At 36.2% G+C, this 72,089-nt stretch overlaps 2 protein-coding genes and 1 long non-coding RNA gene across 3 annotated transcripts; 1 reads left to right on the forward strand and 2 right to left on the reverse strand.

Annotated features, from left to right (window-relative positions):
* Window positions 1–13,395: 13,395 nt before the first annotated feature.
* Window positions 13,396–14,115, reverse strand: LOC110882784. The gene is made up of 3 exons (XR_004869412.1): window positions 14,026–14,115; window positions 13,774–13,850; window positions 13,396–13,458 (listed from the first exon to the last, which is right to left on the reverse strand). It is a non-coding gene; the product is annotated as an uncharacterized LOC110882784 (long non-coding RNA).
* Window positions 14,116–16,318: 2,203 nt separating this feature from the next.
* On the reverse strand, window positions 16,319–16,900 carry LOC118482692 (gluconokinase-like). Its single transcript, XM_035978301.1, has 4 exons — window positions 16,846–16,900; window positions 16,749–16,761; window positions 16,563–16,642; window positions 16,319–16,473 (listed from the first exon to the last, which is right to left on the reverse strand). The coding sequence occupies exons 1-4, from the start codon at window positions 16,898–16,900 to the stop codon at window positions 16,319–16,321; spliced, it is 303 nt and encodes a 100-aa protein (XP_035834194.1).
* Window positions 16,901–58,872: 41,972 nt separating this feature from the next.
* LOC110882786 (ATP-dependent DNA helicase PIF1-like) lies at window positions 58,873–59,935 on the forward strand. The gene is made up of 2 exons (XM_022130722.1): window positions 58,873–59,406; window positions 59,537–59,935. Exons 1-2 carry the CDS (start codon window positions 58,873–58,875, stop codon window positions 59,933–59,935), a joined length of 933 nt encoding a protein of 310 aa, XP_021986414.1.
* Window positions 59,936–72,089: the final 12,154 nt, after the last annotated feature.

A 72,089-nucleotide genomic window follows, 5' to 3' on the forward strand; every position in this document is an offset into this window, starting at 1 on the left:
AGCTAGTGAAGCCTTTAAAAAGAAACATTACTAAGCAACAGTAAAAAAGTAAAAAAAAAATTAAAAAGGTTATAAAAAATTCATAACTGCGTCAAAATATGTCTACGGCCACAGAAAAATTGTGACCATACGCCAACCGCTACGCGATTTTTTCAACCCAAGTGTGGCGAAAGGTCGAGTAATCATAGGCATCACACGACTACAATAACTAGGGGTGTGCATGGTTTGGTTCGGTTCTGTTTTTGGGTAAAACCAAAACCATAACCGAAAGTTCGGTTTTTGGTTTTTAAAAAGCGTTCGGTTTCGGTTTTTTCTGTTTCGGTTATTTCGGTTTTAGCAACGATTCGGTTCGGTTTTCAGTTTTTTGGGTTTTTGAAACAAATTATGTAAGATTCAAAACTTAAAAGTATAATTTAAAGTTTAAAAATCTTATTAATATATTTAGTCTTTTAAATTAATATTAATATTATTCACATAAACTTAACTTTCTAATCTATTTTAATGTTTCTCCAAAGTTTTTGTTAAGACGTTTTCTTTTATAATACTTTGAAAACCATTTAATTTTTATATTAAACTTTGTTAGTTCTTGTAAAAAATGGATAATTTTAATGATAAATAAACATGGTAGTGTTCTTATTATAAATATTTAACAAACAAGAATAAAATTAATAATTCTTAGTAGCATGGGTAAACACTTAAACAACTTAAATTTAAAAATATACAGATTTGGTATACTATTAAAACTTATCGGTTCGGTTTGGTTATTTTCGGTTATTGAAAATGATTATCCGAAAACCGAACCGAAATTTTCGGTTATTAAAAATCCAAAAACCGAACCGTCGGTTTTTGTTTCGGTTCGGTTTTTTCGGTCCGGATTTTTCGGTTATTTCGGTTACGGTTCGGTTATTTCGGTTTTATGCTCACCCCTAACAATAACGTTAAGTGGCCGGAGCTACTTAAATGTGTGGCTAAAGAGTATCAATGTTTCTTGTTGGAATCAAGGAATCACTCCATTAACTGTAGCTAAAGAGTAGCAACAGTCACGTAAATTCTTATTAGTGTGGTCGTTTCCACTATACAGTCACAAATACGAGTAAAAAATTTTGTTATAACCACTTTAATCTAAAAATATTGTCGGAAAAGGGTTGTTGTAATTAAACATTTTATCCCAATAAGTATGGATATACATTATTTCTAGACAGACAAGAAATGTTGTAATTTTAAGAGTAGCTGTTGTCTAGCCTTTCATCATACATATGAGTTTTGCCCATGATATTTACTATCATTCCGTCACACAAACAAAATAACAAGCAACAATGGTATGACTACTCTTAATGTAAAGCCACATGAATATTTGTAATATTTAGTGTAGCCATATCTTACCTTTGGTCACAGATAATATTTTGGGGCCATGACATTTGCTATTGTTCCATTACATGAAAAAAAAACAAAGTGGGGATAGTGCGGCTAATAGTTATGTAAAGCAACATCATATTTTGTAATATTTAGTGTGGCTATTGTCTTTAGTCACACATAGTTTATATTCCCCATGACGTTTCCTATCAGTCTGTTACATAAAATAAAACCAAGTGGAGATGGTGTGTCTAATAGTTATGTAACGCCACATGATATTTTGTAATTTTTAGTGCGGTTATTGTCTAATCTTCTCATCAGGGGCGGACCTAGTGTAGGTGCAGGCGTAGCCCGAGCTACGGCTCAACTTTTTTCCGGTAGTGTAAATTTTTTTTTTTTTCGATTTTTTTACATAGGACACCCCTGAACAACTACGAGGACACCCCTCAATTTTTTTTTTTACAAACCAATAATAAACCCACTTGGTGATGATAAATACAAACCAATAATAAGCCCAACAAGAAACTAAATAATAAGCATAAATAACCAAATAATAGCACATTAGATAAGCCCAAATAACTAAATAATAACCCAAGATTGAATCAAATGGGCGGCAGTTTAATCAGGGATATCAAACGTCGATAGAGTCAGACGTCGCTGAGGATCATCTTCGAACACAGAGGCAGAGACAGAACAGAATCCAAGTATCAGTAGATCAGCCTTGGTCGCGGATTGTTTTATTATTTTGATTGGCAGCAGCAGCAGAAATACAGGTTTGATTGTTATTTGTTTGATAATTGTTTGATTAGGCAATCATATCGCACAGAAGATCATCTTCGAAGTTCGAACGGAACTGGCAGTAGCACATCGAGTCATCAAACAGAGTCACAGACGAATAGACGATTATATCGAACAGAAGATTGGCTGATTATTGGTTAGTTTGATTAGTTTTATTAGTTTTATTCTTGTTACTTGTTGTTATTGGCTGATTATTGGTTGTTAATTTGCTTGTTAATTGATTGTTTGAATTCTTTGAAGTGATGACGAAACCAAAATCCAAAAAACAAGCTTTAATTGATCATTACTGATTGCTGAAATAGTTCAGAACAATAATCATCGAACAGGCTAATTAGCTGAAATCGCTGTTGTTGTGCTGATTGTGAGTTGTGAGTATTCTTTATTTCTTTTCTTCTTTAGTTTTTTAATTGTTTAATTTCGATCTAAAAATTAAAAATAAACCTAGCCCAATCTAAAACCAAAAAACTTATTGACAATATTAATTCATAAACCCTAGCCAAATGTGATATGCTCAATATTGATTCGTTAACCTAAATACTAATAACTTAAAAAAAACTAATTTATAAAATTTAATTCGGTAAGGCCTAAGGGCCTTTTTTTGGCTCGCCCAGGCACTTGAATTTTCAGGATCGGCCCTGCCCCGTAATGTAGGTAAAAAAATTTCCTTTCTATAAATGTACCGTAAAAAAAATTGGGACACCCCTAAATATTTCTTCTAGTTCCGCCACTGCTTCTCATGACGCTTGTTATTAGTCCGTCAAACAAAATAAACCAAGTGGAGATGTTTCTAATGGTTATGTAGAGCCACATGAAAAATTAAGATACTTAGCGTAGCTATTGCCTAACCTTTGGTCACACATAATTTTTTGGCCATGACGATTGCTATCATTTTGTCACACAATTAATAAAAACCAAAGTAACTGTAATATGGTTAATGGTTATGTAAAGCCACAAGAAATTTTGTAATTATAAGTGTGGCTATGATTTAACCTTTGGTCACACATATTACTATGGTTTTATGTGACCATTTATGTGTAATCAAACATTTTATTTTCATTTTCTAAATAATTAAAAACAACATTAAACAAGATAAAAGCTAAAATATAACATTAACATACAGAACAATACATGAAAATCTTTAGATGTCATCTAAACATATTAAAAGTCCATTTCATGGCTGAGTTTTCTCTTCTTCTTTATTTATTTCTTTTGCTTCTTAACAAGTCTAGTTGAATTGTTTCATCTCTGATTTGTTGGTCTGGTTCTTGGAGCAATAAAACATGGAAACAAATATGAATAGTTGTTTCAGTTATCCTTAATCAGATATTGAGTAAAGAACAAACCTGTTGGTCTAATGATTCGACATGGGATCTTTTCCAAGGAACAAAACTATCTAATGCATACGCAACTGTTTTGAAGTCGCACGTTTGTGTTGGTAATGTTGATCGGTTCTGTTTGAACATAATGGAAAACATGTAAATAACATACCTTTGATTGCATCAACACAGGCCAGCAGAGAATCCAGATGGAGACGCAGCAATAAGATTTGACATGATTGTCAGCTTGATCTGGTTCCTCCTTAGGGTGCAATCTAATGATGGTGATGATGTAAACCGACAAGGGAATCGGTTAGGAGAGGAGGTTGATTGATGTTATGAGTAATTAGGTTATCTCATTGTCTAACCTTGAAACCTCTACATTAGGCTCCTTATATATGCACCCAGGAGGAAACCCTAATTAGTTAATAAGGGTAATTAGGCCCATCAACAATTACCAACTAATTATTTAATAGGATTGTTATATATTTTGACCCATATAATGTAAATGATTATAATGGCTACTAGATTAAATATAACATAAAATATATTTAATCTTACATTCTCCCACTTAGCCGAGTAATCATTTACTATGAGTATTAGATAAGCCTGATTAGGAGTTAACACTCATTTTAGCCTTAAACAAGTACTATAGCAGAGAAATACAGCCGTTGAATCATTATGCGACTCAGGACCCCCATTAGTCATACTATAGCCTTAATTTAAAACCTAATCATCATGATCAAAATATGCATAAGCCCTTTGTTTGATTTGTAATTTTATTTGTCTATATGCCATTATGTCGACTTGACATATTCTTAGAGACATACAAAATCAAACTGATGAGGAAAATTAACTAATACTTAGTCATTCATAGTACGATATGCAATTGCGCACGACCATTAATTAACACCCGTCTATGAGCTCTCTTAATAAGACTTATGGGTAATAGCCCTTCAGTTATAGGATCCTTAAGCATATCATGAATGTATTCGATACAAAACTTAGTTTCCTCATTTCGTTCATAAACGAATAATTAATTGCGTATCGAAATTTAATGCAACACCTCTCGAACTGTTACTGTTCAAGGAGTCATGGTAGCTGACTTTATCACGCTAAGTCTTCAAAACATTAATTATATGGAGTTAATAAACTTATGAGTCCACTGATAAATTTTCAACAACATTTAGTGACTATATTATGTTGTTATAACTTAGGTTGTTATTATCAGTGCATTATGACTCCTCCATGAGATAGATTTCGTCTGCTGACATAAGGATATACCCGAAATTACATTTTGACATCTTTGAATATCACAAAGTTAAAGTAATCAACCGGTTTTTAGTTTTCACTTTTTCTTCAAATTTCAGCCTCTCGTTTCTTTAAAGATATTGTAATACTCCATTAGATGCTTCACACTAATCTAGACATATCTAGTGTGTTGCAATGTGAGTAATATCTAAACGAGTATAGACTTAAACTTACATAAGGCTTCTAATTAATGAAGCATAAATAAATAATCTCATTTACCATATTATCCTCTCAAGGAAAGCAATATTGTTTGTTAGATATGTAAGGACCCATTTAAGGTTAAACTTATGGAACAAAACTAATGTCCCGTTGGGTCTATCTCGGTATGTTATGATATCAATCACGTAAGAGATATCTCTGAGATCTATTATAGCAAAGTTTGTGTTAACAATGCTTTGACTTATGTAATATATACTTGTCAAAAGAATATCATCTATATAGACAAGTTTAATTTAGTTGCTCCCACTCATCTTGAGGTAGGTACATTAATCCACTTGATTGTTGATGAAAATAATTACGTTAAGATTTCATCACATTATGATGTTTGCATTAACCCATACATGGATTTTATTGGCTTACAAAAAAGTGTTCTTTAACCTTCAGTTTGGAACTTTCAGGTTGTTTTATGAACATGTAAATATGTCAGGCATTTGTTAAGGAAAATTGTTTTTAATGTTCATCTAATGTAGCTTTAAACTATTATAAGCTACTAGAGCAGTGACGATCCTCAAAGAAATCTTTGATAATTTATCTCTTTCTAAGTATAACCTTTGACAATCAATCATGCTTCTTAGTGTCTTAACATTTGTATCAGGATTTGGTTTAGTTATGAACACTCTTAGGTAATTCAATCAAATCCCAAACGTTATATGAACACATAAAATCAGTTTTACTAGAAAACTATTTTATTCCATTTGGAAGATTGATTGACACTAATGGCTTAATTTGAAGAGATTGGATTAGTAAACTTTTCAATAATCCATTTCAACTTCAGTTAGGGAGGTTATGTAATCGTCAAAGTTAGTAGGTTTTTAAACCTAGATGACCTCCTGAGTTGATTATTGGGTTCATAAGAAGTTTCAATTTTATGGATTAGCTCTTGGTTAGGTTGCTATCATTTTCATTCTAAGTTTGTAAGAGTTGGTGCAGTATGGTGTACAAGAGGTGTAATCGGAGTTAAATTCGGAGTGAAATTAATGACACTCTTCCCCCCGCCTCTTGTATTCCTTACAAGTCATGATAAGGACTTTGACTGCTCCCACTGACCTTAGAAATCTTTAGGAACTTAGCATGCTTAGGGTCAATGTTTAACGACCAACAAATTCTAATAGAGAAACAAGTTAATGACGTTAGTCGTTGTTATTTCCCTTGTTGAGGATTATGTTAATTTAGGTAAGAAATCTAAGTGTGCCCACAATTAAGCAATAATGAAACTTTTGTAAGTGTAGCATTATATTTTAAGGAGACAAGTTATGATAGAACAGTGTCAAGATGGAGCAGTGTCTTGTACAAGAGGTGTAAATTTAGGTAATGCAAAATTTTCACTCCCCCACCTCTTGCAACTATTGCAAGTTATTATTAAGACACTTAATGCTCCCACTGATCTTTAATATCTCTAGAATGCTACAAGAGAAGTTTCAATGAACTACGTGACGTGGGAACCTATCACATATACGTTAGACTTTATTTGATTTCTTTAATGTCCAGATATCATAAGAAACTTTAGGGACATATTTAATAGAAATCTTATTAAGTATGTATATATATATATATATATATATGAATAGATTTCTTCTAAGACCGTGGGCCATATGCGACAAAATTTAGATACAAGTTGATAGTCTGTTAAATGATAAATGAATTATGTATGAATATTCCATTTGGAATAAGTTCCACGAATGTCAATGAATGACTCATGATCGACCCATACTTATTCCTTAAGCCAAGTAATATTTAGGGCTGTAACGTCATGATTTAAAATCACTTAGGATGAGATTAAATGAAAAATAAATCATCCTCATTAACCATGTCATCATTTCTCATGAATTTTGGTTTTAATGGATGAAATTTACAAGTCTCATTTTCCTTTTGTCAAATTCTCATTTGCATGATGACAAAAGTTGTGAAAAATGTAAGGTATCATCTAGTTTCATCTTAGTAATGTTTCTATCCAGATATTTAGAACAAATAAGATGAGAGGTTAAGATAAGTGTGACTTTATGTTGACTATGCAAACCTCACAACCTTCATGACATAGCCTAAGTAATGATACTGTATTTTGATTAATCTTCAGAATATGTAAGGTATCGAAAAGCTTTGTTAAAAGACTGCTTATTATGGTTCTTATAGCCTTAACAATTAGTTTTGTCACTAACTCTCATGTTAGTTATTTGTCGAGTTCTGGTAAGGAAAGGTATGGAATTAGAGTCAACTAATCATGTGTTAATTGGAATATTAAAATTACCAGACTTAAATATCATTAGTAAGTGACTATCTAATTAATTTGTCCAACTGTTCTTTAGAATAATGGATAATCTCGTTGCTTATGCCTAGTCTAATGACATAATTATGCAGTGAGATTTTCCCTTGAAGAATCTTAAAGTTGGAATTAGCACTTGTAATTTGTCTATGGACCTTAGAACAATCCTCTTTAAAAGTTTTAAGTGGTTGTAAGGTGAGTAATAGCTTATTTTCCAGCTTCAAACATTTATTTCTTTGTACATATGTTGCTTATCAACACACTCGTTATACTTTGGTACTTCTGAGTGTTATAGTTGATTTATAAGGCATCAAATTGTACAAGTGAAAACTTAGTATGTAATGTACTGGAAAAATGTACTTATTTCCATGCATAAACCCTTAACTTTATGGGTCATGGTATTGTACATTATTATGTATTCACATATACCACTTAGCTTTATAGTTTAGAATTTTAAATGAAGGCATGCATCTTAGAAGCTCTTGTGATTATTCCACAATAATAGATTAGTCTTAGGAAAGACTTAATCTGGAATAACTTTAGTGATAGCAATTGTGTTAGAGAGTTCTTGATTATCATAAGAGACATCATGTTTGATTTGTCCTATTCATCATGCTCTACTTTTCTTCTGTAGTGCCTTATCAGAAGAGAGCAATAGGATCATCGTGTCTTAAGAGATAATCAAGGATTTAATTTTAAGAGCTAATTCTTATAGAAACTTTAAATAAAGCAAAACATTTTAGGTTTAGAAATTAGAGTGGATGAGATATAGATTTATAGAAGAAAATTACAGTGAGTAAAATTATGGGTACTAAAAATAAGGCAGACGAAATGATCATAAAAAATTAATTGAGGATCATTAATATAAGGATCATTATGTGAAGAGGTTGTGATATGTCTATTACTAACATCAAAATAATAGACTATTTAAAATTCTACTTAAACGAAGACAAATCAGCTTTGGCCAGAAGTGTAATCATTTAAGCATGTGTGCAAAGTGGTTGTAACAAATCAGCTTTGGCCAGAAATTGAGACAATCACTTTAGTTATGCACTTGTTAGGTATGCCATCTATGAAGGAATTAAATCAGCTTTGGCCAGATATTAAGACATTCATGTTTATGATGCACATTTAACATAGCTTTCGTAATACTTGAACGATAAGTAGATGCATCAAATCAGCTTTGGCCAGAAGTGATACATCAGAAGCTCATTCAAGTTAAGCCATTTTGGTTTTGTAAAACATTATTTGATCCTCATTAATTAACTAAGTAATTACAAAAACCAATCATTTAATAGCAAACCACCTGTTAGCGCGGATCGAACTCTGCGGTGAGTTCGCTGGGGTGCAGGGGGACAGCGTGCCCCTTGCACGGGGTTCGGGGCGGAGCCCCTAGCAAAATTTTAGTTCATATTAACTGCTTAATAAAGTAATAGGATTTCGAATAAGTCTTGAAATTTTTAGAACACTCAAGATTTCGGATGATCTCGGATGATTTCAGATGTGTCCAAGACGCATGATTTCAGATGAATTATGTCTTGGATTCATCCGAAATGGTGATGCTTAGTCCGAAATGATCCGTGACACTAAGTCCGAGATGGTCCGAAATGATCAGGCAGTTAATGATCCGTAATGGATGAAACAGATGCTCATCCGGAATGTCCATCCGAAATGTTCATCCGGAATGATCAGTTAGTTATTGATCCGTGATGGACGAACAAATGTTCATCCGAAATGATCAGTCAGATATTGATCCGTGATGGATGATGCTTAGTCCGTAATGCTCCGTAATCCTTAGTTCGAAATGATCCATAATGATCAAACAGATGTTGATTCGTGATGGACGCTTAGTCCGAAACAATCTGTAATGATTCGGAATGATCATCCGAAATGCCTATCCATAATGTGTTCCACAAGCTTCAAAATCCCTAATTTTGACAGTTAATTATTGATAAGATTTAATCCGAAATCTTAGGGATTATGGGATTTAGTTTCCTGTTTAATTGCTAATTATATTTATCTGTTGATTTCAAAATTATATCCATTAATGAAATAACAGATTTCCAAAATTCTAATTAGATAAAAAATAAATCAAACAGGAACAAACACCCAAAATCCTAAATTCATTCCAAAACTAAGGGAATTTTCGAATTTTTCTCATGAACATATGATGAACCCTAAAACAAAACTTAATCATTTTATCCGAAATCTGGAAATTTATTAATCAATTTCTTGAACATTATGATTTCAGAACAGTTATAATGGACATGATTTCGGAACAGAAAAAATTTCTTTATGAATTTTCATCTGTAATGCATCCGAAATGATCCGTAATGATCCGTAATAATCAAAGATGATCCGTAATGATCCGAGATGCATTCGAGATGATGAAACCCAGATCCGTAATCATCCATAATGATGATTTCGGATGGCAAAAACGGATTTTGTTAAGGTTTTCAAAACTGTTTTCCAGTTTTATTCCAGATTTACGGATACAAAACAGAACCGACTAACCAACATATGCTCTGATACCACATGTTGATCGGTTCTGTTTGAACATAATGGAAAACATGTAAATAACATACCTTTGATTGCATCAACACAGGCCAGCAGAGAATCCAGATGGAGACGCAGCAACAAGATTTGACATGATTGTTAGCTTGATCTGGTTCTTCCTTAGGGTGCAATCTAATGATGGTGATGATGTAAACCGACAAGGGAATCGGTTAGGAGAGGAGGTCGATTGATGTTATGAGTAATTAGGTTATCTCATTGTCTAATCTTGAAACCTCTACATTAGTCTCCTTATATATGCACTCAGGAGGAAACCCTAATTAGTTAATAAGGGTAATTAGGCCCATCAACAATTACCAATTAATTATTTAATAGGATTGTTATATATTTTGATTCATATAATGTAAATGATTATAATGGCTACTAGATTAAATATAACATAAAATATATTTAATCTTACCGGTAAAGATGTTGCCCCTTTATAGCTTTATCAATAGAAATCTATGATAATTATCTTGAACCAAAACTCCACGAATGGTTTATTCTTCCATGAAATAATAAATTGTACCCCATGCCACACGTTTGTTCAAATAATACAAAAAAAAACACTTAGATGTCTACAAGTACAAAATGTATAACATATTAACATGATAAAGTCAAAATCAATAAATAAAATAATTAAAACAAACTTTACCATCTACAAGAATAGTCGGGGTAAAAAAGACAATAAGGCTTTTGAATATACTTTAATCTATCTTAACTTCATGTAAGTGTCATATCAATCTTTTTTACCCATTTCACTTTGCCTCACTTTAAGAAAACGGTTTAATCCCACTAACTTCATCTAACCCTATCTTTTAGTGGTTTTTGATCTAAAAAAGAAAAGAGTAACTAGTTTAATCTCTTAACATTGGGTTAACATGTTAACACATAACCCATTTAATGCCCTTTAACACAAAATGGAAGTGGTTTACTATGTTAGTTAACATGACATGTCACTATTAACAATCTAATTGTTAAAATACACCCCATGACCTAATATTCTTAACTTAACAGAATTGTATAAAATCATTTAGTTAAAAAGACAAGAAATGAGGCAACTTTCCAAATAAAAAAATTAAATGAAAGCGAAAATTTTAAACGACTCAATTCATATTTTGAACAAACATAAATGAAAAAAATGTAAATGATAAAAGTTTTTTCCTAAAATGATGTTAAAAGAAAAACTATTTACCATTTTAATATTTCTTAAAAATTATTTATATAAATAATGTTTCATTGCATTTTATTGGCTTTCTCATTGTCTCGTTTATTTATTGAATTAAAAAATTAATAAAAAGGCACGTTAGTTCAAAATTTGTTCTTTTTTTATTCAGTTAATGTATATTTTTTTTTCCATCAATGTACTGCGTTTTATCTTTATTTATTTATTTTTTTTTTGCAAAGTCATTATATTTCATTTTCGTTTTTTCGATCAACTGATTTTGTTCTTTTTTATTCAGTTAATCGTATATATTTATTTCCCATCAATATACTCCTTTTGATCTTTATTTTATTTTCTTGCAAACTAATTATATTTGATTTTCTTTTCTAGATCAACTCACTGCTTTTTATATTTATTTTATTTTCTTAGAAACTCATTATATCTCATATATTCTCTATCAGCTAGTATTAAGCCCCTGTGTTGCAGCGGTTTTCATAAAACTGTGTTAAGTAGTAGCAATACTATACCATTTTCAGTGATCACCAACACCGGAAAAACTCGTAAAAACAAAATAAATAAAAAACCGGAAAAAATAACGACGAGCGAAAAGCAGACGTAAAATCTTTGAATCACGCACGCTCGTTGCTGATAAATTAAACCGAAACGTAAAACATATAAAAAATAACTAAGTTCATCCAGGATCCGCGTGTTGGACGAACTTGTCAAACGTAGAAAAATAGATGTGACGCAACGGACCAGTCAAACGGGAAAAAATATACGAAAAAATGTTGAACCCCACACGCACGTTACGGTGCGTTAACTCACAAAATTTAGAACGAAACGAAAAACTTGGGAAATATGAAAAGTATGGTGGACCAAAATTGAAAATAAAAAAATAGTTGGGATTAAATTGCAAAAAATGAAAAACTTTGGGTTAAAAGTAAAAAAACAAAGGGTTTAAATTGCAAAATTGATGTTGTTTATTAATTTTAGATAAACTAGGATTACGACCCGCCGCAATGCGGCGGGGATTTTTTAGTTATAACTAATGGATCTAGGACCCGTATATTATGTTAAACCTGTCAAACGGGGAAAAATAGACGATGTAAAAACGTTCGCCCACACACGCACGTTGCGTCGTGTTAACTCGCAAAATTTAGAATGAAAAGTAAGAATGTTAAACCAAAGACGCACGGTGCAATGTGTTAAGTCACAAAATTTAGAACCAAGCGTAAAGCGAAAATTTTGCGAAAGATGAAAACTATAAAGGACCAAAGTTGAAAGTGAAAAAGTTATGAGGATAGATTGCAAAATATAAAAAGTTTTGGGTTAAAAGTAAAAAAACAAATAGATTTGGGTTAAAAGTAATTTATGAAATACTTCTGGGTGAAAAGTAAAAAAAAAAAAAAAAACATTTTTTTGGAAAACCCCCAAAGCCAACGTTACGACAACCATATGCATAACCATTTTTTCTTTGAAAACCCCCAAAGCACACCCCGTGTTGCGTCGGGCGCAAAACGATGTCAAATAGTACTCATGTCACACAACCGTCATCGACCACCAACACTGACTCGACCTAGGATACGCGTGTTACGACGAACCTATCAAACATGGAAAAATAGAGGCAAAAATGTTGAACCACACATGCACGTTGCGTCGTATTAACTCGAAAAATTTAGAACTATACGTAAAACGAAAATTTGCGAAAAACGAAAAGCATAAGTGACAAAAGTTGCGAAGCTAAATTGCAAATAATGAAAAGTTTTGGGTTAAAGTTAAAAAAACAAACTATATAGGGTTAAAATTGAAAAAGGTAAAAACCTTTGGGTTATAAGTAAAAAATTAAGTTTTTTTTTTTTTTTTTTTTTTTTTTTTTTTTTGAAAAACTCACAAAGCACAAGATACAACTAATGAAGCACAAAAAACTTGCAAAGTTATATATGGAATAATATAAGGATACAAATAAGTGGTATATATATATTGGTTATTAATTAATACTAGTGGGAATGCCCGCGCATTGCGGCGGGTGTCCCGACTAATATCAATTTCTATTATAATGTCTATTACGAACCACAATCCATTCCGGGTTTCTAACATTTATTTCCATTCAACAATAGCCGCATAATACTTTCATTGCACAAAACCTTCCGATTCATTTTCTTTAAAAAAATAATAATTAATTTCAACTTAAAAAGAGAAACATGTCAAATGAAAATTACAGTTGATGATGTTAAATGAAAATTAAGCAGGTTCAACATAACCTAAAACATTGAAATGATGTTGCCATGGAAAATCAACCATTTAAAACATTGAATTCCAAACCTGCCCTAACTATTATTTGGTACAGCAAAATGAAAATTAAGCAGATTCAATATCTGAACCTTCCAAACCTTCTTGATAGAGTTCAAAGTCTTCAGGACTCCAGGACTCCATCTGCATATCAAGTTTAGCTTTAAAGTAGCCATCTTCATGTCCACTAACCGCTACATTTATAAATAACTAACATGTGAAATATAATTACACAAAGAATTTGATCTTTCAAATAAAAGGATCATGCTATAATAGTACATTTAAGGTGACACTTGAACCTTTTGACCCGTTTCCTTATTAACTAACCTTTTCTATTTACCCAATTGTCCAATTAGAAATAAAACGTAACCCATTCATAAAAGGGCCAACCATGGACCACTTCTCTGACAGAACATAGCCACCTCATGAATCTTAACGCTACAATGTACACACCAAGTAATACAAAAGACATTGATTGTGATTATGTTGAAAGAATCCTGAAAACAAACCAGTATGCGAGAAGATTCAGGCGATATGAGTTTCCCCTCTTCACAAACAACAAAATCCCCAACAAGTTCCACCACTCCTGCTCGATATCAACAAAACCAAAATAAAAAAACCAGTATGGGTTTTTTATTAACTCTTTTGACCAATTAGATATAGAATACAATTCGGATGAACACGTTCATAAGCAAATTGGTTAAAGCTGTCACCTCTACTAATTGTGTGTTTGTGTGTCGTGTAAGAGATATAATGGATACCTTTATTTAAGCGCACAGGCATTCCTTGCTTGCGCAAGAATGGCCCCATCTCATGTGTGAACTGGTCCAGTGGACCTTCTTTAAGTTCCACCTGAGAAATCAAACATATACATTAAACATGTTAAGACACTGACTCACATGCTCAATACTCTTTGCAATGACATCATGAAATACTTTATTAATAAAGCCACGTAAATCTATGCAGAAAAAACATTTACTTATAAATTACATCTAGATTTTTACTAACCGTTTCTGTAGCAATGCTGCCCGTCCTAGCAAAATCTAATGTTCATAATCATTACACACAACATTAACATCAGATCAAGATCTTTACACACAGCATGGACGAAAATGGCATTTTACTCTACTTTTAATAAGTTTCACATGTTTGACCTATTAGAGATATACACAACCCGAACCGACTCATTCACAACTAAAATGAGCCGAAAACGCCACCACTAAACAAAACGTAAAATTAAGACACACTTACAATCAACTTTGAAGAAAATTCCGAAAATCTACACTCCTAAGCACTGCATGAGGTCAAGGTCATCATCAAGCAGATAATTGAAATCCGTATCAAGTGAAGTCGTTCCATTGATCCTGAAATTAAACGGGCTATTAAACCCTCCATAATCTAGCGACAAACTATTGATCGATGATTCAAAATGGTTATCAAACGGTCTCTCATTCCCTTTATGAAACGAATCTTTTTTCAAGACTCTGCATACGATCACCCGGAACTGCATTGACGTTTTCATTCTCGAACATGTTAACCAGCTGCTTTCCATCAACGGGCGCAAATAAAGAGGATATGGAACCAGACTATGTAAATCAGAACTTTGTGGCCCGTGGTGGACCCTACTTGGTCGGTGATCCGGTTCTTGAACCAGTGGATACAGTAACATGTCATTATGCGTTCGTGAATTGGTAAATTGTTTGTCCAATATGTGTTCGTGAATCCGAACATCAGTTCCGGTTTCAACCAATGTATGGCCATCCAATATGCATTCGTGAATCGGTAAATCGATTAACGATGTACTGACTTGGTTTACATCAGTTCCGGTTTCAACCAATGTATGGCCATCAAAATTTAAGAGAGTAACTTATTATAGCCACTATTAGATGGTTGGTGAATATTAATTAATCATCCGATGGTATCCAGTAGTTTTTTCATATAGAAACCACCTGAAATCCTTTGAAGTATCCTCTTAGAAGGATCCATTTTGTATCTGACCGACCCAATGCAAAATATCCGAACTCCTGCACATAAATACAAATTTAGAATGTGATAGTCAAACATAAATACACTATTAATCAACTTACTTGACAAGTTGATCCTAAAATTAATCTTCAAACCACAGCAGTAAAACACAATTTAAGTATAAATCAATATCATATCATTGTCCTTTCCCTACAAGCCATTAGCAAGATCTATAAAAACGTCAATATCATATCACTATCCTTTTAGTTACATATTTATGTATCAATAATCACAGTAACTAAATGTAGGTTGAGATGCTAACAATATTCCAATTAAGTCCACTTAATTCAACTTAAATCGTATCATCATCATCATCATCATCATCATCATCATCATCATCATCATCATCATACTCAGTATATCCCACCAATAGCAAAGCTAATGTAGGGTCTGAGGAGGGTAAGATGTAGACAACCTTACCTCTACCCCGTAGAAGTAGAGAGGCTGCTTCCAGTGAGACCCCCAGCTCGGTAGTAGTTTTGCATCAAGCCTTGGACATAAGGACATAAAACTCAGCAATTGGGACAAAAGCCGATTAGCGCATGTACCCCCTTGTCTTTCGGCTATCAACGCCACCACATGATGCATGATTAACCATCCCTCGCTTTTTAACGTTATTTTCACAAAATTAGTAAAATAACGTTAAAATTAGTGCACTTTCACTTTTGCCCCCCAAAGGCCCACACATATATACATTAACCGTCCCTCGCTTTTTCAACTTAAATCGTGTAAAAATGAAAATAAAAATAGCTGAAAATATGGTTGAGAGTCGGGTTTACCTCAAATAATGTTGGAAATGTTGTTTGTATGGTTAAAAGCGTTAGACCCGATCAACCCTGTCACAGCATGACGACTGCAAGCAACCAATGTATAAACAATGTATAAGTTAGTTTTCGAAAGACTCATATCATCATCATCATATTCAGTAAATCCCACCAATAGCAAAGCTAATGGTGGGTCTGAGGAGGGTAAGATGTAGACAGCCTTACCTGTCAGCAATGAATCTTTTTTTTGAACGATTGTCAGCAATCACCTAAGAATCTCCCTGTACTGCTTTTGGAGGGCAGAACACCCAAGAATTACAGTCTTGCCACTGACCAAATTCGCATTCACAACATCCCGAAGCACTTTAAGCCATGGGGTCCGGTCTTCATCCGACAAAGGAATCCCCTTCTTCATCTTCTCTGTTTATTGATACACATATTTCTATCTTCACAAATGACCAAGATCATCACACAATATGTGCAACAAGAGCCCATTTCAAAACTATTACTTTTGTTTGATTGCGGATGGAAGTCATCAGCATCAACAAAGCTACAATTTAGAGCGTTTGCAAGCAGTTCGCCTATAGTTCTACATAATCCATGAAAATTAAGAGTTTTTATAAAGAATTTCAAATAGATTACACCAAAATCATGATGAAACTCATGATTTTCCAGCGCCACCAACTCCCATTAACTCAACAGCAATTCCTGCAAATTTAAAAGATGAATTGAAAGCAACAATAATTGAAGATACAGTTGACAAATTATTAAAGAGAAGACAAGATTAGGGACCTGTATGATCTGAATCCATGACTCCAAACTCAATAAAGGTCCACCTTGTTGCCATAATCACAAACATTCAAACAAACAGTTGGTGGGCATCAGAAAGATTATCAGATTGCAATAATATACAAGCAAATTAAACTATAGGGGTGCATCAATTTGCAATGAAACAGATCAGATGGAGAAAGAAGATGAAATAAATTAAATTATTAAACAACTAATTAGGGCTGGTGCATGAATTAATTGATACGGAGTAATAGTCAGTGGTTAGTCAGCAGTGGATTGGATGGGGTTGTTGGTTAGCATCAGTGGATAGATGTGTTAGCAGTAGCTTGATAGTCAGCAGTAGATTCATAATCAGCAGTGGATTGAGTTACAAGATGGCAACAGTGGGATGGGTTGGTTAGCAACAGAGGTTTGAGGTTGTTAGTCAGTTAGGCAGTTAGAAGGTTAGTTAGTCAGTAGTTGTATGGTTGTTGTAAACTGTGTATAAAAGGGAAGGTTGTAATAGTATAGGGTATCTTGGAAATAATAACAAACTCTTCTTAGTCTCTCTTTCTCTCAAACTGCCATTAACGACCTCTCGAAGCTCATTCTTTCCATTGAGTTTCCTGAACATTAATAGGACTTGACCATTGTTGATTCAACCTCAAGTTCATTCAAATCCAAACCGTATCGTTGGTATCAGAGCTGTCTATCCTTGGACACTCTCGATTCAATTCAATTTTGAGCCCTAATTCGATCAATTAGGGAAAAATCACAAACGTTCAATTTTAATTTCTGAATTCGGTCATTGTTTTGATCGAATTCCTTCAATTGTTGTTCGTTCAGTTCAATTTCTAATTGATCTTTGTTCAGATCAATTCCACGACCAAAAATGACAAAGAGACACGGTCATAATGATACCGATGATGCTGAAAGCAGTCAGCAGATGAATAATCGAATCGAGGAAAACACAAAAGCATTAGAAGAAGTGAGGAACATGGTGACCGGATTATCTTTATAGTTGACCCAGATGGTCAATAACCAAGGTAATGGCAAAGATTATCAAAGGCAGGGCCCGCAACAAGAAGGAGAAGGGTTCAATTTTGCGGCAAGATTGACCAAAATTGAATTCCCTCGGTTTAAAGGTGATGATCTTACTTCTTGGTTGTTTAAGGTAGAGCAATTCTTCCAACTGGATAAAGTGTCTGATGCAACGATAGTTAGGTTGGCGGCTATTCATTTTGAAGAAAAAGCATTACAGTGGTATCAATCTCTTACTAGCCAGAGGGTTGAAGGTGAAGTATTGTCATGGACAGAATTGGTGGATGCCTTGAAAGTCAGATTTGGGGAATTGTTTGATGACCCTATGACCGATTTAAAGAATTTGAAACAGATTAATTCAGTACAGGAGTATCATGATAAGTTTGATGCTATCATAAGCAGACTTCAGTTACCTACTGAATATGCATTAAGTTGTTTTCTTGTTGGCCTGGAAGAGGAGATACAGTTGCAGGTGAGAATGTTTAACCCAAAAAACATTCAAGAGGCTTTTTGTTTGGCAAAATTACAAGAAGCAACTATCAAGGCCAAAAGAAACAGGTTTGGGTCTAAAAATTCTGTTCTGACTAATCCAGTTGCTACCAAACAGATACTACCTTATGCAAGGCCAGTTAGTATGGATAATAAGAAGAATGTAATTAGAAAAACTTTAACTAGGAGTGAAATGGATGAGAGAAGGTCAAAAGGGTTATGTTTTAACTGTGATGAAAAGTATTCTAAAGAGCACGTGTGTAGGGGTAATAAGAGGCCATAGTTGTATCATATAGAAGTAGAATGGGTAGAGGATGAGAGTGTTGATGAAGATATAGTGGAAGAAGTATTGGAATGTGCTCAGATTTCTGTAAATGCAGTAGAGGGTAGTGATGTGTATAAGTCCATACGGGTGACAGGACATTTTGGAAAATTTGAGTTGCAATTATTGATGGATACTGGAAGCTCTCACAATTTTCTAGATCTGACATTAGCAAAACGGATGGGGTGTAAGTTGGTTAAAGGTCCGGCTATGTTGGTTAAGGTAGCAAATGGGTATGAGGAAATTTGTGATTTGATGGTTAAAAGGTTTAGTTGAATTATGCAAGGCATTCAGTTTGAAGCTGATGTTTATGTGATGCCTCTTGGAGGTTGTGATTTAGTATTGGGGGTGCAGTGGTTTACCACTTTAGGCAGCATTAAGATGAATTATAATGACAGAACTGTTGCATTCAAGTTTAAAGGGCAGAAGGTGGTATTAAGGGGACAAAATGGTAAAAGATTGACTCAATTTAGCAAAGGAAGTTTAAAGAAGATAGAACAGCAGAGGGGAGAGTTGGCTATGGTGCAAGTTTGTGCTATTGAAAGGTTGAGTACAAGCACTTCAGTAGTGCTACAAAAAACTCAGCAAACAAAGGAACAGCAGCTGCAGCTATAGCAATTGCTAACTGAATTTAATGATGTATTTCAGGATTTAAAGTCTTTACCTCCAACTAGAGGGCAATATGATCATAGAATTCCTTTGAAACAAGGAACAGATGGTGTGAATTTGAGGCCCTATAGATATCCGGTAGTGCAAAAGGATGTTATAGAGAAAATGACAAATGAGTTGTTGGAGCAGGGGGTAATCAGAACGAGTACCAGTTCTTTTGCTTCACCGGTGGTATTGGTTAAGAAAAAAGATAATACGTGGCGGATGTGTATTGATTATAGGAAATTAAATCAGGTTACTATTCCTGATCAGTTTCCTATACCCTTAGTGGAAGATTTAATGGATGAGTTGTGTGGAACTAAGTTCTTTTCTAAACTCGATTTAAAATCTGGGTATTATCAGATTAGGATGGGGGCAGAAGATATTCATAAGACAACATTCAAGACTCATAATGGCCATTTTGAGTTCTTGGTAATGCCTTTTGGCCTCACAAATGCTCCTTCTACTTTTCAAGGTTTGATGAATCATGTCTTTAAACAATATTTGAGGAAGTATGTGCTGGTCTTTTTTGATGACATATTGGTTTATAGTCCCTGTTGGGAAACTCACATGTTGCACTTAAAAGATGTATTAGGTGTGTTGAGACAACATCAGCTGGTGGCAAAGAAAAGTAAATGTGAGTTTGGTGCGACCGAGTTGGAATATTTGGGACACGTCATTTCTCAAAAAGGGGTAGCTACAGATCCTGCAAAGGTATCAGCTATTCAACAGTGGCCTGTTCCAAGAAATGTCAAAGAATTAAGGGGATTTTTGGGCCTTACGGGTTATTATAGACGATTTGTGAAGGATTATGGTAGTATTACGAAACCACTAACTCAGTTACTTAAAAAGGATTCATTTCAGTGGTCAAGTATAGCTCAGCAGGCTTTTGAGAGGCTGAAGAGTAGCATGAGTCAACCTCCTGTGTTAGCATTACCTGACTTCAGTGAAACTTTTATAGTGGAAACTGATGCTTCAGGATATGGAATTGGGGCGGTTCTTATGCAAAAAGGACACCCTATCGCTTACATTAGTAAAGCATTGTTTCCAAGACATATGTCTTTATCTACTTATGAGAGAGAGCTATTGGCAATTATTCATGCAGTACAAAAATGGCAGCCATACTTAGCACACAACCACTTTGTGATCAAAACTGATCAACATAGTCTGAAATATCTTTTGGATAGTAAAATTTCTACTCCATTCCAACAAAGGTGGTTATCAAAACTGATGGGCTTTAATTTTGATATTGTATACAAGAAGGGTGTTGACAATAAAGTTGCAGATGCATTATCAAGAGTGACTCATGGAAAGATCTTACAGTTGGCTGCTTCTTCAGTACACACTGATTTATGGGCTGCCATTATAGAGGGATGGACACAAGATGAGGAGTTGGTGCAAATTATCCAAGATTTACAAAAAGATCCTTTATCTCATGGGCAGTATAGTTGGCATAATAATGAATTACGGAGGAGGGGTAAATTGGTCATTGGCAGAATAACTCCATTGAGATAGCAACTTTTGAAATGGATGCATGATTCAGGGCAAGGGGGTCATTCAGGAGTTCATGCAACTACAAATAGGGTTGCTAGGTTGTTTTATTGGCCCAAATTAAAAAAAGATGTCTTGGCTTATATCAGACAGTGCACTGTTTGCCAGCAGTGCAAGGCAGAAACAGTGGCTTATCCAGGTATGTTACAGCCTTTGCCTATTCCTAAAGCTGTATGGGAAGATATAGCCATGGATTTTGTGGAAGGATTACCTAAATCAGGGAATAAAGAAGTTATTTGGGTAGTAGTGGATAGGTTAAGTAAGGGGGCACATTTTGTCGCTTTACAACATCCTTTTACAGCAGTAGATGTGGCGCAGATGTATTTGGATCATATATACAGGTTGCATGGTCCTCCTAAATCCATTGTATCGGATAGGGATAAAGTGTTTGTAAGTAGATTTTGGAAAGAACTGCTGCTGTTACAAGGAGTAGAACAGCGAATGTCTAGCTCTTATCATCCGCAAACAGACGGGCAGACGGAGGTCTTGAATAGATGCTTGGAAAATTATTTGCGATGTATGTGCTTTGATAAGCCTAAAGAGTGGGTAAAGTGGCTGCCCTTAGCTGAATATTGGTACAACACAACTTATCAGTCTGCCATAAAATGCACTCCTTTTGAAGTCATTTATGGACAGCCACCCCCTTTACACTTACCTTATCTGCCTGGTGAAAGTAATGTGGAAGCAGTGGATAGGAGTTTGATTGTTCGCGAAGAGGTTATTAATATCCTCAAAGCTAATTTGGTTCAAGCTCAGCAGAGGATGAAAAGACTGGCAGATGATCACCGATCAGAACGGCACTTTAATATAGGGGATTGGGTGTATTTGAAGTTACAGCCTTATAGGCAGCAATCTGTTGTTCAAAGGGGTAACCAAAAGCTGTCTGCAAAATATTTTGTACCATACTTAATTTTGTCTAAGGTTGGGGAGGTAGCTTATACTCTGCAGTTGCCAAAAGAATCCTCTATTCATCCTAAAGTTCATGTGTCAATGCTTAAAAAGTATCATGGTCCTTTACCTATTGCTGGAAAAATTGAAGATGTGGGGCAGGTGCTTATACAAGAGCCTGAGAGTGTTATTGAGACTAAAGTGTCTAAAAGGTTTAATAGAGTGGTTGTTCACTGGTTGGTGAAGTGGAAACAGGTTGGGCCAGAAGATGCTACTTGGGAAGAGGCAGCTGTGATAATGCGAAAACTTTTGATCCTTGGGGTCAAGGATCAGGTTATCAGGGGGTATTGATACGGACTAATAGTCAGTGGTTAGTCAGCAGTGGATTGGATGGGGTTGTTGGTTAGCATCAGTGGATAGATGGGTTAGCAGTAGATTGATAGTCAGCAGTAGATTCATAATCAGCAGTGCATTGAGTTACAAGATGGCAACAGTGGGATGGGTTGGTTAGCAACAGAGGTTTGAGGTTGTTAGTCAGTTAGGCAGTTAGAAGGTTAGTTAGTCAGTAGTTGTATGGTTGTTGTAAACTGTGTATAAAAGGGAAGGTTGTAATAGTATAGGGTATCTTGGAAATAATAACAAACTCTTCTTAGTCTCTCTTTCTCTCAAACTGCCATTAACGACCTCTCGAAGCTCATTCTTTCCATTGAGTTTCCTGAACGTTAATAGGACTTGACCATTGTTGATTCAACCTCAAGTTCATTAAAATCCAAACCGTATCATTAATCTGAAAGGGGTTCAGTGATATGACGAAAACCTAAAAATCAATGGATATCAAAATAATTAGAACCTGCAACAGGTGTTCATCAAACCATCATCGCCGCCGCCTGAAGACGACAGTTTCACGGTCGTCTCCATCACCGATAGGCCCCCTCTCTTAATTCTTGATCTTGATCCTCCTCCCTCTTTCGATTTCTCCTTATGTCTCTCTATCTCTTCACTTTCCTGGTCATGAAATCGCCACCACTTGCTTGAACAACCGTCGCTTCATCTAGATCCATTGTAACCACCACCGTCGCCATAAACAAAGAAATGAAGAGGCATAATTTAATCCCACTACAAAATCCCAATTTTAACCCTACGGCGTCTTAAAAATAAAGCCAAATCCCTATTATATTGGCTTGCACTCCCTTGTAAATGTTGCTTAATAACTTGTACTTATAGTAAAATTACAATTTGGTACATCACTTCTCCTTTTTATAGTATTATAGATTAATATTAAAAGAAATTTTTTAAACAAACATAAATAAAATTTATAAGGTTGAAAGAGAGAATGCCATGTGGCATTATTTGGAGTCTTTTATTATAAGTTAGATTTATATCAAAATAGAGAAATTAAGAATTATCTCAAATAAATTTGAATATTGAATTACGAAGTATAACAAAGATAATCTAACATTAAAAATGTGAAATGTAAACGAAAATAAAAATTTCAAATAAAATCGAGTCACTATTGATCTCAATGTCAAACAAATTAAAAGAAAACATGTGAATAAAACCCGCTTAGTGATCATTGTTCATACTTCAAGGCTTAGGTGCACATCTCGCCAGATTATGACCATATTGTCTACATATTCCACAAAGCAAAATCATTTTCCCCACTTTATGACATGTTTTCTTTTAATTTGTTTGGCATTGACATCAACGATTACTCTAATTGACATTTTTATTTCTTTTGTATTTGACATTTTAGTGTTCGATTATCTTCGTATTTCAATCTCCAAATTTATTTGAGATAATTTATATTTTTTTCTATTTGACATCAGTTGATCTCGAAAAAATAAAATACAATGATTTGCTAAGAAAATAAAATAGAGATAAAAAACACTTAGTTGATTAAAAAAATGAAATATAACTAGTATGTAAGGAAATAAAAATAAAGATAAAAAAGCAGTACAATGATGAAAAAAATTAAAATTAAATATACTATTAATTGAATAAAAAAGAACAAAATTTGAACCAACTGAAACATGGGAAGGAATGTGCCTTTTTCTAATATATTTTAATTTAATAAATAAATAAAACAATGAAAAAGTTAATAAAATACAATGAAAACACTATTTTAGCAAATAGTTTTTAGAGAACACTAAAATAGTAAATAATTTTTCCTCTAACACAATTTTGGAAAAAAAACTCAAATTTTATCTAAGTAAAATTAAGTTCCGTCTTAAATTCTTAACTTTATTTTTACTACAAACTATTATTCTCACTTCCCATATTTCAATCTTTTCTGTACAATTTCTTTAATCCTAAACTAAATAATAAGCCAAAGATTGTCAATTGTGAAGAAACACGTAACTAATCTTGGGGTTAATTAGTTTGGTTTATGTTTCTACCATAGGGGTTAATCTTCTTTGATTTCTTGAGTTCCTTAATGACTGATTATCCTGCAAAACAGAACACCGTTAGCACGTTAAGAGGGGAATGTGGGGGTTTCCCTCTTAACCAGACTCCGACGTGAGAATAAGTAACTATCTCGAGGAGATTAAAGTGAGTAATGAGTGAGAGTAGAGAGAATAGAATGCTTTAACCTGTGAATGAAGTGTTCTATTTATAGCCGGAGTGGTGTAGAGGATGTGGGCTGATGGGCCTTGGGCCGGGAGACGACAGTAGAACGGATATGCCTTTTGTCTCACTGGTGTTGACCGTTAGTGTGTTCTGGACGCCTCTCGGTGCTGGCGCACCATGAGTGGAGCCACGTGTCGCTGTTGTCGGTCTCTGTCATTAGCCAGTTAGTGGAGATCGTGGGGCAGGTGTCTCTGCCCCGTGATTGGTGCCACGTTGGCGTCCTTGAGTACCTTTTGTCTCCTGCATGTCAGATGATCGTGGAGCACGATTGAGCAGAGCCTGGAGGATATGGATTGGCTCTTTTCATCTGACACTTGTACCTTTTTTACTTTAAGACGTCTTTACGCCGCATCCTTGCGCGCCTATGTTTTCACATGGAAACTGGCTTGCGCGAGGTATGGGCGCTTGGAGGCTCATCTTCTAGATGCTAAGTTATTAGTTTGTCTCGTTTGGACCCGCGCGGCGTTGGCTAATGCTGCTTAGCCCGCGAGAGATTGAAATCAGAAGTGTAATTGAATAAGGAGTATGGTCTGTCGCGCGACCTGGAGGAAGGTTTGCGCGGGTTTTTGGGACCATACCCCTTCAAGTCCCCCAGTCCAGTGCTGCACCATGCGCAAGTGAATGGTTGGAGCTCTGGACTTAGAAAAGAGAAGTTAAATGCTCTGATGGTGCTTGGTTGACCCTGGTTGATGGCGCGCGTGTAATCGCTTGTTGATTACTACGGCGCTGCTACCAGGCTTACTCTTTTAACACACTATCTTTGGTTTTGAAACGCGCAAGGTCGTGTGAGAAATTGCAGATGATGCGCGGCTTTAGTATCTTCTGCATGAAGTTTTAAGTAAATTTTGGGCGGGAATATCCTCGAATTTTGAATTCTGACGGGTTGGTGCATGATGGTGACGTTTGAGTTGACTGTTGACACGGTTGTCATCAAGTTGTTCCTAACGGTTCGGCTTTCCGTCAGTCGAGTGAGGGCCACGCGCGCGTGGTAACCGTCGCTCTGATAATCCCGCCTTACGTGGCGTCTTGTGATTGGGCACGCGCACGGTGATTTCAGCACGTTTACCCATCGCATTAAATGTGATGGGTATATATAGTCGATGAGATGAAAGAGGAGAACACTCTTTCCTTCAACCGCTCCCCTTTCCTCTCCTTCTTTCTTGTTGATCTTCAAATCTTGAAGTGATTCGAGCAGATCTTTGAAGCAATCTTCATATCTTCAAACCTCCGTTCTAAATTCTGCACTTTCAGATACTCATGGCTGAAGAACACCATGAAGATATACCTGGAGAAGAAGGTCTTGTTCCCGTTCTCCGTTGGGATCTAGGGCTTTTTGAGAAAATCGTTCGGAGTTTCCGGTTTCCACCGGAATGGGATGCTAGATACCCTGGTCAGAACCAGACGGCCGCCGATGCGCCGCCGGGTTACATTACTTTGTTTGAAGATTTCTTCCACCAGGGTAACTTTCGGTTGCCGGCGACAAACTTTATGGCCCATATTCTTCAGTTTTATGGGTTTCATATCTCACAGATGAGTCCTCCAGGGATGGTCAGGGTTCGACATTTCGAGTTTCTCTGCCGATCTTGTTGGTGCATACATATGTCGATTTCGTCTTGTATCGAGTCTTAGATTATATTGTATAGATTAGGGCACGTTTTACGAGAAAACAGCATGTTTAGGGTGTTGATTAGGCTGATTTTGCTCCTAGCAACATGTGTAAGTGATTTCGCCCGGAATCTCAAGAGCTGATTCCGCTCCAAATGACTTCATGTCATTTCGGGCGAAATTAGGACCCTATATATAGGTGTCCTCTGGAGCGAAATCACAATGAAGTCCCTTGTATTCCAAGCCGAAGTGCTGCCGGTGTGAAGACTTAGTGTAATTGTTGTCAGATCAATACAATCAGTGATTTAAGAAAAGATTAAGCTGTTACTAGCTTTGTTTCTTGTTTTCCGCACTTGAAACAGAGTAAAACTCCTCTTAACGACTCATTTGGGTTAGTCGAACGATCCTACAATTGGTATCAGAGCCAGTTGGAGGAGTTCTGCAGTTTACAACCTAAATTCATTGAAATTTCTAGCTCCTACACCTTCTTTCATCATTTCAGGAAGTTTTATCGGACAAAACAGGATCAAAATTTCACAGACTGTTTAAAATTGGACATAGATAAACCCTTGAAAGTTTCACAGCGAAAATCGGACTAAAAATGGACAAAATTGACCTCCGATTTGATTCCGCTCGAACTGGATTTTTCTGACTTCGCTCCAAGGTTCAATCTGATTTCGCTCCAGAAGTGCTAATTTGGTGATTCCGCTCCAAAGTCGTGAGTGATTGCGCTCCAGATTGCCAAAATTCTGATTCTGCTCCTGTGCAAGTTTTGATTTCGCTCCAAGCTGCAAGTTCTGATTCCGCTCCTGTGCAAACATCTGATTTTGCTCCTGTGAATCATTGTGATTTCGCTCCTAGTGCACATCATTGTGACTTCGCTCCAAGGGTTGTGTGCTATTCCGCTCGAAAGCAATTGTTTTTGAACAACGTGCTGCCGAATCATGGATAACGATTTCTACAACGCGTTTGCAACTTCTTCTACTCCGGCTGTCATAGCTCAAGCCATGAATTTGGAAAATGAGACAGGAATTACACAAAAGCCCCCGAAACTGATGAGTATCGAAGAATACTATGGGTGGAAAGACAGATTCGAAAACTGGGTTCAGGCAAACCATCTAAGGTCTTGGGAATGTATTCTGAAGAAATATGTGTTGCCACGAGCAGATTTGCAGGTTATAAAAGATCTATGAGAGTTTACGGATCAAGAACGGAATATGTACAAAGCCGAGAAGATGATGATCAGTATGCTTCAACAAGCCATCAAAGAAGATATCTTCATTCTGCTTCAGCATGACAAGACTTCAAAATCAATATGGGATGCTCTTCGTTTGAAGTTTGAGGGTAGTGAAAACATGATTAAGAGCAAGAAAGCATTGCTCAAAAAAGAGTTTGATTTGTTCAGCAGTTTACCGGGTGAAGACACAAAGAAGTTAATTGAATGGTACTGTCACTTAGTGCGATCCATGTCAATGCTGAGTATTACAAAAGATCGTGAAGAGTGGGTAGACAAGTTAGCAGATGCGTTACCGCAGAAAGAGTGGGGAACTTACTTGATGATTTTGAAAAATACCGGGGTTTATGATGGGTTAACGATTTCTCAGTTTATCGAGAAGATTGAAAGTCAGGATCTGGAACAGCAGAAGATCGCAAGGATGAACAGTCCAAGTGGTCAACAGGATGTAAAGATGTATTACAAAGGTAGTGTTCCGGAAACTGAGAGGAGTCCGAAAATCCAGACTGCGTTTAGTGTTGGGGATTCTACATAAAAGGTTTATCAGAGTTCAACTAAAAGTAGCAGTGGATTTTCATCATTTCCAAGTGTAAATCCAAAAGAGTCAACTACAAGCTTCAATTCTCAAAGTTCAAAAACGGGAAGTGGTTGTGTGATCCAATGCAACATCGCTCTAAATCTTCCTGATGGTCAAAGTTTTTCGGAAGAAGTCGCGAAAGATCACATGGCTCTACTTGGTTCTGTGCTTCTCTCGTATGAAGGTCTTGTTGCAGGTCGGATCGGGAATCCTATGCTCACTAAGGAGGATTACGATCAGATAGACGCCAAAGAGATGGAATTAATGGATATCAAATGGTGTCTAGCCAGTGTTCTTAGGCGAGCTGAAAAGTTCAAGCTGATTACCGGGAGAAATGACTTTCTTGATGCACATGTTTCCACTTTAGGTTTTGATAAATCTAATGTTACTTGTTTTCGATGCAGGGAAAAAGGCCATTTCAAGAGAGAATGCAAGAACAGGGAAGCTAGTGGAGCTCAGAATCCGTTTGGAAAAGACGATTACTATCGGAAAGCCATATATCAGCAAGTTGGTCAACAACAACACCAAGAACCACAGGTGGCTCATGGTAGAAGAATTGAGGATTCAAAGAGAGCATGTTTGGTGGATTTTAACTGGAACAATTACATATCTCCTGAAAGCAAAGCATGTTTAGTCGATCAAGATGATGAAAGGCTACCTGAAGGCTTTAGCTGGGATATGTTTATGGATGAAAACGGAGATTTTAAAGCTTTCATTGCAAAGATTGTGAAAGAACCTGATATGTTTACCACATGGATGAAATCTATGGTGAAACTGTAAAGTCTGTTGCATCTGATGAAAGTTCACAGTATGAAGATGAAAGCTCACAAAGTGATGCTAGTTCAGAAAAAGAAGTTGTTTTTGATCAAACACCATCTGATTCTGGTTCATCAGATGATAGTACTGAAAAATCTGTACAGTTTGATCAGTCACCAGTTGATGATAGTAGTGAAGATGAAGAAGAAAAACATATTAATGTTGCAAAATCTCATCTTTCTCCTGAAAGTTTTCACTTTTATTTTGCAGATCGTGTGGAGAAGCTGAAAAAGAAACAAGCTGCAAAAGAACTAGAGAAAATGAAGACTGAAAGTGTTGCTGAAAAGGATGAGATTGTTCAAAAAGAAGAAGTTAAAAGCGTTGCTGAGAAGATTGTTGAAACTAAACAAAAATGTGAAAACACGAATCAAGTAGAAGATTCTGATTTTAATGACAAAGTTCAATTCGCGAAAGAAGTGTTTCATACAATCAAAAGAGTAGTTGAAGAAAATGAGAGGGTGGTTGAAGTAGAGAAAATTGTTGAAGTTGAAAAAATTGTTGAAATCGTCAAGCCATGTTCAAAATGTCTTGAACCATGCAAAGAATGTGCAGTCAAAGATGAGATGATAGTTGAGTACGATAAGAAGAAGGAGCAGTTGCTGTTCAATCTAAATTACGTGAAGGAATCATGTGATGTTTTGAAAAAAAAAAAAACAGTGACTGGTCTTCAAAAGACAAACTCTGAAAGAGAACAAGCATTAACAATGATGAATGCTGTGATGATGTCAAAGCAGAAAGCTATCAACTTTTACATCGAAGAAAGTGCTAAGTGGAAGCAAGAGTTGGAAACTGAGAAGATCGAGAATGAGAGAATTAGACGTTTATTGCAAAGTTATTCTAGTTCTGATTATCTTATTGATCGAATTTATCCGACTGTTGCAGGTATGGAAGCTTTTCAAGACGACAAGCCAAAGAGGAAGGATACTGGTAAGAAACCGACTGTTAGCTATAACAAGTGTCCGCCTCCGATCTGGGAAGGGTATTCTCCTAGAAAACCAAACGAGGAACAACTTGAAAAAGCTGTCAATATAAAGCTAAAAACCGACACAACTGATGAATTACCAGAAAGCATTGACGTCACGTTTACCTCATCTGACACTGATCATGAGTCTGAGTTAATCAAAAAGGTGGTCGATCAGGTGTTAGATACTGATTAGGAGTCTGAGTCAAAGTCTGAATCTGGAGGGTCAAGTTCGTCAGTCAATGGTCCAAAGTCGTCGGTTAAACGGTCTTATAGTAAAGAATTTTTGTTATCGAAATCGAATTTGAATGATGAAACATTTGAAGTAGTTTATACTTTGAATGATTCTGACAAATTATATTATAACAAAGAGTTTCCTATAAGAAGCGTTAAAACGGAATTGATTAACAAGACTTTCAAACTAATAGAAATTAATATTCCAGAATTGAAAGTTTTGAAAAATCTTGAAAAATCTAAAAAATACACTTCTAGAGTTCAACAACGTTTAAACAAGAAAAAGGGTTACAATTCTGGTCCTGGTTTTCAAAAGAAACCAAACCAAAATGGTAGCTACAAAAAGAAGGGTTTAGGTTTTATTCCACCAGAAAATTCTAAAAATGACAAAATTTTTAAAAGAAAAACAGAATTTTTTTCAGGTGGAAGTGCTGAGGAAGAACAGAAGAAACCGTTCTGGAAACAATCAAACCAGGAGTTTCTTGCTGAGAAGAGAAAGAATGGAACTGGAGTGTTTCATCCAAGAGAGACTCGAACCTGTTACACATGCAATGAAGTTGGTCACATTGCATGGAACTGCCCGAAAAATGCCAAGACAAAACAGGGAGTTTCTAAGAAACTAAAAGAGAAAGTTGTTGATGTCAAGCCACCAACTGAAAAATTTAAAATTTTTGAAAACTCAACTTTTGAGGTTGGTGATTGCTCTAAGAAAAGTTCTTACAAAAAGAAAGCAAAGAACAACCAAGTATGAGTTGTTAAAAAGATTGATGAGAAAGTCAGCAATGAATCTGGTTCCACAAAGCCAGATGAGCCACAGGTTGAGACAAAAGATTCAGTGAATGATGATGAATTTCCGTCACTGAAATTTGAAGAAATTAAAAAGAAAGTTGGTAAAGTTGAGATCTCGAATCAGTTTTACTCCGAGAAAAATGAATTTGATGTTGAGAAAACATTCAATGGGAATGTTAAGAAAATTTTTGGGAAAATGCTTAACGGGAAAGCAAAAGGGGTTAAAGATTTTTATGCAACTAAAAAGGCAACATATAACCCTACTGAGCAAGAATTGAAAACTCTTAAGTCCAAAAAGACTTGGGTGGAAATTCTTTTCCCTTGAAGTTGAAGGACTACGCCGGAGATCCCAAGTTTGTAATTGTGGATCAGGAATCGGCATCAGTCATGTTTAATGATTTTGTATAAAAGTTTGTTGAAATTGTTTAAATTTTACAGGTTAAAGGACTACGCCGGAGCTTCCAGGTTGGTAAGTGTGAAGCAGGAATCGGCATTTTGTACTTACAATTGGTAAATGATCTAGTGTAGATGTTCTATTCCTACACTGGACAAAGGTGATTGATTGTATAATTGGTACAGAGGGTGCATACTTGCGAATGGTAAATCAGGGACATTAATTTGTACTTGATTTACTACAAGAGATTAATGAACAATATGATGAACCATACCCCTAACTTACAAGTGAACCTACAAGTGGTTATAACAAACTTATTTTCCGGAAAAATCATTTTGATTAAAACAAACTTAAGTGTTTTGAAATCTAAATGAGAAAATAGTTTTCTGAAAGGGGGAGTTCTGATTGTTTATGCCTTTGTGGATGCCGATTTGATGCGATTCGATATCGGTAGTCACTTTATTTGTACAGTTTGTTTTGAGTTTTTTTTTTGTTTTGTAATTAGGTCAAGAGCTTTGATAGTTTTCAAATTTCCTTTGAAATGTGTTTGCATTTTAGGGGGAGTAGAAAATTTCAGAAAATCCAAAAACATTAGAAAATTTGAAAAATACAAAAGCATGATAAAATCAAAAATGAGTTTTGTTGAATATAAGAGGAAATGAAAGTACATCCGTGGACTGTCACAACATGCTAAAGAAATGGAAAGTATAAATGTGATAAAAAATCTCACTGCGGATATGCCAGTAGGTTTTTACACATTTAGTAGATTGTAACGAGATATAAACCCTAATAATTCAAACTTGCTTATTCTGTGGGTAACAACTTCTTGGATATATTGGTAACCCCTGAAATCTTGTTTGAAAGGTTCCTTATTCTGAGATACTAGGTCTTTATACTCAGTGATATGTGGGGTATTATCCCGGGACTTCTGCTGTATGGAAATACTGACCTAGTCCCCGTATAATACTTTCCGCAAATGCTTGAAAAAGCGCAGCCCTCAGCAAATTGATGAAACAATAAAATTGATAATCATTGCTGTTGTAAAAAAGATCCTCTAAAGGGGATATACCAAAAGTCAAAGCTGTCATCTCTGCGTATACGGAAGTATCGACCTGAGCTCTCACGACCCTCGCAACTAACCCCTTTACAGATATCATTTGTGGTATACTCACCTGTAAGACTGAATATTGGGATCTGGATACGGGAGTATATTCAAGTAGTGGGACACACAAATAAGTTTTAGTCATTAAAACATTAATATCGTATCTCGAAGCAGTTGAACTTTGTGTGAAAATTTAAATGGACAAATATACTGACAATCTAGGTGAATTGTTTAAAACTTAAAATGAAATAAAGCATAACGGTGTTAGTGACTTGTCTCAGAAACTGATATGATCCTCTCACACGAACTCGCAAAAATATTGTCTGTAAATATTTCATTTTTGCATTATTTTTATTCCTACAATTGGTGTCTGCATCTCTTTATATTTCAAAATCCAAAAAGATTTTCGGTGTGTTTTAGCATAAACTTTTGAAAATTCAAAAAGATTTTCGACAACTGGTATTGAAAAGATGATTTTCAAAGTCTCAAGTGCTAAACATGATGAGCAAAATTTGAGGGGGAGTGTGAACTTTGAAATTAAATGTTTTCAAAATCTAATTCTTCAATTGGTTTCTTCAATTGGTTCATCAAAAATCTTTGTTTGATCTGAGGGAGAGTCAATGTTAGTGCATATATTCTAAATTGTTAAATGTGTAAAAGTTACTGTGAGGTAGAGTCTATGCAGGTTAAATGTGAGCTGAGTTATCAATCCTGAGCAGAACTAGAGCCAAGTTTCGATCTTGAAACAATCTTCTGAAGAGCCAGGTCATTCGATTCTGAGAAGTTTATGAGAGCCAGGTTTCGACACCTGAGGATTCTGTGGATAGAGATTGAGTCAGTTTTCGATTCTATGGACAAAGTTTGAATCAGGCTAACGATCATGTACCTGTGAAAGCCAGACAACGATCCTGAAGCAGATGATGTTGAAGAACTAAAGGAATGCCAGCATATTGCAAAGGGGAGTCTGTAGATGAGAAGAGAGTGTGAAGCCCAGAGACTGATCAAGACTGAAGATGCGAAGACTCGACATGTAAGACTCGTCAACATCTGACATGGAGTCTGTTGGTGCATATATCTGTCGATTTCGTCTTGTATCGAGTCTTAGATTATATTGTATAGATTAGGGCACGTTTTACGAGAAAACAACATATTTAGGGTGTTGATTAGGCTGATTTCGCTCCTAGCAACATGTGTAAGTGATTTCGCCCGGAATCTCAAGAGCTGATTCCGCTCCAAATGACTTCATGTCATTTCGGGCGAAATCAGGACCCTATATATAGGTGTCCTCTGGAGCGAAATCACAATGAAGTCCCTTGTATTCCATGCCGAAGTGCTACCGGTGTGAAGACTCAGTGTAATTGCTGTCAGATCAATACAATTAGTGATTTAAGAAAAGATTAAGCTGTTACTAGCTTTGTTTCTTGTTTTCCACACCTGAAACAGAGTAAAACTCCTCTTAACGACTCATTTGGTTTAGTCGAACGATCCTACAAATCTCATGCCATCGAGCCCACTGTTGAAAGATTCCGGGTCTTTTACCAGCTCATCAGGAATATGGGATTCTATTCTTTTGCCAGTCGAGGTGCAGCAAAGAAGATACTCCTGAATCCTCCCAAGAGTTTCCATGACTGGAAACCAAAGTTTCTTCTATATTCGTGAGGAGGTTATCCCGATCGCCATGACCTTTCGCGCCTGGTCTGAGCTGATACTGAAGGAAGATTTGCCAATCCCGAAGCACGAGACCTGGTATCAGCAGCTTACTCCTACCCCAAACCGGGTGTTTGGTGAGAATGTTCTTGTGGCGGCGGGCATGAGTGATCAATGGGTGCCGGATAGTAAGGACGTTTCGGTTCTGAAGCTTAATGACTATGGTTAGTCGTTTTGTTCCTTTTGGCTTTAATTCCTTTGTAATTTATTTTTAATCGTTGTACCTGCGCGTGCAGAAGTGCAACTTTACCAAGCTGCCTTCTCAACCTTTGGAGGGTTAATGGGCGCGCGCCCACTTAGAGCGGGGAGGAGTACTGGGACGAGAAGATCAAGGGTTACTTCATGTACCCAGTTGCTGATGCTTTTGCTGATCCACCTACCTCCACTGAAGGTGCGCACATTCCTAAACCTCGCCGTCTGCGCGCTTTGACTTCTGCTGGGAAAGAGATTGTTTATCTTTCCAGCAAGGAGTCTATCGGATCTTCCAATGGTGAGTTAAGTTCATGGTCTACCATCTTTGCAGGTGTACTGCGCGACTTGGGTATTGACCTAGAGGAGAAGAAGAAGAAGCCGAAGAAGAAGAAGGGTGTCACCCTTGATGCTGATGTGACTAGCCGGAAAAGTGGAAGTAGTCGCGCAACCACTGTAGTTACTGATAAAGGTACCTTCCGCCTTCGACAAAGTAGCTTAGAAGATTATGTCCTTATAAGTGATTCATTTGAGGGTTTGTCACGCATAGGCGAGAAGAAGGTGGGGGCTGCAGGCTCAAGAAGCTCTGGGAGCGCGGGTTCTCGCAACCCTGATGAAGAGGAGATAGAAGAGGAGGCTGCGGTGAAGCTGATTAGGAAGAGGAGCAGGGAGGCGGCGCTTGGGGTTTCTATGATGTCGAAGCCTGGAGGTGCTCCTTTGATTCGAAAAAGGAGTAACTTGCGCTCACTTTACAAATTTCCCCTGGTTAGTAACTTGGTTTTTCCTTAAACCTCCCTTTACTCTCTACTAACATTTTTATTTCTGCAGAGGCTGAAAAGAAGGTCCCTGAGAAGAAGGGTGTCACCATTACGGAACCTTCGGAGCCGGTGCTTAAAAGGCCCAAAGTCACCAAGGTTACTATTAAACCTTTCACGGCTCCTTAGTCCGCGAAGGAGAAAGAAAAGGTTGTTGAAAAGCCTATGAAGGAGAAGGAGGTGGAGAGGAAGAAGATTGCTGATAAGCCTCTCACTGAGCCCGAGGAGCCCGATGTTACTGCTGCTATCCCCGTCGAGAAGGCACAGGGCCCGGAGGCAACTCGAATCACGGGGCTTGACCAACCCATACATGCGAGGGGGAAAGGCCCGGAGTTGGAGAAACCAGTTAAGCCCGTGTCTATTGAAGCCCCCGTTCAAACTGCCCCGATAACTTCTGCTGTGGGATCTGGTCCAGCTGCTAAGGAGCAGACAGCTGCTGCTGGTGGTGCAAGCGCTGGTATCGCTGCCGGTCAAGCTGGCGTGGGAAGGCAAGGTGCGATGCGACACTCTCCCATAGGTCCGATGGATACCCTGGGAGACATCTATTACAAGTCTTATACAGAGGAGGGTCGAGGCGACGCTCCGCACCAACCGCCATGGGATTTAAAACAGAAGGACACTTTTTTTGGAATTCGCGCCGTGCCGCGCCTGGCTTCTGAACTCCATTCCTCTTGGTGAGGTGAACCGACAAAGAAATCGAACCCACAACGCTCTATATCATGCTTATGTTGTTGGTGAAGCCAACACTCGTGCTGCTAACCATCAGATCGTTCGCGAGTGGCGAACCATGGTTAGGGAAAGGGACGATTGGGAGAAATACCGTGAACGAATGTTAAGGCAAGTCAAGAACTTTGAGAAGTCGAAAGCTGCCTTTGATGAGGAGAAGGCGAAGTTTGAAACGGACAGGAAATCGGAGGAGTGGGGCCGTGAAGGCCTTAAGGGCAAACTCCGTGCTGCCGAAGAACTCCTAGCAAAGGAGCGTGCCGACTGGAAGGCGATTTGTGTCAAAGATAACGAGCGCATGTATGCGGCTCGCCCTAAGATTACCGATCTTGAGAGCCAAGCTGCGGATTTGAAGAAGAAAATGGAAGATGCGCGAGCCGTTAAAGAGCAGGCTGAGGTATGTTACTATCCTTTTTTGCTCATGATTTAGCTTGTAGAATTTTTGTAAGTCTTTTACTGCTCGTAGGCTGAGCTTAAAACGCAAATATCTGGCAAGGACAAAGATTTGGCTTCCAAGGACGGTGAAATCGCTGAGTTGAAACATCGCCTGCAAGAGCAGGTTGAGAAAAATGAGTCCTTGGAGATCGATCTTGAGGCTGAAAAGTCCAAAGCTACTACTGCCGAGGAAGCCAAGCGACAGGCCGAAGAGCCACGTGCCATTAGCTCTTCCGCCCTTAATGTGGCGCAAAACAATTATGCTGAGGTCCAGGGCGTTGTTGATACCCTGGCCTCGGAGGCAGAATGGCTGCGTAGTAGGGGATTAGTGCTGGTACTGCCTCTTTTTAACTTGTGTTTTATTTATTAAGGAACGGCTTCTGATTCCCCCCTTCTTTCTTTTTTTGTAGATGGCCAACTCCATCTTGAATGCAGGGGAACTAGATAGAATTGTTGCTGCTCTTATAGATGCCTCGCGCGCAGTTGGTCATCGTGGAGGCTATCTAGAATGTGCGCAGCATGCTGAGGAGATTTTTGGGCAAGAGTTTGACACGAGACACTGCTCAGTGGCTGATGAAGCTAATGCGGCGTTGACTCGTGCTGAACAAGCATATGATCATCTGGCTTTGCCTGTGATGGATTTGATCACGAAGGCTCTAGAGCATGATGACTGGTGTGCTCGTCTTAAGGCTATCCTGGACCCACCAGAGATGGTTGAAATATCCGACGAGGATGAGCCAGCGGGCGATGATGGCGAGGGTGGTGGCAACAGTGCTGATGGTGATGGGGATGGTGATCGACCCGAATAGTGTTAACAGGCTTTGTGCCTTGTAACTGTTTTCAGATTTTAACTGTAACCTTTTTTGCGCGGCTGCGCTTGTATAACTGACAATGGTTTGTAATGGTTGCGCTTTTGCGCCGTTTGAATATGATCTTTTACGTCTTGCTTTCCATTTTTCGAGTTACAATTGTTGCACTGTTGCTAGAAACTTTGGTCAAGTTAGCGCGAATAAACGTAAGTGTGGTTCTTGTGTGAGTGTAATTGCCCGGTCCCGCTATGTTCACGGAGAACCTTGAAGGCACACCCCGATGGCTCGTATTTTACTGACGTGTTTTCATGCTAATCAAAAGTTTAACATGCATTTGTGACTAGGAAAAATTGTAGCGTAAGGATTTAATATGTAAAGAGCGCTTGTATTAGCAAATTCGTTAGGCGTGTAGCCCCTGTTTACAGCAGTACTACATTACATATTTTTCTTGCGCACACCACCTGTATACACTGACTGCCGTCTGGTGGGGTGGAATTTTGATTCTTCACGGTGTTAAGTCACCTAAACGTTGATTGTTGTTAAGCGTGGTGATTTTCCCGGTGTTTATTTTTGATAGGTGATGTGGCGAGGCCAGCGATCACCCACTCCTCTGGATCTTCTTGATGTCCTTGCGCACGTTTTTCAGGAGGTGGTCCAGCTTGCCGCTCTTCAGAGCTTTCTCGATCTCCACGCGCAGTTGGATGTAGTCTTTGGTCAAGTGGCCTGTGTCCTTGTGGAATTCACAGAACAGGTTAGGGTCCTGGCCTTTCTTGCTGCGCATTGGTAGTGGATCGTTGAGATCTAGCTTCTCTGTGTTGAGGACCTCAAGAGGCGTCTTGGTTAGTGGATTCCATTTCCTCTCTTGGTGGTCTTCTCTGTCTGCCTTCGAGTGTCGTGCTCTGTCGATTGTAGCGCGAGCATCCTCCCAACGCCTGCTTTTGTCCTCAGCTGCTCTTGAACTCCAGTCGGAGTATCTTTTCCTCTTCTCGTATCTCCTGGAATCGCGCGAGTAATCCCTTGAGTAATGGTGGGATGAGTGATGCTCTTTGGTGTCATAGCCAGATTTGGACCCACTCAGGGATTCTTCCGTCTGCGCAACGATCTTTGCTGCGTCTATAAGCTTGTCCCACTCCTTGGGCATCCCATCTTTTCCGGTGATAGTCCTGATGAGGCTATCACAGCGAATTGCTTTCTTGAAGGCAGCGCATAAGCTGTTCACTCACGCCACCAATCTCCAGACACTCCTTGTTAAAGCAAGTGATGAAATCTTCCAAACCTTCATTTTCTTTACGGCAAATATCCATTACCTCAGCTGTATCACGCTGTTAACGCCTTTGTTGGCTGAAATGATTGACGAATTGAGTTCTGAAATCAACCCATGAATTGATTTTTCCCGGGGGGGGGGTGTCAAACCATGCACGGGCAGCTCCTGTAAAGGTTTGAATGAACAAATGGCACCACATGGGCATATTCCATCCTCCCATGCAGCCCACGCTCGTAAAAACTCTAACGTGATCATTGGGATCAGTCAACCCATTAAACTTTCCAACTGTCGGTGGTAGTTTTTCTTTTGATAATGGTGCCAGTGCGATCTTTGGGATGAACTTTGAATGTTCTGCAGCTTCAGCTGGTCGGTAAGCGAGGCGAAAGTCTCGCTCTGCTTCTTCGGTGTATCCGACATGTTGTTTTGGCTTGTAGTATTCATGGTTCCTCTGCAAGCGATTGAAGACTGATGAGCCTTCATCATCTTGCCAAGTTGGATCGTTCGGGTTAGTATTTTCCCACTCATTGTTCATGTTGCGCGGCGTGAGCCGGCTGTGGACTGGTCCTCTCTGGATATTAGACGGGTAGTCATAGTAAGTTTCCGTTTCTCCCCTTGTGTCGCGCGTGTCGTGCACGCTTGGTCTTCTCTAGGGAGGAGGCCTATTGATTCTTCCTGGGAGATTTCTCTGTTGAGGTGGCTTGCGCGCCCCTTGATTCAGGTAATGTGGTGTGACCAAGGACGGCTCTGTTGTGAGAACTGCTTGCTGTGCGCTCAGAGATTGATACGCCGCATTGATGGTGGCAATCTGCTTGGCATACCACGAGGCTGGAGTTTCGCCTTCGGGTAGCCCTAGTAACGCTGAAATGTTCTAGGGTGGGGCCGGATTTGAAGGCCCGGCGTCGTTTCCTGGGGTTTTTGACTGAATGATGCGAGTGATACTCGCGTGAGGTCCCCCAGTATTGGTGACTTCGATTTCACCAATTTCTTCGATTTGCTGGGCTTGGACATTCTGATTGTCCTCCCCCACTGTCACATGTGCATTTGTTCCGAATCCAAATTCGTGAACGATTCCTCGACCAGCCATGGTCGGAGGAAAGACAACGAAAAGCTCAAAGAAAAGAAGATGAAAGTGGTTTGTAGAAAAAACCGGTGGGCGCCAATGAAAAAACACGTAACTAATCTTGGGGTTAATTAGTTTGGTTTATGTTTCTACCATATGGGTTAATCTTCTTTGATTTGTTGAGCTCCTTAATGACAGATTATCCTGCAAAACAGAACACCGTTAGCTCGTTAAGAGGGGAAGGTGGGGGTTTCCCTCTTAACCAGGCTCCAACGTGAGAATAAGTAACTATCTCGAGGAGATTAAAGTGAGTAATGAGTGAGAGTAGAGAGAATAGAATGCTTTAACCTGTGAATGAAGTGTTCTATTTATAGCCGGAGTGGTGTAGAGGATGTGGGCTGATGGGCCTTGGGCCGGGAGACGACAGTAGAACGGATATGCCTTTTGTCTCACTGGGGTCGACCGTTAGTGTGTTCTGGACGCCTCTCAGTGCTGGCGCACCATGAGTGGAGCCACGTGTCGCTGTTGTCGGTCTCTGTCATCAGCCAGTTAGTGGATATCGTGGGGCAGGTGTCTCTGCCCCGTGATTGGTGCCACGTTGGCGTCCTTGAGTACCTTTTGTCTCCTGCATGTCAGATGATCGTGGAGCACGATTGAGCAGAGCCTGGAGGATATGGATTGGCTCTTTTCATCTGACACTTGTACCTTTTGTACTTTAAGACGTCTTTACGCCGCATCCTTGCGCGCCCATGTTTTCACATGGAAACTGGCTTGCGCGAGGTATGGGCGCTTGGAGGCTCATCTTCTAGATGCTAAGTTATTAGTTTGTCTCGTCTGGACCCGCGCGACGTTGGCTAATGCTGCTCAGCCCGTGCGAGGTTGAAATCAGAAGTGTAATTGATTAAGTAGTTTGGTCTGTCGCGCGACCTGGAGGAAGGTTTGCGCGGGTTTTTGGGACCATACCCCTTCAAATTGTGAAAGAGAAGTAAGAAAAAAAAACTATCATAAACACCAATTACAAAAGTCAGTACTGGTTGTTTAAGTCGTAACCACGTCAACAGTAATGACTCGTACATGCAAATGAACATTAAGCGAGACAACCTAAAGTATTTCATGAATTTAAGTGTGTTCAAATTAGAGTTAATGTATTTGACACAAATAAATGCGTCTTAGATTCTTTTTTTTTTTTGAACGGCCAGACAAAATATTTTATTCATTGTAGCAAGATTCTGCTTTAATCACCCAGTCATGTCAACTCGCAAACCTGACTTTTAGTTCCTATCATCGTTCAGTACCATCCATAATTCCTATGAATCCTTGAATGTTCATAACTTCTTGAATGGACTTGGCATAGTTTAGTTTGAGCAAGTCATGGGTGGACTTAGCCTACACTGACCGACCACTAAAAATTTTCCGTATCATATTTGATAATCTAAAGACACCGTATAACAAAATTGGTAATGCCAATTATAACAAAAGCAATACCTAGGTCTAGTGGTTACTAACTCAATCATGCTATGAGAAGGCTCTTTGTTTAACCTTCCCCATCTACAAATTTCTTTCTTTCTTTTCTTTATTGCATAGAGTCTTTTGCTAACACTATGGGGTATGGAGCTTGGGTTGGGGTGTGGGTTGGGGAAAAACGCCCAAGCCACCATCCCGGGTGGGCTTGGGTTGGGGCGTGGCCCTTAGGGCTTGGGTTTGAAGCCGGGCATGGGGCGGGTCTAGCAAGCTGACATGGCGGACTGTGAATGGTCAAACCAAACTAGCCTTTATAAATACCTTACCATATTTAACATTTTTTTCACACAATATCAAACACATAAAACACAAAATTTTGCCATGAGTTCTTCAAGTTATAGTGAATCGTCATCATCATCTGAGGATGGTGCGGAAATATTTCTACAAACGATCGCGGCGGTGGTGAAAGCTATCGTGGAAGACGAAGACGATGAGGAAGAGACTCAACAACCTAAACGGAGGAGAAGGTACATCGCTCGTGAACGACACACCGCTAACAATTTGTTGGTAAGCGATTACTTCTCAGCGGAACCTAAGTATGATGAAAAAATGTTTAGGCATCATTTTCGTATGAGTAGAAACTTAGTTTTAAGGATATCTAGAGATCTTCAGGAGAAGTATGTTTATTTCCAACAAAAACCAGATGTAACTGGGCAATTAGGATTTAGTACGTGGCAAAAGGTCACGGCCGCACTTAGGCAGTTAGTGTACGGCAATAGTTCGGACATTATGGATGACTATTTAAAAATGTGTGCACGTGTAGCTAGAGAAAGTCTTCACAACTTTTGTTCGTGTATTCTAGAACTTTATAGGAAAAGATATTTGAGAAAACCCTCGTTCAGTGACATGCAACAAATATTGGAACATCACGCAGATTATCATGGGCTACCCGGGATGCTAGGTAGTTTAGATTGTATGAAATGGGCTTGGGAACTTTGTCCTACCCAATGGCAAGGCGCTCACACGTGTGGATTTCACAGGATGCCAGCCATCATGCTTGAAGCGGTTGCGTCCCAAGATCTTTGGATATGGCATGCGTTCTTCGGTATGCCATGTTCACATAATGATATTACCATCATAAACCACTCACCCCTTTTCAATGATCGGGTAAATGGTATAGTACCCAAAGGAACTTTCTTTGTAAACGGGGTTGAGTATGTGTATGGGTACTACCTAGTTGATGGGATTTACCCAAAGTGGGGGGTTTTCGTAAAATCGTTCATAAGACACGGTACCACAGATCCAAAGAGATTAAAGTTTAACAGGGTCCAGATGGCTGCACGTAAAGACGTCGAGCGAGCATTCGGTGTTTTGAAGAAAAGATGGCGAATATTGGCAATGCCTTGTTGACTATGGGACAAGGATCAGATTGGAAACGTGATGTACGCATGTATCATTCCTCACAACATGATTTTGGAGGATGAAGGTAGAGCGGTTGTTACCTACTATGATGACGATGACCCCCAACCAGGTAACGTAACAGACGAAGATAAAGCGGCAAATGAATTTTTGATGAAGTCAAGGGATATACATCACAACCTTCGATCTGATTTGGTGGATCATGTTTCAACGATTCCTGGGTTCGAAACCGACAAAGACGACGAAGAATGATAGTTTTTTATTTTGATAATTATTTTGTATGCTTATGTAGTTTTTAATGGTTATAAATATTTTGTATGTTTTATGTAGTTTTTAATGGTTATATATATATTAAAAAAAAACCTTATGTGGCTTGGCCACGCCAGCCAAGCCACGCCCACCATACCCCATACAAAATGGGTTTGTGATTTGAGTTTTCAAATTACACGTGTCAACCCATGTCCCAAACCCCTGCCCCACCATACCCACGGTCTAAGTAGGTGTAGTCGTGTAGATAAAAAAGATATTTATACTATGAAAAATATTTACATACATGGTTACTTTTCTTTATCTTCTTAATGTTTACCCAATCTACAGTTTTCTTTTATTATTTTTTTCAAAAAAAAAAAATTAGAGATCACAAAATTCAGCAAAAATATGGATTAATCTATTTTTGTCTTTACGAAAATAAAAATTTTGCAAAAAAAATCAGTAAAATTCTGCAAAAAATTGCAAATTCAGAAAAAAAAAAGATCTGAAAAAAAAAAACTAAAGCAATAGTCGCCTGGTTGCGTGATTATGGGAGAGCAATAGTTGTGGGAGAGCAATGGAAGAGAAAAATGACGTACTTTTTTTTTCTTCTAAGGGTGCACGGGGCACTGCGTTAAACTATAACGCGTGATGGTTTAACGCGTGAAATTCCCACCGTCGGTCATTGTATAACGCGTTAATCTTTCACGGTTTGATCGGCTCATTATTTTTATCACGACGTTATTGTTTTGTTTTGTGAGTGTAATTGTTGGTTGGGGGGAAATTGTTCGGTGTGGTGATGAGTGATGACCACCCCCACTTAAAAAAGGTTGTGAGTGATGGAAATATGGTTGCTGACATGGCGGAACATGATTGGATATTGTGAGTTATGAAATTCTATCACTACTGACCACCCCCTCTCCTAAATAACAATAGAGGTAAACTAAATTTACCAATATAGATAAATAGTTTTCATAATACACCAAAAATATATATTTAAATATTTTCTACATCTACATCCATTTGAAAATAAACTCTTATTGAATATTCATTCATTCATTCAATATCTACAATTCACATTAGGGGCAATAGTACTTGCCCCGTATTGACTTAAATGGGCGGCACACTGAATAGTGTCAGGCAGCAGCCTGACACTCCCCTATTGGTCCAACAAATCTACGATTTATCCCGCTTTAAAATTACGATTTTGTCATAAGTATAAAATTATGTTTTTGCCCCCACTTAAAAATAAATTTACGCTTTTGCTCCCAGCTAAATATTTCGATTTTGCCCCTGGTTTAGAATTACGGTTTTGTCCCGTTTCAATTACAGTTTTGCCATTAGTTTTTTTCCCTTAACAATACGATTTTGCTATCAGTTCAAAATTATGTTTTTACCCCCATTTAAAAATAAATTTACGCTTTTGCTCACCCCTAAAAATTCCAATTTTGCTCTCGGTTCAAAATTACGACTTTGGCCCGTAAAAATTTATAGTTTTGCCATTAGTTTTTTCTCACAGCCAAGTTACGATTTTGCCCTCAACTTAAATTTACATTTTCTCCATCGTTTTTGTTTGTTTTCCTGGTGAAATTACAATTTTGACCCCAGGGTAAAATCGCACTCATGCCGACAGCTTCCTAGCACTCCCCCATTGGTCCATTTAATTTACGATTTTATCCCTGAATTAAAATTATGATTGCCCTCAGTTAAAAATTACGTTTTTCTTATCGTCTTAGTTTTTTAGCAAAATAATAAATGTTTTTTGTTTTAATTTGTTTACTCGATTTAATTTTTTTTTGTGTCAATGAGCTGCCTAATACTGGCTCATTAGTCCTGAAAAGTTACAGTTTTGCCTTGAGCTCAAAATTACGGTCTTATCATCATTCTAGTTTTTTTCCAAGCAAATTTATAGTAATGTTTTTTTAATAGATTGAGAATTATTCGGCCATCACCCCGTAACGCGGGCGAGAGGCATCATCTAGTTGTATGTACATTGACCCAACTCATCTTATACAAATTTTATGGAAATTAAGAAAAAAATATAAATATCATATAGATATCTATTTATGATGTGTAAAGAGTAAATTGCTATTTTAGTATATGAGGTTTGACCAAAATTGTCACGTTAGTTCAAATAGTTTTTTTATTGTCATTTTAGTCCAAATAGTTTTGTTTTTTTGCCATTTTAGTCCCTGACTTTTGTCCTTTTTATCCAACCCACTAACTCAATTCAAAAAATTTAGTTAACTTAGGTGAATTTTGGTCAAACCACATTTTTTTTGCAGGTGCGATTGTATCAGGATGATATTGTGCCGGTTTACAGTGAAGATGATGGCGGTGGTTGTTGGTTTCATGATGATGGCGGCGGTGTTGGTTGATGACATGGGTGGCGGAAAAGTGGCCGGTGGTGGTGGACATGGTGGGTGGTGATGGTGGTGGGGTGGGTGGGTGGTGACGGTGCAGGCAGGTGGTGGCGATGATAGAAGGTTGTGATGGGATGGGTGGTGAGAGGTGGTGGTGGTGGTCGATGAAAATGACAAAAAATAACAAAAGTCAGGGACTAAAATAGCAAAAAACAAAACTATTTGGACTAAAATAGCAAGAAAAAACTATTTGTACTAAAGTGATAATTTTAGTTAAATCTCTAAAAATTAAAATGATAATTTACTCTAAATGCTATAATGAGACTTTCTAGATCCTGACATCTTGAATTAAATATTTTTTAAATCTAATAAAAGTCATACCTAGGGGACACATGTCCCCCATCTAGAGCCTCTATAACTCATTTTCCCTCCATTTTCTAATCCTCTACTTTCCCTGATGTGAAACCCGAAACGGGATCCATATGTGTATCCGGGTCCTGATTTGTCGTTTCATATATAAAGAAATATCCGATCAATTCTTCAATCTATTATTCTTCTCTCATGCTCTTTCGAATTCTTAGGGTTTTTTCCTTCAATAACCTTCTTTTTCAGCAGCCGATTGTGCGAATAATCGAAGATCTTAGGTTTCTTATTCCAAAATCCACGGTATGTATTTTACTTTTCTCTTACTGCATCTTTGAATCTTTGATTTCTTTATTCTTATCACTGAATAATCGAAATCTTAGGTTTTTTTTTTTTGTTTTGTATCGTTCTTTTCAGGTACGAATATACTGATTATTCGAACAATCACGGTATGTAAGTTAATCCTCTCTTACGGCGTCTTTGAATCCTTGATTTTTTTGTTCTTATCACTGAATAAAGGAAGATAATCGAAATCTTAGGGTTTTTTTTTTGTGTTGTATCGTTCTTTTCAGGTATCAATATACTGATTATTCGAACAATCACGGTATGTATTTTACTCATATATTACTATTACGGCGTCTCTGAATCCTTGATTTTTTTGATCTTATCACTGAATAAAGGAAGATATATGGTTGAAGTTCATAATCATTATTATCAGTAATCTTCATATTTTAAATGAATATCAATTTCTGTTAATATACTGTTCAGTGTATCGATTTTTTGGTCTATATTTTTGTTTATAACAACTTCATGACTTTGTTTTTTTTGTTCTTATTTTTTATTTTTTGAATATATAATCTTACTAGGGTTTTTTTGTTATTTTTTTTACATGTTGTTTGTAGGTTTTGAAGATGATGGAAAGTTTGTCAAGGTAATTTATTAGTATCAGTAGGTTATAAGTTTTAATATTTTTTTATTATATATAGAATCTCTATAAATTTTTATAAATTATGTAAACTTTATGATTTATGATTTGTTTCTTATATTTTTCTTTTATCATATCTTTTTCCATTTCATCTTATTATTTTGAACAGTATGCTTAACATGTTATTGTTTATTAATTTATTCTTTTTTGAAATTGAATCAGTATCAGGGAGCCTTCTTTCTGTAGAATTATGAATCGATCGGATGAACTTCTTATGGTAATTCATAAATTCTAACATGAATTATAAAATTTATTTTCTTGATGTCATGAAATTCTATGTATTATTTTTGTGTTTTCTGTTTTGTATTAAGTATAATAATATGATTATAACTTATTTTTAATTGTTGTTTTTGTTAGCCGATTCCATCTGACGCTGCGGCTAAAATGTGGGGTGTTGATAAAGGTCCAACTAATGTTCTGATAGAAACAGATGAAGGACAAACATTTGTTGTTTTCATAAGTGAAGCAAAAGGAAAGTTTTTCCTTTTCAATGGTTGGTCAGATATCGTTACACATTTACGACTTAAAACATGATGCTTCGTAATCTTCAATCCTTTAGATGCTACCAGATTCAAAGTAACATATTGTGTTAATGGTGTGAGTCCTACCTGTTTCTGGATATCTCTCTTATCTAGATCTTCTTATTTTACGGTAAGATTATTTTTAAATTTCTGTTAATTTATCTTAATACATTACCTTTTCAGAACAGTTTACAAGTCTAATATTTTTACTTTGTTTTTCTTATCATTCTTACGGGTAATACCTGAGTGTATCCTGCCCAGGTCCTATGATGATACACTTAGTGATTTAATTTCAAATATCCATTTAAGCGACAAGACGTTTCATGTTAAGATAGAAACTGTTGGTGGTAAAGTTTGCTTTACCAATGGTATTGATGTTATTATTAGTCTATATCAATTGGAGCCGGGTTGTTATTTTTTTTTTTTTTTACAAAATGGTTTGGTTATTCTTTCCACGTTAAAATATTTGGTAAAAATGGCGTTGAAATGAATTATGATGATGTAAATATCAATGAGGTAACTATACATTTTGCTGATTCTTTATATAATATTAATTATATGTTACTATATTTATATTTAATAATTTTTATATGTAATGTTTTCAGGTTGAAGTTGCACCTGTTGATTGTGTAAAAGATGGTAATCCGATTTCAGATGATCCACCTGCTTTTGCTGAACAAGAAGTTGGACGTTATATTCGTTTTGTTCGTATGGTTGCTGAAGATTTTGTAAGTGTTAATATGTTTTTAGTAATTAATAAATATTAAATAAACATTATATACTTTTTATTGACATAATACAAAAATATTTTAACATTAATTTTCTTACTACTTATGTTTTGTAAAACAATACAGATTCTGCCTGATGATGTTTCAGCAATGGCCAAACTGCATTTGGGTTTAACAAGTATCACTATCAGACTTATGCATCTTAGTCCTCCAATAGAGTTTCCTAACGGTACTAGATGAGAGATGAAAGAGAAAGGTTATCGTTATGCTTTAAGGAGCTGGTCAAGATTAATGAATACCGCTGGCATTGAGGTGGGTGACACGGTTTATTTTTGTTTTGATGAACTTGAACAACTTTTGATTGTTGAAAGGGTTGTTCCTCATATTAGGCGTACTTAGTACTTTTTCGACATTTACTTTTCGTCGTTTGGTTTTGATATGATAATATATATAAAATTAGTTATGGTTATTATATTTAACAATGATTATGGTTTTGAAGTTTATTTTACCACAACTTTTAGAGTAAATTACAAGTTTTGTCCTTTATGTTTGTAGCAAATTGCAGGCGGTGTCCTTTGCCTTTAAAATTGATGAGTTTTGTACTTAATGTTTCAAAATCCTGCACGTTATGTCCTTTAGCCCTAACCAAGTTAATTTTTTCTGTTAAATCAATTGACACAAGGGTATTTTAGACTTTTAACTCATTTATCTAAAATTATTTTAATAAACAAAAAGAAATTAAAACACTATGTGTATATATAGATATAGATTTATATTTATATGGATATACATTATTGAAAGAATAAGTATTTTTCTTCACCTTTTATCTTTCTCCCACCACCGTCACTCACCCCATACCACCACCATCCACCACCCACCCCATCACACACCACCTAACCACCACCACCGTCTAACCTACCCATTACAATTTAACAATTTCACACAAATTCTAATCCTTTAATAACCACCGTCTAACCTACCCATTAGAATCTTCCAACTTTCATTTTCAAAATTATTCAAACAAATCCAATAACAACAACAAGATAATGATAAAACCAATTTCCGGTCTCATCCGAGCAGGCTCCCTGCGCGGACGCGGCTTCTTCAACGCCACTGTCACCAATCTTTTCACTGTATTTTTGGATCTACGATCTCTTCAGCGTGACATCCGGATGATCTGCGTTCAAACCCACTGATCTGTTCACCGTTACATCTGGATCTACGAGGTGAGAAAGATAAGTCGGTGTGTGGTGGTGGATGGTTTTTAACTAGGAGAAAGAAACAGAGGTGAGAAAGATAAGGAGGGGTGGTATCGCCTTTGAACCGGTCGCCGGAGACATCTGGTTCTCCCTCTCTCGGATGATTTCTTTTCTAGGGTTTATAAGCTTGGTGTAAAATGGTCTGATGGGGTATGTATTTTAAGTTAATTACATAAGTTTCCTTAAAAACAAAATTACAAAAATGCCCTCATGTGTTTTGCACATGATCAGATTTAACAAAAAAAAATTAACTAGGTTAGGGCTAAAGGACATAACATGCAGGATTTTGAAACATTAAGTACAAAACTCATCAATTTTAAAGGCAAAGGACACCGCCTGTAATTTGGTACAAACATAAAGGACAAAACTTGTAATTTACTCCAACTTTTATCATCTTAACTTTTGTTTCAACGACTATACTTACAACATATAATACAAATATTCCAAGTGTAAAAAGTTTAATATATGTTTTAAGTAATGTTGTATTCTCCATTGTCGCATCGCCAATTAGCGTAATATCATAAATAAAATTTTAAATTTGTCTTTGTGTTATTTGATTTAAAATGTTAAAACAGATAAATCAAAATAAACCATATACAAAAAGTTTAATTTACCACAACTTTTATTATCTTACCAGTTGAAAACTACATTTAACAATCATACTTATAACGTATAAATTAATAAATTAATATTTTAAGATATCCAGATCCTATTTTTTTTTGTTACTGTCAATTCTTCTCAATATAAAAATTATTATTTATAACTGTAATTTAATTAATGATTGTAATATTGTTTATATAAATCTATCTTCTCTATCTTATATCTTATATCTACAGAAATTATATATACAAAATTAAAATGGTAAACAGATAACTGATTCATATATAAGTATAAATAAGTATAATTTATATAGGTATAATGCTTGATAATTGATTGATAGTATTCCTTAAAATATATAATTTAACTTACAATAGATTTACTTAATTTTAGAAATAATATGTAATTGATTTGATTGTTGAATAACTGTAATTTAATATTTATTGATATGTAATTTCTTGATAATTGACTGATACAATAACTGTAATTATAATAATAACAACCGTAAATGATGTTTACTTATTTTTAGAAATAATATTTAATTGATTTGAATTTTATTAACTGCAAATTAATATTTATTTATATGTAATAACAATAACAATTTATTTAATTGTCGAACTTTATTAACAATCAAACTAAAAAATTTTACTTAAAAAAAGGTTAATATATTTTTTGTATTCGTTTTTTTATTATAGATTATCGATTTATTGATATATTGATTGATTGATGTTGATTATGATTAAATTGATAAATTGATGTTTTCCTTATATACCTTTTCATATTGCTCCTTTAAGTAGTGTTTCAAAACTCCATTCATTTCATCATTGTGTCATTCATATCTTCTCATTGGTTAGGTTACGTTTTACTCTTGCACTTTCTTATATATGATATTATGATTTTGCAAGAAAACACAATTTTTTTTAAACTCTGTTTTTCGTCTAAAAATGTTTCTGCATTTTGTTCTGTTTCATATTTTGCGTATATTGAAGTATGTTTTGGTCCGTGTCATAGATATTATGGTGAACTATAACATCACTATGTTGAGAGCTGTTGATGCATTTCAAGAGCAGTTTTCTGTCAAGGTTAGGGTGATCAGGGTTTGGGAACACCCTGAAAGGCGGAATCCCAGTCAACTATACTCATTGGACATGATTCTGGTTGATGAAGAGGTTTATTTAATTTTTATCAATTTATCAATATATATTCAAAATTGTACTTTATTATACTATTCTACTATTTGATTATTATTTATTTTATTATTTTTTCATACATTATACAGGGTACAAAGATTGAAGTAACATGCGTGAATCGAGTGTTACGACAATTTCAACAATCATTAGTGGAAAAACAATGTTCAATTATCAGGAATCCAACTATCGGTTTTAATAACTCTACTTACAGGTATGTTGACAATCAAAACAGGCTATGTTTCCAGGGTACAACCGAAGCTATTCAATGTGAAGATATTGGTGGATCCCCTTACGGCTTTGATTTCATGAGTTTTGCTGACATCTTGAACAGTAATGCTGTTTCAAACTCTACAGCCGGTATGTATATTAATTTATGTTTTTAAAATATAATTTTGTGTTTCATTAATGTTTTTTATCTGACTAACCACATCTTATTGATCAATATTGTATTGTTGTAGATATCATTGGTTATTTTACTCGCTCATTTCCAAAAGAGACTGTAACTAACAAAGGAACTGGGGAGCAATCTGTTAAATTTACCATAGAGATTTCAGATCTGGAGTAAGCATCGTAATAATTATCTTAGAATGCAGTATACATATGATTGTTATAATTAATAATAATTATATTTTTATTACGCTAACATAAATATATAAGTATACATTCTAAACTTATTCTTTACCCTTTTATTTTGAAATCAACAGGCGTAGGACATTATTTCTTACTCTGTGGGATCAATACTGTGATCAAGTTTTGTCGTTTTTTGAGACTATCAAAGGGAAAAATGTTCATGCAATCATTATATTGCAATTTGGGAAGGTCAAGTAGTGGAATGGTTTGTTTTCTTTCCTTATTAATTTTTTTTTCTGGTGTATCCCTCTAAAATGATTATTCGATTCTAAAGTTTATATTCAAATGTATTATATTGTTTTTTTACTTTTTAATATCCCACTTTTTCTTTCTAGGTGTTGCGTATGTTAACAATTCATACACGGTTAGTCGTCTTTTTTTGCATTCATGATTGTCCTGAAGCCGATGAGTTCAGAAACAGGTTTAATAAAAATATTCAATATATTCTTTCTTATTTACCTTATCGTTATTTAGCTTTTAATATTTATGAATATTCTGATCAGCCTATACTTTATTACAATATATGTTCATTTTTTTTTCTTAAACAGTTTGATTGAAAATTCTGTTGAAGTTACTGAATCCACGAGCCTTGGTTCCATGGGAAAGTCTGTTGAAGAGGAATTCTTGGAGAGCAAATATTTTTTCAATATTTGTGATGTATTTTCGTTTACGACGGTATATTTTTTTGTTAATATTCAATTCTACATTACAAGTTAGATGTATAGATTATTAAGTTATTATATACTTATTCATGTTTGCAAGGTCATTGTTTTGGGTAATATAATGGGTGTATACAAAGATGAAGGATGGTTCTATGAGGGTTGCAATAGATGTAACAAGAAGATCAACAAAGTTGTTAATCTGAGTGATGACACACAGGAATCAGGTTCAGCTGTAACAAAAGAGGTTCTTACCTGTATCTCTGATCGTTGTGCTTTTAAACCTATAAATTCTTCTCTCAAGTAAGTGAATATACCTTCCGAACCTTTTTTTACATTCACTATGTATTATTTATTATTTTATAATATGAACATACCTATATTCACTAGGTACAAGATTCAACTTAGAGTTCAAGACCCTTCTGCCTCTGTTACACTTACTTTGTTTGATCGTGAAGCAAGGAAGTTGGTAGGAAAGTCTGTTGAAGAGATTCTTAATGCCAACCCTGAATTTGTAAGTTTACATTTAGTAGGCGATTTTCTTTGAAATTTACTTAAATGTTCATATTTTTTTATAATTGATAAGTATTATATTTTTTCAGCGTTCTGATGCTATGAAGATTCCTGCTGAAGTAGATGCGTTGGTTGGCCAGACTGTTGCTTTTAAAATAGACGTTACCAGCTATGTTTTGAAATATAACATCCATAAGTATGGTATACTCAAGCTGACTATGGATCCTAACGTTATATCTCAGCTTCAAGACAATCAATCTTCTTCCCAGATAAGTGTATGTTATATAAAATTTTTGAGCTGTTTCTTTTACGTTTTCAACATTGTAGTATCCTGAAGTCTAGATATCTGTTTTTATTTTTTAAATTATGCAGTCTTCTCAAAATTGTTCTATGAATATCGGTGCTTCAGAATTTCAGTCCGAGTCATCTGATGGTTTTAAGGTAATTGTGTGAATTATTCTTTTCTTATCCATTGTTTTATTTCATATATGTTCAACTATTCAGGGCCTTTCTAACCTGTTAAATTTTGCTTTTGTTAGGACTATGGTGTCAAAGGAAACCAGAACACGACTCCTGTATCTAACATGGCGAGCACCATTTCACCTATTGCTTTGGATGTCACTGATACTCCTGCTTCCGTGTTAGTTAAGGATGACGTGAAGCGAAACTTGGTTGAAGTCTATGATGTTGAGGAAGATTCTCATATGTCTGCAACAAAGGTCCATAAATCTGGCGAGGTTAAGGATGCCAATAGTGCAGAGAAGATGAAACTCATCATTCCTAAACTCGAGAAATAGTTTTGGAAGTTTTCTTATCATTACGTTATTGGTTATGTTCTAAATATTCATTTTTATTGGTGTCGTCTAAAACAAGACATGGTTTGAGATTGTGGTTTTTTTATTTGGTTTTTATTGGTGTGGTCTAAAACAATACATTGTTTGAATTTGGAGAATTTGACATTTTGTTATGGATAATAATCATTATTTGAATTTAGTTTATTGTTAATTCCAGGTTTATGATTGTTGTTTACATTTCACATAAATCCCACGCATACTATATTATAACTATTATATTATAACTATTAATGGAATAATGTAATATGATAACAAAAATGTAATTCTTTCCTTAGATTATAGAATTAAAAAAAATTATTTAAACATATTATTGAGAAACATTAATACTATTGACTTATAGTTGATAACATCTGTTTTAATCTTTTTTAAAATAAGATAAAAATAATATTGTTTTTAACAATTATATTACCTATCGTATTTCAATTTTTTTCATTTCCATATATAATTTTCGTGTTAACTAATCTTTAAATTGTAATTGTAAAAACGTATGATTATCTCAAGTACATTAGTTACTAAATTTAGCTTATTTCCTTTATTTTTTTCATTTCCATCTATAAGCCTTTATTTGTTAATTGCTATGACTTTAATCTATACCCATAATTAAGCTTATTTCCTTTTCAATTCTTTATTATAGGCTTATAGATTCTTATTTATATGTAAACTCATTTCTTCACACAACAAAGAACTCACTCATCTAATTTGGCAAAGTATAATATCGTACCCACCGCTTTCAGATTATATAAGGTACGTGTTCTGAAATCAGTATACATTTCTTAATGTGCAACATTATTTGATAACACATTATAGTTTTCTGTGAAGTAAATGTCACAAATTCGTAAACATACATCCGCATCAAGTCCCGACATTGTTAATATAAATGTGGATTCAACAAATCCTTTGTCTGATATATCTAATGGTATGTCATTTAATTATCTGTTTTGAAGTAGTATTGCTGCATTTTTTTTTTCATTTCATTTCAATTTTTACTAATTAAAATCTCATCTCAGTTGAGATATGCAGTAATATTGACAACTCTCAGGCTGTTGAAAGAACAAAAGCTAGAAGAATATATTCGAATAATAAAAGATTCAATACAATATCATCGCAGAGTCAATCCACATTCAATTGTTCAAATCCTAATAATAATCACAATTTTAGTCCGTACAGACCTCCCATGTATAACAGATCATCTAATACCAGTGGAAAAAACATCAACACGAATGCTTCTTCATCATATCCTTTGTATGATATTTCCAGTGGTAACTTTTATTTACTCTATATATGTAACTTTATTAAAAAAAATTATTTTATATAATTTACTAATGGATATTTCATTTTAGTTGATATACGTAATGTAGACAAGGATCAGGCTGCTAAAAGAAGGAATGCTAGACGTTTATATTTGAATAGCAAAAGATTAAATAAAATCTCATCACAGACTCAATCGACAGTAACTTCGTATACTAAAAATAAAGAGAATATTAATCTGAACACAACTTTTACGTTGAACAGATCATCTTTTAGCGTCTTATCAAGCATCAATGTCTCTTCCAGTTCATCTATATTCAATTCAGGTATCACTTTATTTTTTCGTCCTTATTAATTTCTTAAATCAGATTTTTCCGATTGATATGTTTTAATGTGACTACGTATTTTTTTCTTTAGGAAATTGTCCATCATCAAGTGTCGTGATTAAAGACATAACTTCTTTAAGTCCCTCTAATTTTACTAATCCAGGTAATTTATTTACATTAATTTTTTTATGAAGCATTACTTTCATGAAACATATGTTTATATATTTTTAAAAATTGAATATTTTTATTCAGGTTAATTTTTTTTGTTATTAATTAATTTTATATTATTTGTTATACTTATTTTTTAGGAAACATTGCATCTTCCAGTGGTATTATAAAAAATATTACATGCAATTCATCATCAACTTCAAGTGTTGACATCATACCTTCTTCTTCAGCTAGAATTTTAACAGATACTGTTCTCGCATCAGACAACGCTTCAACATTGACAAAAATGTCATCTGGAAAGCGAAAATTAGTAAGAAAATGTCGAGACTTAACACCTATACCTATTATTGATTTGATAGCAGATGATGATAACGATGTTCCTCATATTATAAATCAACATTTAAAAGGAGTTTCAAAAGGTAAAGCCGATCCTCCTTTATTTATTACTGCTTTACATATTGTTTTTTATATTTTATTTTAACAACATAGATTTTAAACGTTTAAAATTAATCTTTTAAGTAAAAAACAAAAATACAGACTACTTGGATCATGGTGACCAGATCATCGTTTGTGGATCATGTAACGCAAAGATTTGGAAAGCAGAGGATAGGGGAGAAAAAAAGCGAAATAAAGTTAACTATTCAATTTGCTGTTCGTATGGTAAAGTGTTGTTACCAGATTTAAAACAGCCTCCAGATATTTTAAAAGATCTATATGTTGGCGCCAATGCGAAGAGCTATTTTTATCAAAAATACATTCGCCGTTATAATTCTATGTTTTCATTTACATCTATGGGAGGAAGGATTGACAAAAGTATCAACCGTGGAAATGCGCCTTACATCTTTCGATTAAGTGGTCAAAATTATCATAATATTGGTAGTATGTTACCTAATGACGGAGATGAGCCAAAATTCAGCCAGTTGTATATATACGACACAAATAATGAAATATTTAATCGACAAAATGCTGTTGGGTATGTCTTTATGTCTTATTAATTTTATATTTTAATATTTTTTTATTTTATATGCTTAATTTTAGTAATACAGATGTAAACATTATTAATCCATACTATTTGTTTTTATACAGGGGCTCAAACACTTCTTTTTCGATAACTGAGAACGCTTTTGATGTTCAGATCATTGAGGAACTCAAAGTTATGTTAGACACTCACAACGCTTTGGTTCAAAGTTATAGACAAGCTAGAAACTGTTTAAATGAAAACCCTTACATCGACTTGAAGCTTCATCTTATTGGTAAAAGATCCAAAGATGGTAGAACATATAATCTTCCTGAAGCTTCTGAAGTTGCTGCATTAGTTATTGGAGATTTTACTCAAGTTGTTGAGAATCGTGATATAGTTGTGAAAACCAAATCTGGTCGACTTGAGGGCATAAGTGAATTACATCCTTCTTATCTTTCTCTACAATGCCCTCTTCTATTTCCATATGGAGAAGATATGTACAGGGTTGATATTCTTCATAGAGGTCTGAATCTAGACACGAAGAGCAAACATCCAATGTGTACTATGCGTGAGTTCTTTGCATATAGATTACAAGATCGTGTCGATAACTTTTCTGTTATTCATAATGCAAAACGTCTTTTCCAGAAAGTTGTTGTTGATGCTTACACTATGATTGAGAGTGAAAGGTTGTTTTACATACGGCGACAACAAACCCATTTGAGGTCAGAAAGTTTTCAGAATATACAGAATGCAAATAATTCTGGCAAAAAAGATATGTCAAAAATTGGAACACGTATCTTTATTCCTTCTTCGTTCACTGGCGGTTCTCGATATATGATGCAAAATTGCTTAGATGCAATGTCTTTGTGCAAATGGTTTGGGTATCCAGATTTTTTCATTACTATTACATGTAATCCAAAATGGCCGGAAGTTCAAAGGTTTTTAAAAGATACCACCATAAGGCCTGAAGATAGACCGGGCATTTTGTGTCGAATTTTCAAGATAAAACTGGATTCCATAACAAAAGACTTGAAAGAAGGCAACTTGCTGGGCAGAGTTGATTCTGGTATGTTTATTTTATGCGTTAACATTTAAAGGGTAAAGTTTTTAAATAATGTTACTTTATTTTTTATTAATAGTATTATTATTAATCTATGTTTATTGTTGATAATATGAGTTATTTATATAATTTTTTCTAATATATGATACTTTTGTTATTGTACTCTGTAGTTGTCTATACTGTTGAATTTAAAAAACGCGGACTTCCTCATGCACACATATGTGTATTCATGCATCCTGACAGCAAGATACTATCGGTTGACCAACTAGATCCAATCATTCTGCCGAAATTCCAGACATAGCCGAGGATCCAGAGTTATATAAACTTGTGGCAGACTACATGATTCATGGTCCGTGTGGTGCTCTCAATATGAATTGTCCTTGCATGATCGATCGTAAGTGTTCCAAGAAGTTTCCTAAAAAAATTGTTAACGAAACATGTTTGGATAAAAAAGGATTTCCAGTTTATCGTAGAAGGGATTCTGGCGTATCTGTTGTTAAATCAAGCGTCAACGTAGACAATAGATATGTTGTTCCTTATAGTAAAAAGCTCACAAAAAGATACCAGGCGCATATTAATGTTGAATGGTGCAATCAAGTTGGTTCTATCAAATATTTGTTCAAGTACATTAACAAAGGCCCAGATAGAACTACTCTTAGAGTTGTTGATAGTGCAAATGATGATGAGCAGGAACCTGTAGTCGATGAGATAGAAAAGTATTACGATTGTCGGTATATTTCTGCATGCGAATCTGCTTGGAGGATTTTTTTCCTATGATATTCATTATCGATATCCTGCAGTTATTCGATTGCTGTTTCATTTACCTGGTCAGCAAAACGTAGTATATGGTGCAGACGATGACATTGACGAGGTTCTTAACAAACCATCTGTTGCTTCTACTATGTTCTTATCTTGGATGAAGTGTAACGAAAGATTACCGATGGCACGTGAGTTTACTTATGTTGAGTTTCCTTCAAAGTTTGTTTTTAAATTAAATACTCGCAGTTGGGATGTAAGGAAACGACATCCTTCAATAGGTAGGATTCATTCGGTGTTTCCTTCAGCTGGTGAAGCATACTACCTAAGAATATTATTGAACAAAGTAAAGGGACCAATATTTTTTGAAGATATTCGTACTGTAAATGGTACTTTGTATCCAACTTTCAGGGACGCATGTTATGCGCTAGGGCTTTTGGATGATGACAACGAGTACGTTGAAGCTATTAAAGAAGCTAATGTGTATGGAAGCGCTACTTATCTACGTACGTTATTTGGAACAATGCTGATGTCTGGTAGTTTGTCTAGACCAGATTTTAGACATGGACGTATTTATCGGATGACATTTTATATAGACAAGAAAAACATTTACATGTTGATGGTATGTCTTTTTTTTTATTTTTTGCATGTTATCTATTTACTCAAGTAAAATATTTATCAATTTAAATATTTTCTGTTTATAAATTTATTATTTGAATGAAATAAACAAAAAACTTCATTTATAAAAAAAATGTTGATTATTTACCCTTCAAATTCATTTATATCATATTTACTAAATTATATTTTAATATTCAAATGTATTGATTATTGTATTATTAAATACATTACTTTTTTTTTTTGCAGATTTACATTACTCTGATGAGGAAATAAAGAATTTGGCATTGTTAGAGATTGAGAAGTTCTTACTTCATAAAAACTCATCGCTGAGGAACTTTTCAAATATGCCTTACCCTGATGATGAGTCTATTTCTTCCTCTAACAATCGATTGATTAACGAGGAGTTATCTTATGACCAAAATACTATGGAAGATGAGTTAAATCGTATGTTACTACTTTTAATAGATGAGCAATGTAAGTTTTGATCAGATTATTGAATCTGTTAGAACGAACAAAGGGGGTGTGTTTTTTCTTTACGGATATGGTGGCACCGGTAAGACCTTTCTTTGGAAGACATTGTCAGCAGCAATTCGGAGTAATTCTGAAATTGTTTTAAATGTTGCTTCAAGTGGTATAGCTTCTTTGCTACTTTCTGGAGGTCGAACAACCCATTCTCGATTCTCCATCCCTCTGAATCTAAATGAGGATTCTCTTTGCCGCATGAAGCCTGGATCTGAAGTTGCGTATCTTTTAAAAAAATACAACTTATTATATGGGATGAGGCTCTAATGATTCATAAACATGCCTTTGAAGCATTGGATAGAACCTGAAAAGATATATTGATGCCTGATTGTTCAAATAGCGAAGCTTTACCATTTGGAGGAAAGGTAATTGTATTTGGTGGTGACTTTAGACAAATTCTTCCTGTTGTTCCAAATGGCTCTAGACAAGATATCGTGAATGCTTCACTGAGTTCGTCATATATATGGAATAACTGCAAGTTACTAATGCTAACAAAAAACATGAGGCTTACTGTTGGCATGAATGATGGTGATATTGACAAGACGAAACAGATTGCTAAATGGCTTTTGGATATTGGCGAGGGAAAACTTGGTGGTCGCAACGACGGGGAAGCTGTTATTGATATACCTCAAGAACTGTTGATTACTGGTTCGACTAACCCTATCGGTAGTCTGATCAACTTTGTGTATCCTTTGATACTTGAATCGTTCAATGATCCAAATTATTTTCAAGAAAGAGCCATACTTGCTCCAAAGAACGACGTTGTTCACGAGATAAATGATACCTTATTAGCAATGTTTCCTGGTGATCATAAAGAGTATCTAAGTTCAGATTCTATCTGCCAATCTGAGAATGTAAATGACTATATTCGACAGAACGTTTACCCCCCGATGTTCTAAATGGTCTCAAAGTTTCAGGAATGCCGAATCATAAGTTGGTATTAAAATTGGTGTTCCCATCATGCTTTTACGTAACCTTGATCAGAAAAACGGTCTGTGCAATGGTACAAGATTACAAGTCGTTAGACTTGGTGATCGGATTATTGAAGCAAAAGTTATTTCTGGTAATAATATTGGGACTAGAACTTTTATTCCAAGGATCAATCTTTCCCCCTCTGACAAACGAATACCTTTCAAGCTTCAAAGAAGGCAATTCCCGATAGCTGTGTGTTTTGCAATGGCGATAAATAAAAGCCAAGGACAGTCATTATCGAAGGTTGGTTTGTTTCTAAAGCAGCCTGTTTTCACTCACGGACATCTATATGTTGCAGCTTCGAGAGTCAAAAGCATGGATGGTTTAAGGATGTTAATATTAGACGCTGATGGGAACGTTACTAATAAAACTACAAATGTCGTGTACAAAGAGATATTCTCAAATTTATAGTTTGATTTATAGTTTCACTATTTTAATATTACTTTCCAACTGTCATTTTATTCGTTGTTTTTTTCCAATATTTATGTTTACTTTTTTACTTCAGATTTTTTTACATTACATTTGTAATACATCTTACTTACAATTTATATAAACAATCCGAAGCACATATAAACAACCACAAGTTAGTTTGTAAATAGATATATTTAAACATTGATAACCAACAAGTGTTTATACACGATACCAATTGTTAATTACATTCAAAAATATGGTACGTGGTTGGATGATATAATAGTAATTGTCTTTAACCTTAAACTACCTATGAACAAAATAAAACATGATAACCATAGATGATTTGTCCAAAAAAGAGTAAACATAAAAACATTAGCACAAAAAGAGTCATGATTTCTTCTACACAAACACCTTCATCACTAGATTACCTATTAACTTGCGTTAACCCCATCCACGTGTGATAAGATCAGGAGATTTCCAGAACTTACAAATGTGAAATGCAGTGTGTCACCCAAATGAAGGCCATTCTCCTTCATGAACATCGGCCAACCTTCGTGTTGATGCATAGGATGTCTGTTGACTACGTCTACATGAAGTCTTAGGTCTAATTAGGTCAACAGGGTTAAAAATGTCAAATTATGTATTTTATATGTAGGTTCGCTTTTATGTCAATATAGATAGAGGTCCGCTTATAGGTTCTTTAGTGGTTCGCTTATAGTGCCAAGTTATAGGTCCGATTTTGTGTCAGTTACATAAGCGAACCAGAGCTGCCTATAAATAACCGTGTCATTTGAGCGGATCTAACATATATGTGTGTGCTCTGGAGCGAAACTCTGTCAAAATCACATTAGAAAGCGATAAAAGCAGTAGAATTGAAAGGACAAGCTGTTGTAACCTTGCATATTCTGTTTCCGCCTTTATATGTGAGGATGAGCTACCTTGACTGACTTTTCGGGTCAAAACAACGGTCCAACAAGTGGTATCAAAGCTCAGGACGAGGAGTTCATACTACTACAGCTTATATCTGCAGAAATCTCTCTATTCTACTCACTTTCTCTCATACTTTTTTGATTTTCAGTGGCTCCTGCGGTTGAAATTGTCTGAAAATGGAATATAACGTGTAAAACATACTAATAACAAACCCTTGAAAGTTTCAGATTAAAATTCGGATTAAAAATGGTTAAAACAGGGTAAAAACCGAGATTCGCTTTTACGAACAAGTGTTGGTTCGCTCGAACATCTGGTCCGCTCGAACGAACTATACTGGTCCGCTCATCTGTCAAAGTGACAGATTCGCTTTTACAGTCCGCTCATTCGGACAATTACAGGTCCGCTCGAAAGGACAGTTTGTGGTTCGCTCGAACGGACATTAGTAGATTCGCTCGAAGTGGTTCGCTTTTAAGCATCCGCTTATCTGAACCGTCCAGATTCGCTTATCTGTCATTCACAGATAGATCCGCTTATTTGTCCTGTTTTTCAAAAGTTTCGGAAAATTTTTCTAAGTGTTGGTTGATTTTGCAGGTACAGTCAAAATGGATGATATTTTCATGAATCCGTTCAGCGACATGTACGCATTCACGGGAAGTTTGGGAAACAATGATACGTCGTCGAGCAATACAAACGAGAATTAACCGAAAGAGAAAAAGAAAGAAGCTTGGGAGTCCGAGAGTGCATTCGGAACATTCAACAAACCTCCGAAGCTTATGGCAATCGAGGAGTACAGCCGTTGGTCGAGAAAATTTGAAGATTGGTTGATGGCATTTGCGTATGCAAGTTGGAAAAGCCTGAAAAATGGGTATACACTTGGAGACAAAACTGGAGAAACTTTATCATCAGCTGAAGAAATTGAATATTTTGTAGCTGAACAGAAGTGTGTAGCCTTGTTGTTCCAATCAGTTCAGGAGGATATTATTTCTTTAATAGACTATTCAAATGCGAAAGATTTGTGGCAAAAGCTTGAAAAGAAGTGTTTAGGAAGTTCGGAAATTGTGAAAAACAAACGAAAGCTTCTTAGAAAAGAATTTGATCTTTTTGGATGTCTAAAGAATGAATCGGTTTGTAAAATGATAGAAAGGTTCGGTCATCTGAAGCTGGAATTAGCAAGACACGAAATCAAGTTTTCTGATGAAGAACTAGTTGACAAACTGTTCAATTCATTACCAGATGAGGTTGATTGGAGATATTATGCGCTTATGTTGAAGAACACTATTGCTCCTGAAAAATTGACTCCAGATTTGGTGATTGAGAGACTTGAAAGTCACGAGCTGGAACTGAAGAAAACTTACAAAGTCAATCACTCTTCTTCTCAGCAGAATTTGGATCTCTATTATCCAAAAAGCATGATGCCAAAAGCAACTTCTCCAAAGACTGCATTTTCAGCTGAGAATGTATCTCCAGCAAGCAAAGAAAGTCAAAGCAGTCCAAGCAGCGGAAGTCACAGTGGTTATCACAGTGGATCTTTGTCTTCTGCAAATCGTTCTGATGCGAAGTTTTCTTGCAACATTGCCATAGATCTGAAGAACGCACAAAATTTTGATGAGGAGTCGGCTAAGCAACAGATGGTCTTTTTGGCATCTGTGCTAGAGTCTTATGAAGGGTTGGTGGCTGGTAAGATCGGGAACACAAATCTGACAAAAGAAGATTACGATCAGATAGACCCCGAAGAAATGGAACTAATCGACATTCGTTGGGCGATGGCAAGTGCTGTTCGACGTGCTCAGCGTTTCATGGAAATTACCGGGAGGAAGACGATCGGTGGTCCGTCTACAAAGTTAGGGTTCGATAAGTCAAAGGTGACATGCTTTAAGTGTAAGCAGAAGGGTCACTTCAAGCGGGAATGCAGGAATGCATATGCTGATGAGTCAGAGAATCCGTTTCGAGATGATTATTACAAAAAGGCAATCTACCATCAGAATAAATCCGAGCCGCCTAGATTGAAGCAGTCTGAAGAGAACAGAGACAAATCAAGAGCTCTGGCTGTGATTTATGATGATGAGGGGTACGATTGGAGTAAAGAAGTTTTACCGGAAGAAGACGCTGTTGGTTATGCTTTCATGGCAAAGAATGAACCCATTCCGTGGAAAGATAATCGAACAGAAGAACAGAAGTATAACTATAGGAAAGTGATTGCCCAAAACAAAATCATTAGAATTTCTGGTATCTTTCTGGAAGCTAGAAGAGCAAAAAGATGGAATCCGGACAGAGAATGCTACCTTGATCCGTATGGCAACATTGCAATTGATGACAAAACACTTGATATAGAGGCCATCATCAAGGAGTATGAAGAAGAAGATGAGTATTGGCAACACAAATGGTGGGGAACGCCAACCAAGAAAATGATTGAAGAAGAGAAAGAGAAAGAGAGAAAGGAAAAAGAGGAGAAAGAGAAGATAGAAAAAGAAGAAATCGAGAAATCAAAGAAAGTTGATACGGGAATCATCGATACTACGCAAGAGTTGACAGAAGAGAACCTGGGAAAAATGGCTGACAAAGTGCTAGCTGCGAAAGCACTTGAGGTAGACTCTAATTCTGTGACTGAGTCTAAGGGCCAAGTCAGTCCAAGTGCGTCAACAAATGTGTCAGGTAAAAAGATCGATGGAAATGCTGACTGCAAAAATTGCACCAAAGAATGCAATTTTTGTAGCACTGTCACGTACCTCAACAGTGAGAAAATTAAAAATCTGACAGCGAAGGTTAGAAGTGTTGAGGATCAGATACTTGGTCGTGACAAAACTGTGAAAGCTTCAACTGAACGGATTAGAGAATTAACTGGTCAAATTGAAAAAGATAAAATTGATCATGAAAAAGTTAAAACTGAAAATGAAAAGTTAATTCTTGAAAACCGTAAGATTTCTGAAAAATTTGAAAAACTCAAAAGCACTGTTAAAGAAAGTGATGATCGAAATGGTAAAACGTTTAAAGAAAATGAACATCTGAGAGCTGTGGTAAGAGTAAAAGAAGAATCAATTAATAAACAATTGGATGAAATCGCTAAATTGAAACTTAAAGTTCAAGAAGCTGAAATAGAGAATGAGCGAATTCTGTTGAAACTTAACAGTTATAGCTCCGCAAGCTTTGTGTTGCGGAACATTGTTCCTAAACCTACAGGGAAAAACAAAGCTGGCGAAGATGTGTTTTCTGACGGTACCGGTGTAGGGTTTCACAAAGTTCCACCGCCAATTTTGCATAATTACACTAAAAAGGAATCTGGGTTGGTTGAACTTGAGGAGGGTAGTGAAGTGCAACTTCCTGAGAACATTGATGTCATGTTCACGTCTTCCAATGAAGATAGTGTCCAGAATGATGTGGTAAAAAGTGTGGTTGACAAAGTGCTTAAACCGGATTGTGACACTTTTGAGGAGGATGGGTGTTTCTTGGATAAATACATTCCGAAACAACAGTCCAAGAACAACTTAGATGAAGAATCAAACCTTGTCATGTACAAGATGATGGGTTCGGATAAGTTGTTTTCGGATTCAGAGTTTCCGATCGAGAATGTAAACATGAACAAATTGACAAATGTTTTTAAACTGGTTGAAATTGAGTTGTCAGCAGTGAATAATCTGAGTCGAAAGAAAGATAGGGTTTATAACAAGAAATCTGTTAATCCACCACGTTTTTACAATAACAACAGAAACAATTGGTCGGGTGGTTATCAGGGGGGTAAACCATATCAGAAAAGAAATTTTCCAAACAAGAGGTTTGTCGAGAAGAAAAAGTTTGTGAACAGTTCAAGTTCACTTGCTGATGAAGAAAAAGAAATTTTTTCAAAATCTAACAAAGAATTTTTTGAGAAGAGAGCTTCACAGGCTCAGTCTGAAGGCACGAGTCGGGTAGCTGATACTCGTACTTGTTTTAGGTGTGATAAGGTTGGTCACATTGCACGAAAGTGTACTTATGTGAAGCCTAAGACTGAAGCTGTGAAAGTTCAACAGAAGAAGGTTGATGTGAAGGGTAAAGCACCGATGAGTGTTGAGAAAAGGGTTGTTGAGAAGAAGAATATTAAAATTGATAACATCAAAGTGAAAAATGAACCCGTAAAGAAGTTGGTAACTCAAAATGATAAATTTTACAAAAGGGTTGCAGTAACTCAACAGGTGTGGAAACCTAAAGTTGAATCAAAAGTTGAGAAGAAAGTTTCAACTTCTGAGGTGAAAAAGGCTGAAGAATCAATTACGGTTGATTATGATGCAAATTTTCCACCTCTCAAGGCTGAAAATTTCAAAATCAAATTGCGAGAGTCAAGGTTACACCTAAGGCTGATGAGGCCTGGGTGGACACCATGTTTGACTAAACAGTTTGAATTGTCGGAGCTTCCTGGTTTGCGAAGCATGAATCGGCATCTTTCTTGAAGTTGTTTAAATGATGATTTGTTATGTGCAGGATCTTCCAAAACTTGTATCCAGATGGATCATGGATAGTGGAGCATCGAGACATATGACAGGGAAGACCGCGTTGCTGTATGATGTGAATAACATTAACGGTGGTTACGTGGGTTTTGCGGGTAACCAAGGAGGAAGGATCATAGGTGAAGGAACGTTGTCGAATGGCGTCATAACGTTTGAGAGAGTTAACTACATCGCTGAGCTGGAGAACAACCTGCTGAGTATCTCCCAAATCTGTGACAGGATGTATACTACTCATTTCACCGACAAAGAATGTTTGATCTTGAAACCCAGATTTGTGATACCTGAAGAGTGGATCATCATGAGGGCACCAAGAGCAATGATATGTACGTGTTGGACATGAGCGTCGCTACTACAACCACGGGTCAGGCTCATTGTTTTGTGTCAAGAGCAACGGAAAAAGAGTCAAGATTATGGCACCGAAAGATGGGGCATATTCATCTAAGGAAAATGAATCACTTGGTGCATAACGATTTGGTTACAGGAGTGCATGTCAAAGGTTTTCATCTGAAAGGGGAGTGCATAAGTTGTGCCAAAGGCAAACAGAAGAAAAAGTCACACCCTACAAAGCAAGTCAATTCAATTTCAAGACCTTTGGAAAGACTTCACATGGATTTGTTCGGTCCAGTGAATGTCAAGAGTATAACAGGAGATTCCTACTGTTTGGTCGTGACTGATGATTATTCCAGATTTTCTTGGGTCATGTTTTTGAAATCGAAAGACGAAACGTTTGACAGCCTGATGGCGTTGTTTAAGAAGATTGAGAATTTGTACCAGAGGCCGATTTGTAGAATTCGCAGTGATAATGGTACTGAGTTCAAAAACAGTAAGATGGAAGAATTTTGTGACGAAAGAGGTATATTGCATGAGTTTAGTGCTCTGTACACTCCGCAGCAGAATGGAGTTGCAGAACGCAAAAACCGGACGCTAATCGAGACAGCCAGAACGATGCTTGCAGACTCTAAGTTACCAATTAATTTCTGGGCTGAAGCTGTTTCTGCTGCATGTTGTACTCTCAACAGAGTTCTTACTGTAAAGAAGTTCAATAAGACATGTTTTGAGCTAATCAATAACCGCAAGCCGAATTTGAAGTATCTAGAACCGTTTGGGTCACCCTGTACGGTGATAGAGCCTAATGGAAAGTTTGGTCCGAAGAGCATTGAGGGTATCTTTGTTGGCTATTCAAGTCCTACACGATGTGTCTTCGTTCCACGCGAGAAGCGGATTATTGAAGCAGCGAATGTTGAATGTCAGGGGTACACTATGCCGCCACAGAATCCTGGTGATTCATGGCGTTATCATTATGACAAACTTTGGGATTCGTTTGACATGAGAGAAGAATCAGAGGAAGAGGAAGATTTCTTTGATGAGCTGGATATTTTGCGAGAGTATGAGTCGCAGCTCAGGTTCCCAGCAGAGTATTCTAGAAGACCTTGGGAGACTTCAAATGATGATGAAGCAGGTCCTAGTAATGCTGGTGAACAAGATGATGATGTTGCTCCTAGTAATCAGTCGGTAGTGAATGATGATCAAGAAGCTGATAATATGCCAGTATTTGACCATGGTGATTCAGACCTTGAGGGGGAGCAGATCCAATTATCAAGTCAAACAAACCAAGTTGGTGAACAAGATGCAGAGCAGAATGTTACTAATCTGGAGGGAAATGTAGAAGTTCCAAGCGAAGTGATGCCGCGAACTCTTTCTTATCATCCAGAGGAGTTGATCATAGGAGAATTGCAATCGGGCGTTCGCACGAGACATCAAATTGACCAGGGCTTAACATGTTTTTATTCTACAGTAGCACCTTTACAAACTGAATTTTCATTAAGTTGTTTTATCTCGCAGGTCGAACCGAGAACTTACAAAGAGGCGCTTACTGAAGACTCTTGGGTCATAGCAATGCAAGAAGAGTTAAGTCAGTTTGAAAAGTTGGGGGTGTGGAAGTTAGTTGATTTGCCGGATGGTCAAAGGAAAATCAATACAAAATGGGTTTTCAAATGTAAAAGGGACGATAGAGGAGTGGTTGTAAGGAACAAAGCTCGACTCGTTGTTCAGGGCTTTAGTCAACAGGAGGGGATTGATTTTACCGAAGTCTATGCTCCTGTCGCACGATTAGAGGCTATCAGAATTTTCCTAGCATTTGCGTCTTGGAAGAATTTCAAAGTATATCAGTTGGATGTAAAGTCAGCATTTCTTTATGGGAAGGTTAAAGAGGAGGTTTATGTTGGTCAGCCGCCGGGCTTTACTGACCCAATTCACAAGAACAAAGTTTATCTGCTGGACAAAGCGTTGTATGGTCTACATCAGGCGCCGAGAGCCTGGTACGAGACTTTGTCTCAACACTTACTCGCTAACCAGTTCATACGTGGAAAAGTGGATGCCACTCTCTTCACTAAAGTCGTTGATGGTCATCTTCTGATAGTACAAATTTATGTGGACGATATAATTTTTGGGTCATCGAATGAGAAATTGTGCAAAGATTTCGAACAAGTGATGAAGCAGAAATTCGAAATGTCATCAATGGGGGAGATGAAATTCTTTCTGGGTCTACAAGTTGAACAACTTCCTGAGGGAATTTTCATTCATCAAACGAAGTACGTGCATGATATTCTAGAGAAATTTGGAATGTCAAGTTCTACTCCAGCTGCTACACCACTTGCGACTAATCATGGGATTCACCCAGATCTCACCGGAGACAGGGCTGATGAAACGTTCTACCGTTCCATGATAGGTTCTTTGATGTATCTGACTGCTTTACGTCCTGACATCATGTACCCAACGTGCCTCGCAGTAAGATTTCAGTCTAACCCGAGAGCATCGCACATGATTATTGTCAAGAGGATATTACGTTACCTGAAAGGTACTCCGTCATTGGGGTTATGGTATCCTAGGAAAGGCGACTTTACGCTTGAAGGGTATTCCGATTCGGATTTCGGATGCTGCAAAGTCAACGCGAAATCAACAACTGCAGGATGCCAGTTCTTTGGTCCTAGATTGGTTACCTAGTAGTGTAAGAAACAAACATCTGTGGCGCTATCTACATGTGAAGCGGAGTACGTTTCTGCTAGCAGTTGCTGCTCTCAGATCCTGTGGATACAGCAACAGATGCGCGACTACGGTTTGCAGTTTCTTAACACACCTCTGTTTGTTGATAATGAGGCCGCAATAAATATAACTAAAAATCAAGTACATCACGCTAAAACTAAACATATAGAAATTCGTCATCACTTTATTCGCGATTGCTTCGAGAAAAAGTTGATACGAATTGAGAAAATCCACACTGACGAACAAAAAGCTGATTTGCATACCAAAGCTTTTGATAAAAATCGGTTTCAATATTTGTTAAAACTTAATGGTATGAAATTGCTTTCGGTGTCGGATGGAATTGTGAGCGTTGATGAGAGTACTATTACGGATGAAGACGAGAAACAATCTGCGATGGTTTGTCGATTTTTTACGTGTTTTGGTATTTAGGGGGAGATAGATAGTTGTACATAGTTTATTTTTAGAAAAATACAAAAACAGTAAAAAATGCAAAAATACAAAAACATGATAAAATTGAAAAAGAGCTTGTGTATATAGGGAAAATGATTGTACATCAGCTAGACAATTACAGTATGCTAAAGATTTGGAAAGACAAAATGAATTAAACAGTCTCACTAACGATGTGTCGATAGGTTTTCGCACATTTAGTAAATTTATTCGGTATATAAACCTAAAATTTCAAACTTGTGAAATTCGTGGGGAACACTACTTGGATATATAGGTAACCCCTGAAATCTCGTTTGAAAGGTCCCATATTCTGAGATACTAGGTCCTTATACTCAGTGATATCTGGGGTATTATTCCGGGACTTCTGCTGTATGGAAGTACTGACCTAGTTCCCGAATAATACTTTCTGCAAAATGCTTGAAATATAGCATCGCCCTCAGCAAGCTGATGAAACAATAAAATTGATAGTCGCTGCTGTTGTAATGCTAAAAGATCCTCTAAAGGGGACACACCAAAAGTCGAGCCGTCATCTCTCTATTGAACGGAAGTTCTGACCTGAGCTCTCACGGTTTCGCACCTAACCCCTTACAGATATCATCTGTGGTATACTCACCTGTAAGACTGAATATCTGGGATTCTGGATACGGGAGTATATTCAAAAGGTGGGACACATGAATTGATCTAAGTTCTTAAGACATTTAAACTGTATCCTGAATAGATTGAAGTTTGTGTGAGAATTTAAGATGGATCAGTATATCGATAATCGAGGTGAATTGTTTAAATATGAGTATGTAATATAGCTTAACGGTACTTGTAATATGTCTGAAAAGCTAATATGATTCCCTGACACGCTCGCCAAAAATAAACTTGTAAATAGTTTACTTTTTCGCAATTTAAGTTTTCTGTTATTTCATTTCTTAGTTTAGATCTCATAAAAAAATCCAAAAAAAATTTATTTCTGCTTTATTTTAGACAAACCAGAGTGGAAAGTTGATTGTCGGATTCTAGAAAGATGAAGCAAATGCAGGAGATTCTGAGCTGAAGAACGAGGAGAGCTTACATTGTTGGAAGTTTGTTTGTTTTCTGTGTCACAAACAAGTTCATTAATTTGATACTTGTTATTTTCAGAAAAAGTTGAAAATGTTTTTACTAAATCAGTTTGATTCGTCAAAAGATCAATCAGGGTCATTAAGTTGAACTTGGTAGATTAATCAAGTGATCAGGGTCATTAATTTGAACTTGAAGACTTGAGTGGATTTCTAAAACTGATTGAATTTGTGTTTGTTGTTAGAAAAGATAGATCGTAATATTATTGGTTGAGTAACAGGTTTGGAGATTTCATTATTCCCAACGGAGGCAAACTGTCAAAGCTTGAACCAGATATCTCAAGATCCCAGCATACTGAAAGGGGGAGTCTGTGAAAGGGGGAGTCTGGATCAAATGCTAAAGGAAAGATGAAAGTTAGAGCCAGGTGTTAATTTTGAAACATGTGAAGAATGCTTACGAGGAGAAGACAGAGTCGGAGAAAAGACCAAGATCAAAGACTATGGATCTGAAGACCGATAAAGACTACGTCAACATCCAAGGGGGAGTCTGTTGATGCATAGGATGTCTGTTGACTACGTCTACATGAAGTCTTAGGTCTAATTAGGTCAACAGGGTTAAAAATGTCAAATTATGTATTTTATATGTAGGTTCGCTTTTATGTCAATATAGATAGAGGTCCGCTTATAGGTTCTTTAGTGGTTCGCTTATAGTGCCAAGTTGTAGGTCCGCTTTTGTGCCAGTTACATAAGCGAACCAGAGCTGCCTAAAATAGCAGTGTCATTTGAGCGGATCTAAGATATATGTGTGTGCTCTGGAGCGAAACTCTGTCAAAATCACATTAGAAAGCAATAAAAGCAGTAGAATTGAAAGGACAAGCTGTTGTAACCTTGCATATTCTGTTTCCGCCTTTATATGTGAGGATGAGCTACCTTGACTGACTTTTCGGGTCAAAACAACGGTCCAACACTTCGATTGCATACCTAACAGCATTTCCATTCTTCTGGCGCCTAAGATTCATATTGATGGTTTTTCCATTCATGTTCCTCACTTTTAACTCATGCACTTTATTTCTGAATCCGGCAAATCTTACAACATTAGCAAGCATTCTCTGCATGAATGCCGTAATTAACAAGTAAATCAGCCATATGCATGTTATAGTATTTCTTTTTATTATTGACTATGTTAAAAAAACATACCATGTGGTTTTCTCCTTTCTGTGTGAATTCATATTTGCCACTTTTCTCAACAGTATTTGTCCTTGCAACAACTTTTCGTTCAACATCCAATATCTTCAATGCATGATCATCACTCTTTCTTTTTTCATTTACCTTATTTTTTAAGACATACATTATATTTAGACTAATATCTAAAATTATAACAAATGTTGATCACTAAATATTGTTATTTTAGCATATACGTACCATCCGTTTCCGAGTTCTCTGTCCAACTATTGAGACGTTTGGCATTTCAACTTCTTTCCTGCATATCAGCTCCTTGCTGACCTCCGCATGACAATATGCCTCTACCTGTTTTCCTTTCTTCTTAAGCTGTTAAGAGAACCACTAACTTTAGATAACAATAACCAACGACTATTAATTAAATATGTCTACATATATTAATGAAACTAATCATCTATTATTATGTTTCAAAAAATTACATTATCTTTTGTTGGTTGGCTTGTCTCTTCTGTCATCGAAATCTTTGTTTCTACCTTCGACTTTTCTTTTCCAGCAATGTTCTTATTCACCTCCTCTTTTTTACTACCTTCATGAATCTGTGTATGATAGTTAATAAAATTACAAAATCGGATTGTAATGTATTTTAAGCTATATAAATGTAAGGTTTTTACCTCAGAAATTATCTGATCTATCGAGTCATCATCATCACAGAATGTCTGGTATACAATAAGATACGTAAATAAGTCGTATTTATTAGTAAACCATTATAGTTTAACTTGAAAATACTTACAAACTGGACGTTTTTGTAGTATGTGTCTTTAGGTATTTCCAGTAGAGACTCATCTTCACTTTCTTCTTTGTTGGTCAAAACAACCTCAACTCCTCGACGATAAATTTTTAACTCAAATGTTTTGCTGTCCGTCTTCATCAACAACAATATATCATCATCTTCTATCCCAAGATCATGAAATAACTTCGGACAACCTTTTGTAAAAACATAATTATCATTTATTTTGTCCATCTCAACTTTCC

The sequence above is a fragment of the Helianthus annuus genome, chromosome 10 (assembly GCF_002127325.2).
Source record: "Helianthus annuus cultivar XRQ/B chromosome 10, HanXRQr2.0-SUNRISE, whole genome shotgun sequence".
NCBI classification, from domain to species: Eukaryota; Viridiplantae; Streptophyta; class Magnoliopsida; order Asterales; family Asteraceae; genus Helianthus; species Helianthus annuus.

Excerpts from the sequence above, each read along its gene's own strand:
- LOC118482692 (XM_035978301.1), bottom strand. The coding sequence starts at position 16,900 with ATGGCAACAAGGTGGACCTTTATTGAGTTTGGAGTCATGGATTCAGAT. Across the intron at positions 16,474-16,562 it reads CCATCCGCAATCAAACAAAA|AGAAGATGAAGAAGGGGATT; the intron begins GTAATAGTTTTG and ends ATCAATAAACAG.
- LOC110882786 (XM_022130722.1), top strand. The coding sequence starts at position 58,873 with ATGCCTGATTGTTCAAATAGCGAAGCTTTACCATTTGGAGGAAAGGTA. Across the intron at positions 59,407-59,536 it reads CTATCTGCCAATCTGAGAAT|AAAAACGGTCTGTGCAATGG; the intron begins GTAAATGACTAT and ends AACCTTGATCAG.